The sequence below is a fragment of the Triticum aestivum genome, chromosome 3A (assembly GCF_018294505.1).
Source record: "Triticum aestivum cultivar Chinese Spring chromosome 3A, IWGSC CS RefSeq v2.1, whole genome shotgun sequence".
NCBI lineage: Eukaryota > Viridiplantae > Streptophyta > Magnoliopsida > Poales > Poaceae > Triticum > Triticum aestivum.
In genome coordinates, this window is record NC_057800.1 from 561868405 (window position 1) to 561940493 (window position 72089).

Sequence of the window (72089 nt, forward strand, 5' to 3'; positions counted from 1 at the left end):
TGATGATCTCATCGGATGAACCACGATGTCGAGGATTCGATCAATCCCGTATTCAATTCCCTTTGTCTAGCGGTATTGTACTTGCCTGAGATTCGATCATCGGTATCCTGGTACCTTGTTCAATCTCGTTACCGGCAAGTCTCTTTACTCGTTCTGTAACACATCATCCCGTGATCAACTCCTTGATAACATTGTGGACATTATGATGATGTCCTACCGAGTGGGCCCAGAGATACCTCTCCGTTTACACGGAGTGACAAATCCCAGTCTCGATTCGTACCAACCCAACAGACACTTTCGGAGATACCTGTAGTGTACCTCTATAGCCACCCAGTTACGTTGTGACGTTTGGCACACCCAAAGTATTCCTACAGTATCTGGGAGTTGCACAATCTCATGGTCTAAGGAAATGGTACTTGACATTAGAAAAGCTTTAGCATACGAACTACACGATCTTTGTGCTAGGCTTAGGATTGGGTCTTGTCCATCACATCATTCTCCCAATGATGTGATCCCGTTATCAACGACATCCAATGTCCATGGTCAGGAAAGCGTAACCATCTATTGATCAACGAGCTAGTCAACTAGAGGCTTACTAGGGACATGGCGTTGTCTATGTATCCACACATGTATCTGAGTTTCCTATCAATACAATTCTAGCATGGATAATAAACGATTATCATGAACAAGGAAATATAATAATAACCAATTTATCATTGCCTCTAGGGCATATTTCCAACACAATCATGCATAAAAGAATTCAGAGAAGATTCAAATATTATTCATAGATAGACTTGATCATAAACCCACAATTCATCGGTCTCAACAAACACACCGCAAAAAGAAGATTACATCGAATAGATCTCCACAAGAGAGGGGGAGAACTTTGTATTGAGATTCAAAGAGAGAGAAGAAGCCATCTAGCTACTAACTATGGACCCGAAGGTATTAGGTAAACTACTCACACTTCATAGGAGGGGCTAGGATGATGTAGAAGCCCTCCGTGATGACGGCCCTCTTCCGGCAGAGCTCCGGAACAGGCCCCAAGATGGGATCTCGTGGATACAGAAAGTTGCGGCGGTGGAATTAGGTTTTTGGCTCATGTTCTGATCGTTTGGGGGTATGTGTGTATATATAGGAGGAAGGAGTACGTCGGTGGAGCACCGAGGGGCCCATGAGGCAGGGGGCGCCCCCCACCCTCGTGACCGCCTCTTTGATCCCTTGCAGTAGGGTCCAAGTCTCCTGGATCACGTTCGGTGAGAAAATCACGTTTCCGAAGATTTTATTCCGTTTGGACTCTGTTTGATATTCTGTTTATCCGAAACACTGAAATAGGCAAAAACAGAAATTCTGGGCTGGGCCCCCGGTTAATAGGTTAGTCCCAAAAATAATATAAAAGTGGAAAATAAAGCCCAATATAGTCCAAAACAGTAGATAATATAGCATGGAGCAATCAAAATTATAGATACGTTGGAGACGTATCAGGCATCCCCAAGCTTAATTCCTGCTCGTCCTTGAGTAGGTAAATGATAAAATGAGAATTTTTGATGCGGAGTGCTACTTGGCATAATTTCAATGCAAATCTTCTTAATTGTGGTATGAATATTCATATTAGAAAGATTCAAGACAAAAGTTTATATTGACATAGAAAATAATAATACTTCAAGCATACTAACAAAGCAATTATGTCTTCTCAAAATAACATGGCCAAAGAAAGTTATCCCTACAAAATCATATAGTCTTGCTATGCTCCATCTTCCCCACACAAAGTATTTAAATCATGCACAACCCCGATGACAAGTCAAGAATTGTTTCATACTCTAACTTTTTCAAAACTTTTTCAATCTTCACGCAATACATGAGCGTGAGCCATGGATATAGCACTATAGGTGGAATAGAATGGTGGTTATGGAGAAGACAAAAAGGGATAAGATAGTCTCACATCAACTAGGCGTATCAACGGGCTATGGAGATGCCCATCAATACATATCAATGTGAGTGAGTAGGGATTGCCATGCAACGGATGCACTAGAGCTATAAATGTATGAAAGCTCAACAAAAGAAACTAGTGGGTGTGCATCCAACTTGCTTGCTCACGAAGACCTAGGGAAATTTGAGGAAGCCCATCATTGGAATATACAAGCCAAGTTCTATAATGTAAAATTCCCACTAGTATATGAAAGTGACAACATATGAGACTCTCTATATGAAGAACATGGTGCTACTTTGAAGCACAATATATGAGACTTGCTATATCATGGTTCTACTTTGAAGCACAAGTGTGGAAAAAAAGGATAGTAGCATTGCCCCTTATTTATTTTTTTATTTTTTTGGGCCTTCTTTTTTTTCTTTGGCCTTCCTTTTTTTGGGACAATGCTCTATTGAATGATGATCATCACACTTCTATTTATTTACAACTCAATGATTACAACTCGATACTAAAACAAAGTATGACTCTATAGGAATGCCTCCGGCGGTGTACCGGGATATGCAATGAATCACGAGTGACAAGTATGAAAGAATTATGAACGGTGGCTTTGCCACAAATACTATGTCAACTACATGATCATGCTAAGCAATATGACAATGATGGATATGTCATGATGAACTAGATGGTGGAAAGTTGCATGGCAATATATCTCGGAATGGCTATGGAAATGCCATAATAGGTAGGTATGGTGGCTGTTTTGAGGAAGGTATATGGTAGGTGTATGATACCGGCGAAAGTTGCGCGGTATTAGAGAGGCTAGCAAGGGTGGAAGGGTGGGAGTGCGTATAATCCATGGACTCAACATTAGTCATAAAGAACTCATATACTTATTGCAAAATTTAGAAGTTATCAAAGCAAAGTATTACGCGCATGCTCCTAGTGGGATAGATTGGTAGGAAAAGACCATCGCTCGTCCCCGACCACCACTCATAAGGAAGACAGACAATAAATAAATCATGCTCCGACTTCATCACATAACGGTTCACCATACATGCATGCTACGGGAATCACAAACATCAACACAAGTATTCTTTAAATTCACAACTACTCAACTAGCATGACTTTAATATTATCACCTCCATATCTCAAAACAATTATAATGCTTCAATCTTTTCTTAGTATTCAACACACTCAAAAGAAAGTTTCACAAATCTTGAATACCAAGCATATTATTATTAGGCAAATTACCATGCTACTAAGAGACTCTCAGATTAATTTAAGTGAAGCATGAGAGATCGATAGTTTCTTTAAAACGAATCCACCACCGTGCTCTAAAAGATCTAAGTGAAGCACATAGAGAAAAATTATCTAGCTCAAAAGATATAATGAAGCACATAGAGCAAAATTATCTAGCTCAAAAGATATAAGTGAAGCACACAGAGCAAAATTATCTAGCTCAAAGGATATAAGTGAAGCACATACAACATTCTAACAAATTTTAATTCATGTATGGCTCTCTCAAAAGATGTGTACAGCAAGGATGATTGTGGCATACTAACAAACAAAGACACAAATAATACAAGACGCTCCAAGCAAAACACATATCATGTTGGTGATTAAAAATATAGCTCCAAGTAAATTACCGATGGAAGTGGACAAAAGAGGGGATGCCTTCCGGGGCATCCCCAAGCTTTGACTTTTTGGTGTCCTTGGATTATCTTGGGGGTGCCATGGGCATCCCAAAACTTAGGCTCTTGCTACTCCTTGTTCCATAATCCATCAAATTCTTACCCAAAACTTGAAAACTTCACAACACAAAACTCAAAATAGAAAACTCGTGAGCTCCGTTTGCGAAAGAAAACAAAATACCACTTCAAGGTACTGTAATGAACTCATTCTTTATTTATATTGGTGTTAAACCTACTGTATTCCAACTTCTCCATGGATTATAAACTATTTTACTAGCCATAGATTCATCAAAATAAGCAAACAACACACGAAAAACAGAATCTGTCAAAAACAGAACAGTCTGTAGTAATCTGTAGCTAGCGCAAGATCTGGAACCCAAAAAATTCTAAAATAAATTGATGGACGTGAGGAATTTATCTATTAATCATCTTCAAAAATAATTAACTAAATATCACTCTTCAAATAAAAATGACATCAGTTCTCGTGAGCACTAAAGTTTCTGTTTTTTACAGCAAGTTCAACAAGACTTTCCCCAAGTCTTCCCAACGGTTCTACTTGGAACAAACACTAATTAAACACAAAAAACACAACCAAAACAGAGGCTAAATAATTTATTTATTACTAAACAGGAGCAAAAAGCAAGGAATAAAAATAAAATTGGGTTGCCTTCCAACAAGCGCTATCGTTTGACGCCCCTAGCTAGGCATAACAAGTAAGGATAGATCTAGGTATTGCCATCTTTGGTAGGCAATCCATAAGTGGCTCTCATGATAGTTTCATATGGTAATTTTATTTTATTTTTTGTAAAGTGTTCCATGACCTTTTTAATGGAAATTGAAATCTAATATTCCCTTCCTTCATATCAATAATCGCACCAACCGTTCTAAGGAAAGGTCTACCAAGAATAATAGGGCAAGAAGGATTGCAATCTATATCAAGAACAATGAAATCTACGGGCACATAATTCCTATTTGCAACAATAAGAACATCATTAATTCTTCCCATAGGTTTTTTAATAGTGTAATCCGCAAGATGCAAGTTTAGAGAGCAATCATCAAAATTACGGAAATCTAGTAAATCACACAAAGTCTTGGGAATAGTAGAGACACTAGCACCCAAATCACACAAAGCATAAAACTCATGATCTTTAATTTTAATTTTAATAGTTGGTTCCCACTCATCATAGAGTTTTCTAGGGATAGAATTCTTCATAAGATTGCATCAAGGCATCAACAATATGTTCGGTGAAGGCTTTGTTTCGAGTATAAGCATGAGGAGAATTTAGCACGGATCACAACAAGGAAATACAATCAATCAAAGAGCAATTTTCATAATTAAATTCCTTGAAATCCAATATAGTGGGTTTAGCAACATCTAGATTTTTATTTCTTTCAATCCCACTTTCATCAATTTCATCATTAAGATCTAAACACTCCGAATTTTTATAACGCCTTCTAGGTAAAGAAAGATCATATTCAGTTTCATCAAGATTCCAAGATTCATATTGCAAAATAAAGATTTAATTGGAGACACATCAATAACTTTTAGATCTTCATCTTGATTTTCATAGAAATTGGAAGAACATGCTTTAATAAAGGCATCTTGGGAAGCACGCATCCTAACGGTTCTTTCTTTACACTCATCAATTGAAATTCTCATGGCTTTTAGAGACTCATTAATATCATGCTTAGGTGGAATCGATCTAAGTTTCAAAGCATCAACATCAAGAGCAATTCTATCAATGTTCCTAGCCAAATCATCAATCTTAAGGAATTTTTCTTCAATCATAGCATTAAAATTCTTTTGTGAAGAAATAAATTCTTTAATATTAGATTCAAAATCAGAGGGCATCTTATTATAATTTCCATAAGAGTTGTTGTAGGAATTCCCATAATTATTAGAAGGATTACTAGGATATGGCCTAGGATTAAAATTCCCTCTATAAGCGTTGTTACCAAAGTTATTCCTACCAACAAAATTCACATCCATAGATTCATTATTATTCTCAATCAAAGTAGACAAATGCATATCATTAGGATCAGAAGAAACACTCTTATTAGCAAATAATTTCATAAGTTCATCCATCTTTCCACTCAACACATTAATTTCTTCTATCGCATGCACTTTTTTATTAGAAGTTCTTTCAGTATGCCATTGAGAATAATTAACCATAATATTATCTAGGAGTTTAGTAGCATCTCTTAAAGTGATTTCCATAAAAGTGCCTCCCGTGGCCGAATCTAAAAGATTTCTAGAAGCAAAATTCAATCCGGCATAAAATTTTTGTATAATCATCCACAAATTCAAACCATGAGTAGGGCAATTACGTATCATTAATTTCATTCTCTCCCAAGCTTGTGCAACATGTTCATGATCAAGTTGTTTAAAGTTCGTTATATCGTTTCTAAGAGAGATCATCTTAGTGGGAGGAAAATACTTAGAGATAAAAGCATCATTGCATTTGTTCCATGAATCAATACTATTCTTAGGCAAAGACAAAAACCAAGCTTTAGCACGATCTTTAAGAGAAAAAGGAAATAGCTTCAATTTAATGACATCATTATTGACATCTTTTTTCTTTTGCATATCACATAAATCAACGAAGCTATTCAGATGAGTAGCGGCATCTTCACTAGGAAGGCCGGTGAATTGATCTTTCATAACAAGATTCAACAAAGCAGTATTAATTTCACAAGATTCAGCATCGGTAAGAGGAGCAATCGGAGTGCTAAGAAAATCATTATTATTGGTATTGGTGAAGTCACACAATTTAGTAGTATCTTGAGCCATCATGACAAACAAGCAATCTAACACACGAGCAAACAAAAAGCAAGCGGACAAAAGAGGCAAATAGAGAGGGAGGATAGAGAGAGAGGACGAATAAAACGGCAAGGGTGAATTGGGGGGGAGAGGAAAACGAGAGGCAAATGGCAAATAATGTAATGCGAGAGATAGGGATTGTGATGGGTACTTGGTATATTGACTTTTTGCGTAGACTCCCCGGCAATGGCGCCAGAAATCCTTCTTGCTACGTCTTGAGCATGCGTTGGTTTTCCCCGAAGAGGAAGGGATGATGCAGCAGAGTAGCGTAAGTATTTCCCTCAGTTTTTGAGAACCAAGGTATCAATCCAGTAGGAGCCCACGCTCAAGTCCCTCGTACCTGCACAAAGCGATAGCTACTCGCAACCAACACGATTAGGGGTTGTGAAGCCCTTCACGGTCACTTACGAGAGTGAGATCTGATAGATAGAATATTTTTGGTATTTTTGATATAAATATGCAAAGTAAAAAGTAAATGCAAAGTAAATACCAAAACAATATAAAAGTGATGGAGATTGATATGATGAGAATAGACCCGGGGGCCATAGGTTTCACTAGTGGCTTCTCTCAAGAGCATAAGTATTCTACGGTGGGTGAACAAATTACTGTTGAGCAATTGATAGAATTGGGCATAATTATGAGAATATCTAGGCATGATCATGTATATAGGCATCACGTCCGTGACAAGTAGATCAAAACGATTCTGCATCTACTACTATTACTCCACTCATCGACCGCTATCCAACATACATCTAGAGTATTAAGTTAAAAACAGAGTAACGCCTTAAGCAAGATGACATGATGTAGAGAAATAAATTCATGCAATATGAAATAAACCCCATCTTGTTATCCTCGATGGCAACGATACAATACGTGCCTTGCTGCCCCTTCTGTCACTGGGTAAGTACACCACAAGATCGAACCCAAAGCTAAGCACTCCTCCCATGGCAAGAACTACCAATCTAGTTGGCCAAACCAAACGGATAATTCGAAGAGACTTGCAAAGATAACCAATCATGCATAAAAGAATTCAGAGAAGATTCAAATATTATTCATAGATAGACTTGATCATAAACCCACAATTCATCGATCTCAACAAACACACCGCAAAAAGAAGATTACATCGAATAGATCTCCACAAGAGAGGGGGAGAACTTTGTATTGAGATTCAAAGAGAGAGAAGAAGCCATCTAGATACTAACTATGGACCCGAAGGTCTGAGGTAAACTACTCACACTTCATCGGAGGGGCTAGGATGTTGTAGAAGCCCTCCGTGATGAGGGCCCTCTTCCGGCGGAGCTCCGGAACAGGCCCCAAGATGGGATCTCGTGGATACAGAAAGTTGCGGCGGTGGAATTAGGTTTTTGGCTCCTGTTCTGATCGTTTGGGGGTACGTGTGTATATATAGGAGGAAGGAGTACGTCGGTGGAGCACCGAGGGGCCCACGAGGCAGGGGGCGCGCCCCCCACCCTCGTGACCGCCTCTTTGATCCCTTGTAGTAGGGTCCAAGTCTCCTGGATCACGTTCGGTGAGACAATCACGTTTCTGAAGATTTTATTCCGTTTGGACTCCGTTTGATATTCTGTTTATCCAAAACACTAAAATAGGCAAAAAAATAGCAATTCTGGGCTGGGCCTCCGGTTAATAGGTTAGTCCTAAAAATAATATAAAAGTGGAAAATAAAGCCCAATATAGTCCAAAACAGTAGATAATATAGCATGGAGCAATCAAAAATTATAGATACGTTGGAGACGTATCAATTGCTCGAACATAAAACTAAATAAATTGCAGCAAGCTATTTTTGGTGTTTTTTTGTTTATAGATCTGAAAATTTATAATGGAAAATAGATCCTGGGGCCATAGGTTTCACTAGAGGCTTCTGTGACGCCCCCAATTTGACCGTATACTAATCATACACGCAAACATGTACGATCAAGATCAGGGACTCACGGGAAGATATCACAACACAACTCTAGACACAAATTAAAATAATACAAGCTTTATATTACAAGCCAGGGGCCTCGAGGGCTCGAATACAAGAGCTCGATCATAGACAAGTTAGTGGAAGTAACAATATCTGAGTACAGACATAAGTTAAAAAAGTTGCCATAAGATGGCTAGCACAAACTGGGATACAGATCGAAAGAGGCGCAGGCCTCCTGCATGGGATCCTCCTAAAGTACTCCTGGTCGTCGTCAGCGGCCTACATGTAGTAGTAGGCACCTCCGGCATAGTAGGAGTCATCGTCGAGGGTGGAGTCTGGCTCCTGGGCTCCAGCATCTGGTTGCGACAACCAGGAAGAATGGAAAAGGGGAAAGGGGGAGCAAAGCAACCGCGAGTACTCATCCAAAGTACTCGCAAGCAAGGATCTACACTACATATGCACGGGTATCTATGTAAAGGGGCAATATCGGTGGACTGAACTGCAGAATGCCAGAATAAGAGGGGGATAGCTAGTACTGTCGAAGACTGCGCTTCTGGCAGCCTCCATCTTGCAGCATGTAGAAGAGAGTAGATGGTAAGTTCACCAAGTATCATGGCATAGCATAATCCTACTAGGCGATCCTCCCTAACAGTGTCCTGGACTAGGGGGTACTCACCACGTCGTCTCCCGGTCATTTAGATTGGGCTGAGGACCCCCATGGCCGTATACTCATGGGCCAGTTCGGACAGCTACCGCATACAAGGAAGATTCCACAAGACTTGGTGGTCAAGACAAGGACTCCTTCCCCACCGGCGTATTCGGCTAGGACTCTTGTTATCCTAGGCCTCTGGTGCATTATATCAACCAGGGCCAGGCTAGTCAATAGACATACAAACAATCATAATCATAGGCTAGCTTCTAGGGTTTAGCCTCTATGATCTCGTGGTAGATCAACTCTTGTAATACTCATATCATCAAGATCAATCAAGCAGGAAGTAGGGTATTACCTCCATCGAGAGGGCCCGAACCTGGGTAAACATCGTGTCCCCTTTCTCCTGTTACTATCGACCTTATACACACAGTTCGGGACCCCTTACCCAAGATCCGCCGGTTTTGACACCGACATTGGTGCTTTCATTGAGAGTTTCGCTATGTGATCGACAAAAGGATCGATGGCTCATTTGCAGATTAACTACGACGTCGACATCTTCGTCACCGGCTCGACTGGTCACCATGGCTTGACGAGGACTGTGCCCTGCCTCCGATCATCATGTTCGGACGAGGGCCTTCATCTACACCAACTCCAATCTCTATCAAGTTCATGGAGGAATCGTTCATGGAGCTCGGGGGCTCAACGTCAACATTGCCCTCGGGCGACCGTGCTGTTTTTCTGGACAGCGAACACGTATCCACCGCCACCGCCTCCTCGAGTGTCGTTTTAACGATCGCTTCAGTGGAATTGTGCGGAATCGAGTCTACAACAACCCTGGAAAAGTTCGTCGAGTTCCGATGGAGGAATCTCTGACAATGTATGATATACCGGAACCCTGTCAAATCCGGACGGGAATCTGGACGAGTTTAGGGCGTGGTCTCCAGAGCCCAGCTCGGAAGTCCTTTGGAAGATCCAACTGTTCATCTGCTGTGGAATTCCCATATCTACCACGCCTCAAAATTTCAGCTCGATCCGGCCGTCCAAACTCCGGGAACCTTCCGATTAATGCATCACTTTTCAGATCTGTTTCCTGCACGAATACGGATCCGACCCGAATTCATGTTTCTTTATGAATGTGATATTTGACAACCTTTTTAAAAGGAATTTTGTTCTAAGGTATTGCGCGTTGTTTTTAACACGCGCCCATAAAATTTTAATCCTTCTCTGAGGTAATCTTCACCATCACGCTGGTGTCAAACCAGTCCGGCAATTTAGCTCCACGACTGTCGACCTGCGCTACACATGTCGTCGCTTTTTAAGCCGAGCTCAACTTCCTCGGATCCTCACCTCGATGAGCCGAATAAGAGTTCGGAATCGCCAAGGATAAATCATCACCAACATCGCTACCCCAGGATTACACAGAGCAGGCACACCGGCATCGCCGCATGGTCACTTTATCAAGCCAGCATTGGTCGCGTCACAAGTTACGACCTGGGTCGGCATGGCCGCATTGTTGCTTCTTCGAGCCAATGTCCATCACGCCGAGCTACCCAACACCTCAGCTGACATGGCAGCTACAACAACTCCCCACCGGCCTGCTCTGTCACCTCGGCTAGACCGGGGACTTGGCTATTTCTTCATCAACATACTCCGGTGACTTCGGCGTCACCAGCCGACCAGCTTCGTCACGTTAGCTGGACCGAGGGCTTCACCTCGGCAAGCCAACCTTTGTTAGCATCACCAGGCCATCGCTTTATCGCCCATCAGGCAATGGGTGTGCGGACCGATTCTCGATTTTGGGAGTCGCTTTTCTTCGGAATGCTACAATAAATAAACCAGGTGCTATTAATCCTAACAATTTTTGTTTGTTGGGTTTATTTTTCTTAAGGTATTATTACTCTTGTTTGTTCCATCATCTGTACACAGGTCTATCAAATGGCGGCCACATTAAAAACGGTCACGTGGTGGTTCGGTCAGCTTCCGTACATAGTTCGGCGAACGCCACATCCGGAGCCCGGACCGCCCTGCAAATTCAGGCTTTGTCACGTCTTCACTGCGTCATGCTGACACCCTGCATCGACATTGGCTTCGGCGCCATGCCACAATTCTTTAAATAAATTATTTTTGCGTAAAGCAATTATGCAAGGATTATATATATATATTATTACTTCCTGGACCACACTGTTTTATGTGTGTAGGTAATCGATTTTGACTGCGTTAGGTGGTCACTACTCCGGAGTGCCGAACTCTTTGCTCGGACACCTCGGGCCTGGGGGCTGGCACCTCGGCCATGCCGAGGACTGCGAACCTTGTCGGATCTGTCATAGATCAATGGGCATCTTCGTCCCGCCACAAGCCCGAATCGCGTCATCAACACCGAGCACATTAACCAGCTAAGTTGCTTTCATGCTCAAAAGCTTTTAGTTTTAAATTTTGTTTAGTTCGACCAAGCATTATAGTTTTCGGCACAAAGTTGTTTGTGACAAAATTCCTTGTCAAAACTTTGTTTGTGACGCGCATATTCAAATACCCGGTTTATTTGGGGGCTCCCTTGATGGAGCTTTTCCTCTTGCATATGATTATACTTGTACGGCTTCGTTCCTTGTTCGTGTATTACGCCACAATATGCACCATATTGACCTAAGCGATTTGCAAGCTGGGTTGCCTCGCTCCTGTGTTTACGCCTACGTTCCCGATTGTTCGGCTAGGGAGTAAAGGGAGCACCTATGAGATTGTTACGATCGGGTCATCCGAGCCAGTCCTCAGACTGAGTGAAGCCGAAAGCTAGCGTTCTTACTGTTTTCAATAATGGTCGGCACACAACGGAACTCATGAGTACAAAAATCTATTGCACAAGTCTCATGGTAATAATGAGCAACCGAAGAAAGGTATCGGTGGGGGTGCTATTTTCTTTGAAGATGCTTCTTACACTTTGTCAGTAATATAGCATAAGTTCCCTGAGCACGCTTTGTCTGTTACAGCCTTATGGCTTGATTGCCTGGTTATCGGAAACACCGTCGATATTCTCGATAGGGGGAGTACATAACACTTTTCGGTCCTTGACCGAAGAGGGAGAAGCCGATGGTCAACGCGTATAAAGTTCGGGTGAACACATATATGATATAAGTACTTCGATACATACAATCATTATACATAAAATTCTTTTACCCAAGTCACTTGGGGGCTCTAAAAATTTATATATGAGCTGTCAATGTGTTTTCTTCTTGGTCGTTGTCAAAACACGACAGAAGCACAATTTTTTTCTCTTCCAATTTTCGGATTGGCACCGAACACTTGATCTTGTTCGGACGTCATGTTTTTACTGACGTTGTTTGGTTTTCCAAGCTTATGGCACTTTTAAACTATTTGTATGTTTTCAGCACAAGTCTCGCAGTGCAACGCCGTACACCTTTAGAGATTCGGCAAAAACATTCTTGGATATTGCTATATATGCATCGGTTTTGAATTGTGTCTTCGGTCAATACTTGGGTTGCCCGGCTCCTGCGCTTGCCTCCTACGTTCTGCTTTGTTCGGCTAGGTGTGCAAAGGGAGAACCACTGTGATTATGCTTCCAGCTCACATGGTTAAGCACCTCAGTGGAGAAAGTCGAAAACTGATTGTCACTATAAGCGTAAACTGGTCAGCGATCTGATGACTATGTTAAATGACGGGCCATTCATAACATTGGCCGAAGTGTTTACGGCTTGACCTCGACTGTCGGTGAACACTACCGGGGCTAGTAACTGGCCTCCCAAACTAAATCCTCAATATTTGCTCTTACGTTAGAGCTGAGGTTTCATGATCATGCTTAGCATGACAACCCAAAGAAAAGAATCGATAGCGGGACTATTTTCTTTGGAAGACATTTCTTATATTAAACAGTAATATAACATATCTCTCTGCGTACCTTTGTTTATAAAACCGTATGGCCAGATTGCCTTGTTTGTCGTAAATCTTTGCCCTCAATAAGGCTTTATAAAGTAGGACAAACACTCCTCGGCTACTGGCCGAGGAGGTGGAAGCCGATGGTCGGTCAACAAAGTTTTGTACAGTGCAGATCCGAGCATTAATGATGTAACGTCCTTGGATACATAGAGTCATTACACATAATTTGTGATTTTACTATGGATATCGATCCTTAATTCGGCCACCCATGCCCGCATTAAGGCTCGAGGCTACTGGGCTTCCCACTCATTATTTATAAATATTAAAGGGGCACATCGATCCCCTGATCTGGTGTTGCCACCCGACCAGTGTCTCGGGGGCTACTGCGTTGGCAATCTAGTGCAGAAAATTTAAGTGCAATATAGTTTTCGAGGAGCTTATGATCCTTAGGTTGGTCGGCCGCACCCAACCTGAATCTTGAGGACTCTGCTATAACGCCCTCGATGCGACTATAGCTCCCACGTGTCAAGGCACGACTTAGAGGCATAATCGCATTGAAAGCAATGTCGCAAGTTAGGCAATCTTCACAACATCCCATGTAATATAGATAATAAAAGGGGAGAAACATAGTTGGCTTACACTCGCCACGTTAATCAAAGTACATAAATAGCATTACAACATTCAAACACTCATGGCCCGACTACGGCGCCAAAATAAAAGAACAACCCAACATGCGACACGGTCCCGATCACCCCAACTAGGCACCACTACTGATCATCAGGGAAAGACACGTAGTATCTGCGTGAGTCCTCGTCGAACTCCCACTTGAGCTCAAGCGCGTCATCTGGAACGGAAACATCAGGCCCTGCATTTGGTTTGGAAGTAATCTATGAGCCACAGGGACTCAGCAATCTCGCACCCTCGCGATCAAGACTATTTAAGCTTAATAGGAAAGGCAAGGCAATTATACGTGGAGCTGCGGCAAGAGACTAGCATATATGGTGGCTATCCTGTTCGCAAAAGAGAGCGAGAAGAGGAGGCAAAGCGCGAACGAGTAACTAGAGGGCATCCTGCGGCAAGCATTACTCCAACACCGTGTTCACTTCCCGGACTCCGCCGAGAAGAGACCATCACGGTAACTCATACCGTTGATTCATTTTAATTAAGTTAAGGTTCAGGTTATCTACAACCAGACATTAACAAATTCCCATCTGCCCATAACCGCAGGCACGGCTTTTTGAAAGTTCAAATCCCTGCAGGGGAGTTCCAACTTAGCCCATGACAATCTCTCACGGTCAACGAAGGAATAGACCTCCTCCCGAGACGTTCCGATCAGACTCGGTATCCCAGTTCTTCAAGACACTTCGACAAGTTAAAACAAATCCAGCAACACCGCCCGAATGTGCCAACAAGTCCCGATAGGAGCTGCACATATCTCGTTCTCAGGGCACACTCAGATGAGCTCTCCATACAACTAAAACCAAACCTCGAGTTTCCCCGAGGGGGCGCTGCACAGGACTCTAGTTTGGACCAACACTCAGAGGAGCACTGGCCCAGGGGGGGCTTAAAATAAGATGACCCTCGGGCTCCAGAAACCCAAGGGAAAAGAGGCTAGGTGGCAAATGGCAAAACCAAGGTTGGGCATTGCTGGAAAAGCTTTATTCAAGGCGAACTATCAAGGGGTTCCCATTATAACCCAACCGCGTAAGGAACGCAAAATCCGGGAACATAACACCGATATGACGGAAACTAGGGCGGCAAGAGTGGAACAAAACACTAGGCGAGAGGCTGTGCCTTCCACCCTTTACCAAGTATATAGATGCGTTAAGATAACATGGCAATATAATGATATCTAATGTTCCAACAAGGAACGGCCTCCAATCTTCACCTGCAACTAGCAACGCTATAAGAGGGGCTGAGCAAAGCGGTAACATAGCCAATCAATGGTTTCCTAGGACATGGTGGGTTAGAGGTTTGACATGGCAATTTGGGAGGCATGATAAGCAAGTGGTAGGCATCGTAGCATAGGCATAGCAAAGGAGCGAGCATCTAGCATAGCAAAGATAGTAGTGATTTCGAGGGTATGATCATCTTGCCTGCAAAGTTGTCAGAGCTGACTGGATCCTCGAAAGAAAACTCAACGGGCTCCTCGTTAGCGAACTCGTCTCCCGGCTCTACCCAAACAAGACAAACAAGCAACAAGGACACAATCAACCACATGCAAAGCTCAAACAATATGATGCAAAGATGGTATGCTATGCGGGATGCAATATGCGATGCATATGCAAGATTTGACAAGGAATGCATGAACCTGGCCTCAACATGGAAATCCAAGTGTGCCACTGGAAAAATGAGATGCAATCGCTTGAAAACGATATAAAGAACGCCGGAATCGGAGTTACGGTTTGGAAATGGCAAGCAATTCAAATATGACCACGTTCTGCGATTTACAGCAAGTAGCCATCTAAATGCAGCAAGATGAACATGCTACAGCACCCAAACATGGCATCAAAATACATGGCCGGGATCCATTCATGATGCTTAACAAAAGACTAGCAGTGAGCTACGACCAATTCATCCATTAACAGGTTCAAACAAGCATGGAAAAAATGGATTTGGTAAACAGATTTCAGACTTAGTGAAATTAACACTTGTCTGGAATTTCAGATCAGATAGCACACTTTGGAGCAAGAAAACAATATGCTACAGGATCTGAAAATGGCAAAGCAAAGCATGGCATGGAGCTACTCAAAGAGCTTAACAAAAGCCCCTTAGTGACCTTGAGCCAAAAGGGATCAGAAAATTCATTTGCAAGCATGAGAACATGGCAAAAACATAATCAGTTTTTAGACTTAGTGAAAACTGGAGCATGCTGAAACAGACATCAAGTAGGCATGTTTACAAGCTCGATGCACTCACTACCGAGCAAGTCATGACAATCTAAGCATACACCCATCAATAATATACATTATACAAGCTAGACATGGCAAGAACATTAACATAGCATGCACGGATCAACTACAACATCCTCGGCAAAATTGCTAACAAGTAGACAATCTGCCCAGATTCACGAAATGACAAAAGTAGAGCTTGATGGACTCAAGCTAGGGTGCTCCATAATTGCAAACAAGGACATGGATGGATAGAGCACTACAAGATTAACAAAACATCCTTACTGATCATCCTTAAAAGAGGCACGGATCACTAGGAAACAACATGAACATATGGCATAATGAGATGAACAGATCAAGGACTTAGTGGAATTGCTAAGTCCCTGAAATCAGCATTAACGAATGCTCCACTTTGCAAGATTGTGCTAGTCACCACACACATCACAAAAATACATGGGTTGCACCTCTGGATAGATGGCAAAATATATAACAAAACTCATGAAGAGCTCACGGGCATATCATGCACACAATAATCATGGAAAAAATGACAAATATCTAATTGGAGCAGCAGATCTGACAATTATCTCAAATAGCCTACTTCTAACATCATTTCGGGAATCAAGATGAACTCAAATGAAAATGATGCAATGAGATGAAATGATGTACTCCCTAAGGCGAACATTTTGATATGCTATATGCCCAAAACGGAGCTACGGATGCAAAGTTATAGCACGATGAACATGGGCATATGGATCTAGGAATTTGAGGACTTAGAAGAAAATCACCACCCACGGATCTAGGGTTCCTCGCGGGCATGCAACCCGAGGTGACTCCGGCGAGGTCAGTCCATCGGCGGGGAGATGAAGGAGAGGCGAGGCCGGCCTCTCCCCGGCCGGATCTGACGGCGGGCGGCGGCGGCTTCGAGGAGCGGCGGTTGGCGAGGTCACCGGGGCCTGTGGAGGCGGGGCGGTGATGGCCGCGATGGTTGGAGCGGGCGGAGGGAGCTCCGGTCGCTGGAGTTGGCGAAGGAGGCGGCGATGCGGCGACGGGGAGCGCCCTGGCGCGGCGCGGCGGCGGATGGGCCTCGGGGGCCCGATCTGGGCCTCCCGGGCCGGCGGCGGCGACGAAGTGGGGCCGCGGCGCGGGCCAATGGTGGCGTGACACGTGGCGGCGGGGTGGATACGGACACGTCCGGCCCGCGAGAAATTGTCTGGCGGCGGCGGGTGGAGTGGATCTAGGGTTTGGTGTGGAGGGGATCCGGGATTTCGAATGGGGGAGGTATATATAGGCATTGAGGGAGCTAGGAGAGTCCAAATGAGGTGCGGTTTTCGGCCACGCGATCATGATCGAATGCTCTAGATTATGGAGAGGGTTTTGGGCCAACTTGGAGGGGTGTTGGACTGCAACACATACGAGGCCTTTTCGGTCCCTCGGTTAACTGTTGGAGCATCAAACGAAGTCCAAAAGGTACGAAACTTGACAGGCGGTCTACCGGTAGTGACCCAAGGCCGCTTGGCAAGTCTCGGTCCAATCCGGAAATGTTTAATCCCCACACATGAAAGAAAGGTAGAAATGACCACCGGAGGAGAACGGAATGCCGGAATGCAAAACGGACAATGGGGAAAATGCTTGAATGCATGAGATGAACACGTATGCAAATGCAATGCACATGATGACATGATATGAGATGCATGACAACGACAACAACACACGGAAACAAAAACCCGAACCCGAGAAAATAAAATAACTTAAGGCCGGAAACGGCAAGAGTTGGAGTACATATTGGGAAAATCATATCGGGGGTGTTACATCTACACACCGCTTTTTGTGTCCCGAAGTATTCTGCCGAGCTAGGAGTTGATCCTCAGACCGATTTTGCAAATCAACCTGAGTCTCAGCAGCTACTGGGATCAGCGGTCTCATTTCATCCTTCAGGTGCATCTTGGGTTTTAGACCGATACACACCTTGAGGGCTACTGGCTATATATCTCGGCAGAGAATAAATTGCACCAATCAAAAATATTGACAAAAAATCGGCCCATAGTCGGGGTGGTGCACCACCTCGGAAGCAGTCCGGCATAAAGCTCGGGCGCAAGTGGCTGGCTCCATAGAGGGCATTTCTGGCATTAGGCCTAGCTAAACTCCTTCAACTTTTTTGAACCAAGGTGATTTATGATACCTCGGATATAGTCCGGCGTTGAAGCTCAGATACATTCTGGCGTTGGAGCCCGGATGCAGTTTGGCGTTGGAGCTCGGCTGTAACAATACTCTTATGCAATCCGGTGTTGGAGCTCGGATACATTCCAGCATTGGAGCTCGGAAGCAGCCCGACGTTGGAGCTTGGCTGTGAAAGATAAATCGGATGCAGTCCGGCGTTGGAGCTCAGACGCAAGAGGACAGTGCCGCCCGGGAACAACTTCAAACCCGAGGTGTGGCATAAAAATAACAAGGCATTGATAAAGGCCGGAAACTTAAAGGGGATCCTCGGATACCCGACGTATAAACTCTTTGGATGCATGTTCGTGATCCTCAAGATCGAAGAAGATTTGTTGAACCAGTTTTCAAGACCGTCGACCGAAGATGAAGAACAGTTCAGAAGAATCGAGGAGCGTCCCCAACTTGAAGAGCGGTTCAGGGGGCTACTGACGGTGTCCTGGGCTAGGGGGTACTCACCACATCATCTCCTGGTCAGTTAGATTGGGCCGAGGACCCCCATGGCCGTATACTCATGGGCCAGTTCGGACAACTGTCGCATACAAGGAAGATTCCACAAGACTTGGTGGTCAAGACAAGGACTCCTCCCCCACCGGCGTATTCGGCTAGGACTCTTGTTATCCTAGGCCTCTGGTGCATTATATAAACCAGGGCCAGGCTAGTCGATAGATATACAAACAATCATAATCATAGGCTAGCTTCTAGGGTTTAACCTCTACGATCTCGTGGTAGATCAACTCTTGTAATACTCATATCATCAAGATCAATCAAGCAGGAAGTAGGGTATTACCTCCATCGAGAGGGCCTGAACCTGGGTAAACATCGTGTCCCCCATCTCCTGTTACTATCGACCTTAGACGCATGGTTCGGGACCCCCTGCCCGAGATCCGCCAGTTTTGACACCGACACTCCCCTCGTCGCCCTGTGTGAGAGCAATCACCGGGTTATATCTGGCACTTGGAAGGGTGTGTTTTATTAAGTATCCGGTTCTAGTTGTCATAAGGTCAAGGTACAACTTCGGGTCGTCCTGTTACCGAGGATCATGGCTATTCGAATAGATAAACTTCCATGCTGGGGTGCACCACATTACCCAACACGCTCGATCCCTCTGGCCAGACACACTTTTCTGGGTCATGCCCGGCTCGGAAGATCAACACATCGCAGCCCCACCTAGGCACAATAGAGAGGTCAACACGCCGGTCTAAATCCTATGCACGCAGGGGTCTAGGCCCATCGCCCATTGCACACCTGCACGTTGCATGGGCGGCCGGAAGCAGACCTAGCCTCCCTAATACAAGAGCAGGCGTTCCAGTCCAATCTGGCGCGCCGCTCAGTCGCTGACGTCAATAAGGCTTCGGCTGATAGCACGACGTCGAGTGCCCATAACTGTTCCCGCGTAGTTGGTTAGTGCGTATAGGCCAGTGGCCAGACTCAGATCAAATACCAAGATCTCATTAAGTGTGTTATTTTAAAGTAACCGTGGACGCTGACTAGGGCGAGGCCCACCTCTCTCCTAGGTGGTCTCAACCTGCCCTGTCGCTCCGCCAAAAAGTAACAGTCGGGGGCCGTAGGGAACCCAGGCCCACCTCTACCGGGATGGAGCCACCTGTCCTTTCATCCCCCACCTCGGTATCACATGCGGGTACTCTACGAGCCGACCCAACTTTAGTCACCACTTGTATAGTATGTATGAATGTATGTATATACCCGTGATCACCTTCCGAGTGATCACGACCCGATAGTATAGCATGTCAGACAGACAAGAATGTAGGGCCACTGATGAAGTACTAACAACCTATACTAAGCATGTAGGATTGCAGGTAAGGGTATCAACAATTGTAGCAACAATGACAGGCTATGCACCAGAATAGGATTAACCGAAAGCAGTAACATGCTACACTACTCTAATGCAAGCAGTAGAGAGAAGGAAGAGGCGATATCTGGTGATCAAGGGGGGGGGGGGCTTGCCTGGTTGCTCTGGCAAGAAGGAGGGGTCATCAACACCATAGTCGTACTGGTAGCAGCAGCGTCGGTCTCGGTGTCTAACGAGAGAAGAGGGGGAAGAAACAATAAATATAATGCAAACAAAAGGATGACGATGCATGACATGACAATGAGCGGTGGTAGGTGTGCCCTAACGCGGTAGTAGGTTTTACCGGCGAAGGAGAGAAACATCCGGGAAAGTATTCTCGGCGTTTGACGTTTTCACACAGATGAACCGGAAGGGAAAGTTGCGTGTTCACTATGCTAGGGATGTGTGGCGAAGAAACAGACTACGTATTCGGATTCTTCTCATCGTTCTGAGCAACTTTCATGTACAAAGTATTTTCATCCGAGCTATAGTTTATTTTCTATGATTTTCTAAATATTTTAAACATTTCCGGAATTCATTTATTTATTTTAAATCAGCATTATCCAGAACAGTGTCCGGTGACATCAGCATGACGTAGATGTGACATCAGCGGTCAACAGTCCGATGACCAGAGTCAAACCTGACCGGTGGGTCCAGTGGGACCCACCTGTCATAGACTAAGACTATCTAATCAGGTTTAATTAGTTTAGTTAATTGATTAGGTTAATTAAGCACAATTAATTAGCTTACTTAATTAATTAATATTTGTATTTATTATTTTTTAATTTCTTTTTTATATCTTTTTTAACGTTCTGGGGGTGGGGCCCTTTTGGCATAGGCCCCTGGGGGCCTAGCGGGCGTGCGGGCGCAGGGGCGCTGGCGCCCAGCCCGAACGGGCGCCGATGCGGGAGCGACTGCCGGTAGCGGGCGCCGGGCGGCGGAGGAGCAGCGGGGCGCTGCGGTGGTGGAGCAGCATGGGGCCGGTGGCAGAGGAGGCGGGGAGTGGAGGTGTCGGTGTCAAAACCGGCGGATCTCGGGTAGGGGGTCCTGTCGTGGAATTGTCACGGCAGATGTCCTAGTGTGAGGACTTAGTCGTGAGGCCAACGCATCCATGCGGTAGCTTGAAGGGGTTGGTCGGAATTGAGAGACGTGAGGCGGATTAACACATAAGACAAGGATTTAGATAGCTTCGGGCCCCGAGAAACATCATCCGGTAATAGCCGTACATGCTGTTTGTGGCTAGATCTCATTATGCTCATGAGAGAGTCGCTGGTAAGTCGGCTCTCCTCTAGTTGTGTCTAGCCCTAAAGATTATTGCTTCTTCCTTCTTAGGGAGCCCTGCCCCTCCTTATATAAGTTAGAGGGGAGGGTTACATGTGGAGTCCAAACAGGATTAGGACTAGCCTATCTTGTACTATAAGTCGGATACAAGTCTGGGTCTTGATTCCTTATAAGGGAGATATTCCTCATGCCTTTCCTCTTAAGTCGGTCCACCATCACATGAACCGGCCTACTGGGCCTTGGGCCTTGTCGTCCATCTGACCACCCGCTGGGTCTCCAATGAATCGTAAACTGCCCGGTCCAAGCGGATCGCCAGTGAGTCGCCAAGCTCCAGCCAGGTCACACTTCCGGCCGGGTCATACTGCGGGGTATATCCCCGACATTAGCCCCCAGTTTAATTTAGATTTATCCATATTAAACTGATCCTGCAAAATAACTCAAGAACAAAATTGACAGGTTGTGCTCCAGGTTAAATATTTTTGTAAGCCGGCACCTGATCATCCTTAACTCCTTGTTATTTCCTTCTTCTAGAAAATCCGGGTCAATAGGCCAGCTTCATATTCAATTTGTTGACGTTGGTTTCTCACAGAGAAATATTGTGAAGAATAATCCACTTGAGTCGACCTCCAAAGCTCCGGCTTTGAAAAATATTATTCTTGAAATACCCATCTAATATTTAGCCGGCTTGAAGATGTATATCTTGCCAATTCATGATTACCAAAATCGCCGGGTTATAAACAGATGATGCCGATTCATAATTGTTATCGACGCCGGGTCATAATTGTTGCAGACACTGGGTCCATCTGGTTTGCTCAAAACTGAGAATTTAAAGATTTTTCTCCCTTATATCCATATTACCTGTAGCCCCCAAGTGTCGGGTTGTCATGCTTGTGGCAACCTGGGATTTGTAATTGCCTAATGCCCATAAAAACTTCAACCAGTATAGCCCCCAAGGGTCGGGTCATTAAGCAATAGTGAGTAGGGACTTTTGTAAATATGATCATGTAGACTTGAGCAGCGACGTATAGCCCTCAAGGGTCGGCTTAGTAAGATAATACTGAGTTGGGACTTTGTATATAATTTATTGATAATAACATCGTATGATGTAATCTCCACCATGGGGCTTGAACCCACGTCCACAAGGTTAAAGAGCTTTGTACTCTACCAACTGAGCAGACGAGCCTTTCAATATAATGGATTAAAGCTTGTGTACCTTGAATTTTTTATAGGACCAATTGGTAGCCCCCAAGGGCCGGCTCATTACAATGTGATGAGTTGGGTCTTCAATAAGTTGAGCAAAAAATGATTTTGCATTAGCCCCCAACCATGGTGCATGCTAGCAGTGACATGGGACTTGCATATTTGATATAATCTCAATCTGAATAATGTAGCCCCCAAGTGCTGGGTCGTCAGCCTGCAGCGACTCGGGACTATTCCTTCCATTGTAGAACAAATCATATTCATTGATAAAATAAAAGCCATTGCGCCAAAGCGACTTTGAATACCTTATCTGTTGACAAGTAAATCCAAAGTTTTAAATACTTGGCGGCTCTTCGCCGATGGCGATTTAATACGTCTCCATTGCAAGCCGGAATTTTTATAACCCTGCGGCTTATAGCCTTTGAGAAAATCCGGAACGGATAATCATTTTGAAGCATCAATTTTAATGATGAGCTTGGACTTAAGCATTTATATAAGTCATAGTTGTACAAATCCTGCACAGAGTTTAAACAACATATGCCCTGGCGACTTAACGTCCAAAGCCAGGGTGGGTAACAACCCAAACATAATATAGTCTTTATGCAAGTATGGAAAAGACTAGAATTAAGGCCATTCAAGCCTAAACATACTAGCGACTTAACGTCAAAAGCCAGGGCGGGTTATCCAACCTCGCATACTTATAAAATCAGAAAACATACCTGTATAAATTGACTCATACCGCCGGCTTACATCGTCGTATCCAATAAGGGCAATAATCCAATGATTGATAAGCACATGATTTGAATGGCGCATCCATAATAGACCGATGACTTAAAGCCCATAGCCAGGGCCAGTTTATAAACATAATCATGTATAAACAATATCATACTTGTGATATTGAATCGTACTGCCGGTTTATGATACATGTGCAGTAAGGGTGATAACCGAAAACTTAAAAGCCAAACCTTCCAAGTGTTTTATGATTGTCATATTCTGGCGACTTATCGTCCAAAGTCAAGCCGGGTTAAATAGAAACCACATATACATATGCCTCAGATATGAACAAAAAAGTCTCAAGACAAAACCAAAGATTGTTCAAAAAACTTAAGCCAAATAGAAAGAAAAAATTTGAGGCTTCTGGTTCGAATGCGATTAGTAAACCGTTCCAAAAGGGTTAAGCTAGGATTCGAATACGATCATGTAGCCCCCAGTGGCTTTGGCATTGCGCCGATCAAGAGGGTACCGACAGCTGTGTTCTCTTTGGTTCGAATATGACCTATGTTTGAACAAGAAGCCCCCAAATGACCTTGAGAGGTTTTTAATGACCCTGATTCGAATACGATCCAAGTCGGACCCAAAAAGGGGTTAATCTATGATTCGAATACAATCAAGAAGCCCCCTAGTGGGTTTGGCATTGCGCTGATCAAGAGGGTACCGACAACTATGTTCTCTTTGGTTCGAATACGGCCTATGTTTGAACAGGAAGCCCCCAAGTGACCATATAAGTTTTGGCATTGCGTCGATCAAGAGGGTATCGACAGCTATGCTCGATGAGCAGGAAGCCCCCAAGTGACCACAATAAGATAATCCATAAGGCATGATACCCATATTTGAACCGTGCATCATGGTAGCAAGTTCTCTTTGGCAACCTTTAATTTTTCTGAGAACTCGAACTTGCGAGAGATTAATTATTTTTGAATCGGAACTTTAAACCGGATTTGAAAGCTTCAAAACTTTGTGGGAGACAGATTTTCCTTGAGCCGGATTGTGAACCGGATATTGAGAGCTTCAAGGCTTTGTGGTAAATAAGTTTCCCTTGAACTGGATTTTGAACCAGAGCCCTTATTTTAAGCCGGAAATTTTCTGATGGCCTTTAAATTTTCATCGATCTAGCAGTAATCTCCAGGGCCGGGTTATTTTTCCCTTCAATGACCCGGAGTTCTTGAATTCATTGAAACCGGCCAATTCTGCCGAGTCATACCATTGTAGCCCCCGAGTCTTTAAGACGACTCAATGAGTTGGCTTAAGATTCTCCATAGTTGACCGTGATATAGACCGGTTTGAGTCCTGCATTGAAGAATTTGCAAGCCAAAGTAACCGCTCTTTAAAGAAAATAATATGTAATATAGAAATATACTGGATGGATTTCACATGATATATCAGGCCAGCATTAATCCACCGCGGAGTTGATGATCACGGTGAAGCTGAAATTAATCATGGGTGAGCCGGCCGTGGCGTTGTGAGCCAGCACGTACGGGCATGTCAATCGCAGGCGCGGACAGATGAATTGGCCACATATTGATGTACACCCAGCAACGGGGGCGACGACTTGCACGCGTATCTGTTGGGCGGCTTATGAGAGTGGGTGCGGCACTGGCGTGTTGATGTAAACCGGACTGTACGGGCGGCGGCTTATGCACACCCGTTGAACATCAAGCGGGTGCGGATGCCGGTGCATGATGACGCTAACACATGCTTCACGGGCACGACATTACACCACCTCTATAATGAATCATTGTCCTGCACGTAGAAACATACAGACCAAAGTAATTGTTCTTTGAAAAAAGCAATATATACCAATAAGATATACTGGATATCACCTGATTCGTTTGGACGACAGATAATCCTTTACACGGATCAAAATTTAACTCACGATGCCAGTGTAATTAGTACTTCGTCTGCTATCCTCTTTTCTCACATCCTGAGAAGCTTCTTTTCTGAATTTTTGGCTTCCCGCTGTAGCAGACTTCAGTGAGGTACAGTTCTGCACTTGCCACACCTCCTAAAATATGCAGCACACTCATAGCGGCGAGGCTCAGGCGCATCCGCGATAGCGGCGGTTGGAGAGGTGCGGCCAACGACGGCCACAGCAGGGGCGGCAATGTGGTGCACTAGCGGAGGTGGTTCAGATGGCAGCGCAAAGGCCGGCTCACAGCAGTAAGGCAAGTCCAGAGCAGAGGCAGCTATGGCGAGGCGAGGCGAATCAAGGTCGCAACGGCAGCTCAGCCACAGTAGAGGCGACGACTCGTCAGCCGCGGCAATGGAAACAGCAGCTTATAGAATCCGCGGCGGCCCGCAGATGACGGCTTGATGGTTGGTGTCTTGACACAGCTCCAGGGACGAGGGCGACGAGGCGGGGTAGCTCGCGAAGAGCGTGGAGCAGCTCGGCGGCTCAGGGCCAGCAGAGGAGCAGTGGCTCACGGGCGGAGGCCAGCGCAGCGAGCCGGCGGCTGGTCGATGCATGGCGGGACGGGGCGCGCTTTGTCTTGTAGACTTTTCCTCCGTTCCCATGTACTCCCTTCATAATACAAGAATATTTTTGACACTACACTAATGTAAAAAACGTTCTTATATTATGGGGATGGAGAGAGTACTAGACTTTGTCTTGTAATTTTTTGAGCAATCCAGGTGGAGTTTGAGGTCGGCTGTGCACACTATTTTTTATTTGATGCCAACCTTGTGTACTAGCTAGAACGTGGCGAGGATCCCGCAATTTTTTCTGTTCATGCATGACAGGTGTGCTGTCCAAGGCATGGTGCAGTTTTCCTGAGTGCTATGTCCACGGACATACATCCATCATCGACGCGTGGCCCCCTTGTTTGGCTCAGCACTGCACAACCAGTAGCCCTTTGGGATCTTGGGGGTATTTTTTTCGTTGAGAAATCGGACACAAAGTTAGCGTTGGATACAGCAGCAGTTGATGTCTTCCTTCTGACCGATATTAAATCCATTTTGGCTCCATGTTGTACTAGTTCATGGTTTGATGTCTTTTGGTTTGCTTCGGTTCACGTGCAACACACGTAAATCTTTCCTCTGTAAATTTGATGAGTGTGCTTTCGCCATCATTGTGTGTGTACAACAGCTCGGGATTCATCCCATTGCTTTGATTTGACTAAGATAATCTGACATGGCTGCTCATTGCGCCGACATGATTACTCGTGACTGCGCGATTGCAGTGCCGTCGTAAAAATAGCAGCTTGTAGCAGACACAAACTCAGATCAGGAGCAGCGGCAGTAGCACGTACTCGGCGACTTGCGGAGGTGCAGATCTCAATCTTGTATTACCGGCCCCAAAAATAATCGTGACTTTGCGCCGGCTTTTCTTTATCTAAAGAATCGCGAGGACCTCGAACCCTAGGAGAGATCCCTTCAAAAACTCATCATCAACGTGCGCAAGCTTCATGGTGGGCGTCAACTGTCGTGGAATTGTCACGACAGATGTCCTAGTGTGAGGACTTAGTCGTGAGGTCAACGCATTTATGCGGTAGCTTGAAGGGGTTGGTCAGAATTGAGAGACGCGAGGCGAATCAACACATAAGACAAGGATTTAGACAGCTTCGGGCCCCGGGAAACATCATCCGGTAATAGCCCTACATGCTGTTTGTGGCTAGATCTCATTATGCTCATGAGAGAGTCGCTGGTAAACCGGCTCTCCTCTAGTTGTGTCTAGCCCCAAATATTATTGCTTCTTCCTTCTTAGGGAGCCCTGCCCCTCCTTATATAAGTTAGAGGGGAGGGTTACATGTGGTGTCCAAATAGGATTAGGACTAGCCTATCTTCTACTACAAGCCGGATACAAGTCCGGGTCTTGATTCCTTGTAAGGGAGATATTCCTCATGCCTTTCCTCTTAAGTCGGTCCACCATCACATGAACCGGCCTACTGGGTCTTGGGCCTTGTCGTCCATCTGACCCACCCGCCGGGTCTCCAATGAACCGTAAACCGCCCGGTCCAAGCGGATCGCCAGTGAGTCGCCAAGCTCCAGCCGGGTCACACTTCCAGCCGGGTCATATTGCGGGGTATATCCCTGACAGGTTCCGAACTGTGCATCCAAGGCTGATGGTAACAGGAGGCGGGTGATACAATGTTTACCTAGGTTCGGGCCCTCTCGATGGAGGTAATACCATAATTCCTACTTGATTGATCTCGGTGATATGAGTATTACAAGAGTTGATCTACCACGAGATCGTAAAGGCTAAACCCTAGAAGCTAGCTGAGGGAGTCCTGGATTAGGGGGTGTCCGGATGGCCGGACTATACCTTCAGCCGGACTCCTGGACTATGAAGATACAAGATTGAAGACTCCGTCCCGTGTCCCGAAGGGACTTTTCTTGGCATGGAAGGCAAGATAGGCGATACGGATATGTAGATCTCCTACCATTGTAACCGACTCTATGTAACCCTAACCCTATCCGGTGCCTATATAAACCGGAGGGTTTTAGTCCTTAGGACAACATACACATCAACAACCATACCATAGGCTAGCTTCTAGGGTTTAGCCTCTTCGATCTTGAGGTAGATCTACTCTTGTACTACCCATATCATCAATATTAATCAAGCAGGACGTAGGGTTTTACCTCCATCGAGAGGGCCCGAACCTGGGTAAAACTTCGTGTCCCTTGCCTACTGTTACCATCCGGCCTAGACGCACAGTTCGGGACCCCCTACCCGAGATCCGCCAGTTTTGACACCGACATTGGTGCTTTCATTGGAGTTCCTCTGTGTCGTCGCCGTCAGGCTCGATGGCTCCTACGATCATCGATAGCGATGCAGTCCAGGGTGAGACCTTCCTCCCCGGACAAATCTTCGTCTTCGGCGGCTTCGCACTGCGGGCCAATTCGCTTGGCCGTCTGGAGCAGATCGAAATCTACGCCCCTGGCTGTCAGGTCAGATTTGGAAGTTTAAACTACACGGCTGACATCCGCGGGGACTTGATCTTCGACGGATTCGAGCCACTGCCGAGCACGCCGCACTGTCACGACGAGCATGATCTAGCTCTGCCGCTGAATAGTGCCCTAGAGGCCGCACCCGCATCGGCTCCGACCCTTAATTCGGAGCCAACTACGCCGATTGAGGATGGGCGGTTGGACACCACCCCGGGGACTGCGACCCCAACGGCGATTGAGCCGAACACCAGCCCCGTACTCTACGAGACTCATGACTCCAAGGAGCCGGACTCCTCTCCGGACTCCGAACCCTCCGCGCCCCTGCCCATCGAATCTGATTGGGCGCCAATCATGGAGTTCACTACCGCAGACATCTTTCAGCATTCGCCTTTTGCCGATATCCTGAAGTCACTAAAGTCTCTCTCTTTATCAAGAGAGCCCTGGCCGGACTATGGTCAGCAAGGTTGGGGTACGGACGATGAAGAAATTCAAAGCCCACCCACCACCCACTTTGTAGCCACTGTCGACGACTTAACCGACATGCTCGACTTCGACTCCGAAGACATCGACGGTATGGACGCCGATGAAGGAGATGATGAAGAACCAGCGCCTACTAGGCCCTGGAAAGCCACCTCATCATATGACATATACATGGTGGACACCCCAAAAGAGGGAGATGGCGATGGAACAGCGGAGGATGACCCCTCCAAGAAACAGCCTAAGCGCCAGCGTCAGCGGCGCCGCTCAAAATCCCGCCAAAACAAATACGGCGATTCCAGCACGGGAGATAATAATACTCCGGAAAGTGCCGAAGAAAACCCCCTCCAGCAAGACTTAGCACAGGAGGATGGAGAAACCATCCCTCATGAGAGAGCGGCAGACAGAGAGGTCGAGGACGATAATTATATGCCTCCCTTCGAAGACGAGGCAAGCCTCGACGACGATGAATTCGTCGTGCCAGAGGATCCCGTCGAGCAAGAGCATTTTCAACGCAGGCTTATAGCCACGACAAGAAGCCTCAAGAAAAAACAGCAACAACTTAGAGCTGATCAAGATTTGCTGGTCGACAGATGGACTGAAGTCCTTGCGGCCGAAGAGCATAAACTCGAACGCCCCTACAAGAGCTACCCAAAGCGCAGGTTGCTACCGCGATTAGAGGAGGAAGCACTTGATGCGGCCGACCGGCCACCTCGTGGCCGCGACAGAGAGGCCTCCCGGCCCTCCACTCAAGCCGCACCCCGTACCAAGGCATGGGAATATGCACCGGACTTACGAGACATGTTGGAGGACAAGGCAAGGCAAACACGCTTGATCTACAGATCGCGTGGGCGCCCCACGGCTCGAGACGGTAACCGTCACGCCGGCCACAAATTCGGCAGGACCAAACATAGCTCATTAGAGCTACGTCATGATATCGCCCAGTACAGAGGCGCCGCACACCCACTATGCTTTACAGACAAAATAATGAATCATCAAATCCCTGAGGGTTTCAAACCCGTAAACATCGAATCATATGATGGCACAACAGATCCTGCGGTATGGATCGAGGATTATCTCCTTCATATCCACATGGCCCGCGGCGACGATTTCCACGCCATCAAATACCTCCCACTCAAGCTTAAAGGACCAGCTCGGCATTGGCTTAACAACTTGCCAACAGGATCAATCAGTTGTTGGGAGGACCTGGAAGCCGCATTCCTCGACAATTTCCAGGACACTTATTGTTGGAAATATGCCCTAGAGGCAATAATAAAAGGATTATTATTATATTTCCTTGTTCATGATAATTATCTTTTATTCATGCTATAATTGTGTTATCCGGAAATCGTAATACATGTGTGAATACATAGACACCAACATGTCCCTAGTAAGCCTCTAGTTGACTAGTTCGTTGATCAACAAATAGTCATGGTTTCCTGACTATGGACATTGGATGTCATTGATAACGAGATCACATCATTAGGAGAATGATGTGATGGACAAGAACCAATCCTAAACATAGGACAAGATCGTATAGTTTGTTTGCTAGAGTTTTTCCAATGTCAAGTATCTTTTCCTTAGACCATGAGATCGTGTAACTCCCGGATACCGTAGGAGTGCTTTGGGTGTACCAAACGTCACAACGTAACTGGGTGACTATAAAGGTATACTACGGGTATCTCCAAAAGTGTCTGTTGGGTTGACACGGATCAAGACTGGGATTTGTCACTCCGTATGACGGAGAGGTATCTCTGGGCCCACTCGGTAATGCATCATCATAATGAGCTCAAAGTGACCAAGTGTCTGGTCACGGGATCATGCATTACTGTATGAGTAAAGTGACTTGCCGGTAACGAGATTGAACGAGGTATTGGGATACCGACGATCGAATCTTGGGCAAGTAACGTACCGATTGACAAAGGGAATTGTATACGGGGTTGCTTGAATCCTCGACATCGTGGTTCATCCGATGGGATCATCGAGGAGCATGTGGGAGCCAACATGGGTATCCAGATCCCGCTGTTGGTTATTGACCGGAGAGCCATCTCGGTCATGTCTACATGTCTCCCGAACCCGTAGGGTCTACACACTTAAGGTTCGGTGACGCTAGGGTTGCAGGGATATGTACATGCAGTAACTGGAATGTTGTTTGGAGTCCCGGATGAGATCCTGGATGTCACGAGGAGTTCCAGAATGGTCCGGAGGTAAAGAATTATATATAGGAAGTGCTATTTCGGCCGTCGGGACAAGTTTCGGGGTCACTGTATTGTACCGGGACCACCAGAAGGGTCCCGGCGGTCCACCGGGTGGGGCCACCTATCCCGGAGGGCCCCATAGCTGCAAAGAAAGATTATGTCCTAGAAGCACCGCTAGGTGACGCACCTGTTCTCCCTGCGGAACAAGACGTTATGAACGCTTGGCAAACACGTACCGATGATTACTCCCTCGTTCAGTGCGGCATGCTTTACAGCTTGGAGCCGGGGCTCCAAAAGCGTTTTGAGAGACACGGAGCATATGAGATGTTCGAAGAGCTGAAAATGGTTTTTCAAGCTCATGCCCGAGTCGAGAGATATGAAGTCTCTGACAAGTTCTGTAGCTGTAAGATGGAGGAAAACAGTTCTGTCAGTGAGCACATACTCACTATGTCAGGGTTACATAACCGCTTGACTCAACTGGGAGTTAATCTCTCGGATGACGCGGTCATTGACAGAATCCTTCAGTCGCTTCCACTGAGCTACAAGAGCTTTGTGATGAACTTCAATATGCAGGGGATGGAAAAGACCATTCCTGAAGTATTTGCAATGCTGAAATCAGCAGAGGTAGAAGTCAAAAAGGAACATCAAGTGTTGATGGTGAATAAAACCACTAAGTTCAAGAAAGGCAAGGGTAAGAAGAACTTCAAGAAGGACGGCAAGGGAGTTGCCGCGCCCGGCAAGCAAGCTGCCGGGAAGAAGCCAAAGAATGGACCCAAGCCCGAGACTGAGTGCTTTTATTGCAAGGAAAGTGGTCACTAGAAGCGGAACTGCCCCAAATACTTAGCGGACAAGAAGGCCGGCAAAACGAAAGGTATATGTGATATACATGTAACTGATGTGTACCTTACGAGTACTCGTAGTAGCTCCTGGGTATTTGATACCGGTGCAGTTGCTCACATTTGTAACTCAAAGCAGGAGCTGCGGAATAAGCGGAGACTGGCGAAGGACGAGGTGACGATGCGCGTCGGGAATGGTTCCAAGGTCGATGTGATCGCCGTCGGCACGCTACCTCTACATTTACCTACGGGATTAGTTTTGAACCTCAATAATTGTTATTTAGTGCCAAGTTTGAGCATGAACATTGTATCAGGATCTCGTTTAATACGATATGGCTACTCATTTAAATCCGAGAATAATGGTTGTTCTATTTATATGAGAAATATGTTTTATGGTCATGCTCCGATGGTGAATGGTTTATTCTTAATGTATTTTGAGCGTAATGCTACACATATTCATAGTGTGAGTACCAAAAGATGTAAGGTTGATAATGATAGTCCCCCATACTTGTGGCACTGCCGCCTTGGTCACATAGGTGTCAAACGCATGAAGAAGCTCCATGCAGATGGACTTTTAGAGTCTCTTGATTACAAATCATTTGACACGTGCGAACCATGCCTCATGGGTAAAATGACCAAGACTCTGTTCTCAGGAACAATGGAGCGAGCAACCAACTTATTGGAAACCATACATATTGATGTGTGCGGTCCAATGAGTGTTGAGGCTCGCGGTGGTTATCGTTATGTTCTCACCCTCACTGATGACTTGAGTAGATATGGGTATGTCTACTTAATGAAACACAAGTCTGAGACCTTTGAAAGGTTCAAGGAATTTCAGAGTGAGGTTGAGAATTAACGTGACAGGAAAATCAAGTTCTTGCGATCAGATCGTGGAGGAGAATACTTGAGTCACGAATTTGGCACACACTTAAGAAAAAGTGGAATAGTTTCACAACTCACATCGCCTGGAACACCTCAGCGTAATGGTGTGTCCGAACGTCGTAATCGCACTCTATTAGATATGGTGCGGTCTATGATGTCTCTTACCGATTTACCACTATCTTTTTGGGGCTATGATTTAGAGACTTCCGCATTCACTTTAAATAGGGCTCCATCGAAATCCGTTGAGACGACACCGTATGAATTATGGTTTGGGAAGAAACCTAAGCTGTCGTTTCTAAAAGTTTGGGGATGCGATGCTTATGTCAAGAAACTTCAACCTGAAAAGCTCGAACCCAAGTCGGAAAAATGCGTCTTCATAGGATACCCTAAAGAAACTATTGGGTATACCTTCTACCTCACATCCGAAGGCAAGATCTTTGTTGCCAAGAATGGATCCTTTCTAGAGAAAGAGTCTCTCTCGAAAGAAGTGGGAGGAAAGTAGAACTTGATGAAGTATTACCTCTTGAATCAGAAAGTGGCGCAACTCAGGAAAATGTTCCTGTGGTGCCTGCACCAATTAGAGAGGAAGTTAATGATGATGATCAAGATACTTCTGATCAAGCTCCTACTGAAATTCGAAGGTCCACAAGGACACGTTCCGCACCAGAATGGTACGGCAACCCTGTCTTCGAAATCATGTTGTTAGACAACGGTGAACCTTCGAACTATGAAGAAGCGATGGCGGGCCCGGATTCCGACAAATGGCTGGAAGCCATGAAATCCGAGATAGGATCCATGTATGAAAATGAAGTATGGACTTTGACTGACTTGCCCGTTGAGCGGCGAGCCATAGAAAATAAATGGATCTTTAAGAAGAAGACAGACACGGATGGTAATGTGACCATCTATAAAGCTCGGCTTGTCGCTAAGGGTTATCGACAAGTTCAAGGGGTTGACTACAATGAGACTTTCTCACCGGTAGCGAAGCTGAAGTCCGTCCGAATCATGTTAGCAATTGCCGCATTCTATGATTATGAGATATGGCAAATGGACGTCAAAACAGCATTCCTTAATGGTTTCCTTAAGGAAGAATTGTATATGATGCAGGTGGAAGGTTTTGTCGATCCTAAAAATGTTGACAAGGTGTGCAAGCTCCAACGCTCGATTTATGGGCTGGTGCAAGCATCTCGGAGTTGGAACATTCGCTTTGATGAGACGATCAAAGCGTTTGGGTTTATGCAGACTTATGGAGAAGCCTGCGTTTACAAGAAAGTGAGTGGGAGCTCTGTAGCATTTCTCATATTATATGTAGATGACATACTTTTGATGGGAAATGATATAGAGCTTTTGGACAGCATTAAGGCCTACTTGAATAAGAGTTTTTCAATGAAGGACCTTGGAGAAGCTGCTTATATATTAGGCTTCAAGATCTATAGAGATAGATCAAGACGCCTCATAGGTCTTTCACAAAGCACATACCTTGATAAGATATTGAAGAAGTTCAATATGGATCAGTCTAAGAAGGGGTTCTTGCCTGTGTTGCAAGGTGTGAAATTGAGCTCAGCTCAATGTCCGACCACGGCAGAAGATAAAAGAGATGGTGTCATCCCCTATGCCTCAGCCATAGGTTCTATTATGTATGCCATGCTGTGTACCAGGCCTGATGTAAACCTTGCCGTAAGTTTGGTAGGTAGATACCAAAGTAATCCTGGCAAGGAACACTGGACAGCGGTCAAGAATATCCTGAAGTACCTGAAAAGGACTAAGGAAATGTTTCTCGTTTATGGAGGTGACGAAGAGCTCGTCGTAAAGGGTTACGTCGACGCTAGCTTCGACACAGATCTGGATGACTCTAAGTCACAAACCGGATACGTGTATATTTTGAATGGTGGGGCAGTAAGCTGGTGCAGTTGCAAGCAGAGCGTCGTGGCGGGATCTACATGTGAAGCGGAGTACATGGCAGCCTCGGAGGCAGCGCATGAAGCAATTTGGGTGAAGGAGTTCATCACCGACCTAGGAGTCATACCCAATGCGTCGGGGCTGATCAAACTCTTCTGTGACAACACTGGAGCTATTGCACTTGCCAAGGAGCCCAGGTTTCACAAGAAGACCAGGCACATCAAGCGTCGCTTCAACTCCATTCGTGAAAATGTTCAAGATGGAGGCATAGATATTTGTAAAGTACATACAGACCTGAATGTAGCAGATCCGTTGACTAAACCTCTCCCTAGAGCAAAACATGATCAACACCAGAATTCCATGGGTGTTCGATTCATCACAATGTAACTAGATTATTGACTCTAGTGCAAGTGGGAGACTGTTGGAAATATGCCCTAGAGGCAATAATAAAAGGATTATTATTATATATCCTTGTTCATGATAATTGTCTTTTATTCATGCTATAATTGTGTTATCCGGAAATCGTAATACATGTGTGAATACATAGACACCAACATGTCCCTAGTAAGCCTCTAGTTGACTAGCTCGTTGATCAACAGATAGTCATGGTTTCCTGACTATGGACATTGGATGTCATTGATAACGAGATCACATCATTAGGAGAATGATGTGATGGACAAGACCCAATCCTAAACATAGGACAAGATCGTATAGTTTGTTTGCTAGAGTTTTTCCAATGTCAAGTATCTTTTCCTTAGACCATGAGATCGTGTAACTCTCGGATACCGTAGGAGTGCTTTGGGTGTACCAAACGTCACAACGTAACTGGGTGACTATAAAGGTATACTACGGGTATCTCCAAAAGTGTCTGTTGGGTTGACACGGATCAAGACTGGGATTTGTCACTCCGTATGACGGAGAGGTATCTCTGGGCCCACTCGGTAATGCATCATCATAATGAGCTCAAAGTGACCAAGTGTCTGGTCACGGGATCATGCATTACGGTATGAGTAAAGTGACTTGCCGGTAATGAGATTGAACGAGGTATTGGGATACCACGATCGAATCTCGGGCAAGTAACGTACCGATTGACAAAGGGAATTATATACGGGGTTGCTTGAATCCACGACATCGTGGTTCATCCGATGAGATCATCGAGGAGCATGTGGGAGCAAACATGGGTATCCAGATCCCGATGTTGGTTATTGACCGGAGAGCCATCTCGGTCATGTCTACATGTCTCCCGAACCCATAGGGTCTACACACTTAAGGTTCGGTGACGCTAGGGTTGTAGAGATATGAATATGCAGTAACCCGAAAGTTGTTAGGAGTCCCGGATGAGATCCCGGACGTCACGAGGAGTTCCGGAATGGTCCGGAGGTGAAGAATTATATATAGGAAGTGCAGTTTCGGCCATTGGGAGAGTTTCGGGGGTCAGCGGTATTGTACCGGGACCACCGGATGGGTCCCGGGGGTCCACCGGGTGGGACCACCCATCCCGGAGGGCCCCATGGGCTGAAGTGGGGAGGGGAACCAGCCCATAGTGGGCTGGTGCACCCCCCTTGGCCCACCCCCTACGTCTAGGGTTGGAAACCCTAGGGTGGGGGGGGGGGGGCGCCCCACTTGCCTTGGGGGCCACTCCACCCTTGGCCGCTGCCCCCCTAGGAGATCCCATCTCCTAGGGTTGGCGCCCCCCTTGGGGAGCCTATATAAAGGGGGGGGGGCGAGGGAGGGGCAGCCACACCCTTGACTCTTGGCGCCTCCTTCTCCCCTGCTACACCTCTCCCTCTCGTAGAAGAACGGCGAAGCCCTGCTGCGGTGACTGCTGCATCCACCACCACGCCGTCGTGCTGCTGGATCTTCATCAACCTCTCCTTTCCCCTTGCTGGATCAAGAAGGCGGAGACGTCACGCTGACCGTACGTGTGTTGAACACGGAGGTGCCGTCCGTTCGGCGCTAGGATCTCCGGTGATTTGGATCACGTCGAGTACGACTTCCTCATGCCCGTTCTTTGAACGCTTCCGCGCGTGATCTACAAAGGTATGTAGATGCAATCTGATCACTCGTTGCTAGATGAACTCATAGATGGATCTTGGTGAAACCGTAGGAAAACCTTTGTTTTCTGCAATGTTCCCCAACACTTATGTGCGACCCCCAGACGCCGATGACCTAAGTCACATAATTCAACAGCCAGAGGAATCGGCCAGGCAATTCTGGACACGGTTCCTAACAAAGAAAAATCAAGTAGTCGACTGTCCGGACGCTGAGGCCCTAGCAGCCTTCAAGCACAATATCCGTGACGAGTGGCTGGCCCGGTACCTTGGACAGGAAAAGCCGAAATCTATGACAGCACTCACGACACTCATGACCCGCTTTTGCGCGGGAGAAGACAGTTGGCTTGCTCGTAGCAACAATATGACCAAGAACCCTGATAATTCGGACACCAGGGACAGTAGTGGCAGGTCGCATCGCAACAAGCAGAAGCGCCGCATTAACGGCGACAATGCTGAGGATACGACAGTTAATGCCGGATTCAGAGGCTCTAAATCCGGTCAGCGGAAAAAGCCATTCAAAAGGAATCCTAGGGGCCCGTCCAGTTTGGACCGAATCCTCGACCGCTTGTGCCAGATACATTGCACCCCCGAAAAGCCGGCCAATCACACCAATAGGGATTGTTGGGTAAGCAGGCAGGCAAGTTAAACGTCGAAAATGAAGACAAGGGGCTGCATAGCGATGACGACGAGGAGCCCCGGACGCGAACAACAGTGGACAGAAGGGTTTGCCAGGATACAGTGTGGAAAATGGGCATAGATCCCTCGAGGATTAAGCCCACCAAAACGACCTTTAAAGGCGTAATACCAGGTGTAGAGGCCAACTATACAGGCTCAGTCACACTTGAAGTGGTCTTCGGATCTCTGGATAATTTCCGAAGCGAGGAGTTAATCTTCGACATAGTCCCGTTTCGCAGTGGTTATCACGCACTGCTCGGGCGAACCGCATTCTCTAAGTTCAATGCGGTACCGCACTACGCATACCTTAAGCTCAATATGCCAGGCCCTCGAGGAGTAATTATGGTCAATGGAAACACTGAACGCTCCCTCCGAGCAGAGGAGCACACGGCGGCCCTTGCAGCGGAAGTACAACGCAGCCTCTCCAGGCAGTTCTCTAGTCCGGCCACTAAACGACCGGACACAGTCAAGCGCGCCCGGAGTAACCTACAACAAGACCGCCTGGCACGATCCGATCAGGCGTAGCAATGCGGCCCTAACCCCAACCCTCGCAAAAAGGCGATGCCAGTACTTCGCGTACATAACTACGCTCTAGAGATACCATGGGTACAGGGGGAGGGGCACCATCACGGCACGCCCAAAAATACGGCTTAAACCGTACCAGGGGCTACCAATTTTTTCATTTTCTCTTACTTTCAGGACTCCATCCTTCGGAAGGACTGTTCGCCAATTCAATTGCCACACAAATGATGCAAGAACCAGGGAAGCAAACAAGCCACGCCGCAGTACGGAACTCTCAGGTGGTCTCTATTACGAGCAGTATACCTGTTCCGCATACTAATCCGCAGCTTGCCCCTAGAACGGACCTGTTAATTAGTCCAACCTTCCACTTATCGCATTATTTGTATCGTTCTACTTTGATCGCAGCCCTTTTTAATAAACAATGCATAGCTTTCGTCTATTTTTGCATTACCTTTTTTCTTTATATATGTTCCTTAACGACATGTTGCACCCGTACACGTTGGTACGGCTAAAATTCGCCAGGGGCTTTAGTACCCCTCAATGTGGTGTGAGAAGTCCAAACACTTTAACAAGTGAGGCACCCCGAACTTATAGCATTATATGCATCGGCTTCGAATCATGTCTTGGGTCAATAGTTGGGTTTGCCCGGCTCCTATGTTTTGGTGCCTTACGTTCCGCTATATCGGCTAAGGTAGCACTAGGAGAACCACTGCGATTGTGCCCCAGTTGAGCTGGGTCGAGCACCTCAGTGGAGAAAGCTAAAACTGACTGTCATGATGAAGCGAGAGCTGGTCGCTGTTCGAGAGGTTTTTCGAGTCCCTAAAGACTTATGCCGCTTAGGGCGAGGAGCCGGCTCTGTCCGGCCAAGGCGTGGATAGCGCCCCGAACTCGGTCTTCCGAATACCAGGGGCTTCGCCTAAATTTAAAATTATAGAATTCTATGGCTAAGTGAGAGAGTTCACGCATTATAGTCCGATTGCCTTGTTCGTTGGGCTGAGCGCCTCCCTCGAAGGACCCAAACATGGGAAAAAGAGCGCTCGGGTTTATCCCCAAACACCCCAGCACTAGCGGCATGGGGGCAGAAGCCGACAACTCGCCATCTCTCAGAATTGATAAACAGCCGCACAGAAGGTAATATTTTAAATTCCAACAGCATTTCTTAGCACATACAAACAAATTTTCAGCGCACACGAGAAAACGAGAAAGTTTCAATCAAAAATTACATCCCTAGAACATTCATCCGCCACAAGGCAGGCACCCTTCAGAACATCCTTATAGTAATTCTCGGGCTTGCGATGCTCTTTCCCCGGCGGTGGCCCGTCCTTCACCAGCTTCTCAGCATCCAGCTTGCCCCAGTGCACCTTAGCACGGGCAAGGGCCCTACGGGCACCTTCAATGCAGACGGAGCGCTTGATGACTTCGAGCATTGGATAGGCCTCCACCAACCGCCGCACCAGCCCGAAATAGCTCCCAGGCAGAGCCCCTCCAGGCCATAGCCGAACAATGAGGCCCTTCATGGCCTATTCGGCCGCCTTGTGGAGCTCGACCAGTTGCTTCAGCTGGTCGCTCAGGGGCACGGGGTGTCTGGCCACAGCATACTGAGACCAGAACACCTTCTCTGTCGAGCTGCCCTCCTCGGCTCGATAGAATGCGGCGGCATCGAACACACTCCGGGGAAGATCTCCGAACGCTCCTGGAGAGCTCCGGATTCGGGTAAGTAACAAGTAACTCACGTTTATGTGTTTGCTTTGCATAAAGAATGCCTTACCCGCCGCTATCGTCTTCACCTCATCCAACTCCTGGAGGGTCTTCTAGGATTCAGCCTTGGCAGACTTGGCATTTTCAATAGCCACCGCGAGCTCGGACGCTCGCGTCTTTGAGTCAAGCTCCAAACTCTCATGTTTTTTCATGAGAGCCTGGAGCTCTTGCCGCACCTTGCCAACCTCGGCCTCATACTTCTCCCGCTCGGTGCGCTCCGAGGCCGCCCTCTTCTCGGCCTCGGCCAGCGCCTGCTTAAGGGTCGCCACTTCAGACATGGCCCCTAAAATAGCCACGATAATCCTGTGATTCTTTGCAATTGCACCTTTTTATATATATTTAAAAACAAGGTATTTCTTACCTTCATTGTCCTCGAGCTGCTTCTTGCCACGCCCGAGCTCTTGCTCGGACCGCTCGAGGTTCTACTTTAGCGCGTCCACTTCCGCAGTCAGTGCGGCGGACGCAAGCAGGGAAGCCTGCATGTGCATATTGACTCATTTTTGTTAGACTCCTGCGAATTCTATTTGATCCTCTATTCGGCTTTTCTTCCCGAACGCCAAACAGAGCATCAGGGGCTACTATCTGTGCGGTACTATTATTTACACATTCTTTACTTACCTCGAAGCCTGTCAAAAGGCTAGTACAAGCTTCAGTCAGTCCGCTCTTGGCGGACTAAACCTTCTGGACCACCGCACTCATAATAGTGCGGTGCTCCTTGTCAATGGAGGCGCCTTGGAGCGCCTCGAACATATTGTCCGGCGCCTCCGGTTGGACGGGGGCCGCCGGCACGGTGGACTTGCTCCTCTTGGAAGGAGGTCCCTCGCTGGACTATGGAACCTTTGAAGGTTCCAGAGCGTTGTCCGGCCCAGAGCCAGACTTGGAGCCCTGAGGGGTTTCACCCCCTTTACTCCTGGAGTCCGGGAGGTCGCCTTGCGACGCCTCCAGGACCACCTCCTCCCGACTTGGAACCTATTGGGACAACACTTCAGTGTCGTCCGTAGCGCGGGGGGAGGAATGTTGGGGAACATAGCAATAATTCAAAATTTTCCTACGTGTCACCAAGATCAATCTATGGAGTCATCTAGCAACGAGGGAGGAGTGGATCTACATACCCTTGTAGATCGCGCGCGGAAGCGTTCAAGAGAACGGGGTTGATGGAGTCGTACTCGTCGTGATCCAAATCACTGATGATCCTAGCGCCGAACGGACGGCACCTCCGCGTTCAACACACGTACGGAGCAGCGACATCTCCTCCTTCTTGATCCAGCAAGGGGGGAGGAGAGGTTGATGGAGATCCAACAGCACGACGGTGTGGTGGTGGAAGTAGCGGGATTCCAACAGGGCTTCGCCAAGCGCTGTGGGAGGAGGGAGATGTGTCGTGGGAGGGAGAGGGAGGCGCCTGGGCTTAGGTATGGTTGCCCTCCCTTCCCCCCACTATATATAGGGCCAAGGGAGAGGGGGAGGGCGCAGCCTTGCCCCTTCCTCCAAGGAAGGGTGCGGCCAAGGGGGGGAGGAGTCCATCCTCCCCAAGGCACCTCGGAGGTGCCTTCCCCCTTTAGGACTCTCCCCTCCTCTTGTCCCTTTGGCGCATGGGCCTCCAGGGGCTGGTGCCCTTGGCCCATATAGGCCAAGGCGCACCCCCTACAGCCCATGTGGCCCCCCCGGGGCAGGTGGCCCCACCCGGTGGACCCCCGGGACCCTTCCGGTGGTCCCGGTACAATACCGGTGACCCCGAAACTTGTCCCGATAGCCGAAATAGCACTTCCTATATATAATTCTTTACCTCCGGACCATTCTGGAACTCCTCGTGACGTCCGGGATCTCATCCGGGACTCCGAACAACTTTCGGGTTACCGCATACTAATATCTCTATGACCCTAGCGTCACCGAACCTTAAGTGTGTAGACCCTACGGGTTCGGGAGACATGTAGACATGACCGAGATGACTCTCCGGTCAATAACCAACAGCAGGATCTGGATACCCATGTTGGCTCCCACATGTTCCACGATGATCTCATCGGATGAACCACGATGTCAAGGACTTAATCAATCCCGTATACAATTCCCTTTGTCTAGCGGTACGATACTTGCCCGAGATTCGATCGTCGGTATCCCGACACCTTGTTCAATCTCGTTACCGACAAGTCTCTTTACTCGTTTCGTAACACATCATCCCGTGATCAACTCCTTGATCACATTGTGCACATTATGATGATGTCCTACCGAGTGGGCCCAGAGACACCTCTCCGTCGCACAGAGTGACAAATCCCAGTCTCGATTCGTGCTAACCCAACAGACACTTTCGGAGATACCCGTAGTGTACCTTTATAGCCACCCAGTTACGTTGTGACATTTGGCACACCCAAAGCACTCCTACGGTATCCAGGAGTTGCACAATCTCATGGTCTAAGGAAATGATACTTGACATTAGAAAAGCTTTAGCATACGAACTACACGATCTAGTGCTATGCTTAGGATTGGGTCTTGTCCATCACATCATTCTCCTAATGATGTGATCCCGTTATCAATGACAGCCAATGTCCATGGTCAAGAAACCGTAACCATCTATTGATCAACGAGCCAGTCAACTAGAGGCTTACTAGGGACATGGTGTTGTCTATGTATCCACACATGTATCTGAGTTTCCTATCAATACAATTCTAGCATGGATAATAAACGATTATCATGAACAAGGAAATATAATAATAACTAATTTATTATTGCCTCTAGGGCATATTTCCAACAGTCTCCCACTTGCACTAGAGTCAATAATCCAGTTCACATCGATATGTGATTAACACTCAAGGTCACATCCCCATGTGACTAACACCCAAAGAGTTTACTAGAGTCAATAATCTAGTTCACATCGATATGTGATTAACACTCAAGGTCACATCCCCATGTGACTAACACCCAAAGAGTTTACTAGAGTCTAGTTCACATTACCATGTGATTAACACTCGATGAGTTCTGGGTTTGAACATGTTATGCTTGTGAGAAATGTTATAGTCAACGGGTCTGAATCTTTCAGATCCGTATATACTTCACAAATTTCCATGTCATCTTGTAGATGCAACTACTACGCTACATTTGGAGCTATTCCAAATAACTATTCTACTATACGAATCCAGTTTACTACTTAGAATAATCTGGATTAGTGTCAAAGTTTGCATCGGCGTAACCCTTTATGACGAACTCTTTTACCACCTCCATAATCGAGAAAATTCCTTAGTCCACTAGTTACTAAGGATAACTTTGACCTCTGTCCTGTGATCCATTCTTAGATCACTCTTGTACCCCTTGACTGACTCATGGCAAGGCACATTTCAGGTGCGGTACACTGCATAGCACACTGTAGAGCCTATGTCTTAAGCATAGGGGACGACCTTCGTCCTTTCTCTCTATTCTGCCGTGGTCGAGCTTTAAGTCTTAACTTCATACCTTACAACTCAGGCAAGAACTCCTTCTTTGACTGATCCATCTTGAACACCTTCAAGATCATGTCAAGGTATGTGCTCATTTGAAAGTACCGTTAAGCATTTTGATCTATCCTTATAGATCTTGATGCTCAATGTTCAAGTAGCTTAATCCAGGCTTTCCATTGAAAAACACTTTCCAAATAACCCTATATGCTTTCCAGAAATTCTATGTCATTTCTGATCAACAGTATGTCAACAACATATATTCATCAGAAATTCTATAGTGCTCCCACTCACTTCTTTGGAAATACAAGTTTCTCATAAACTTTGTATAAACCCAAAATCTTTGATCATCTCATCAAAGCATACATTCCAACTCCGAGATGCTTACTCCAGTCCTTAGAAGGATTGCTGGAGCTTTGCATACTTATTAGCATCTTTCAGGATTGACAAAACCTTCCGGTTGTATCACATACAACCTTTCCTCAAGAAAATCGTCGAGGAAACAATGTTTTGACATCCTATCTGCAAGATTTCATAAATAATGCAGTAATCGCTAATATAATTCCAACAGACTCTTAGCATCGCTATGAGTGAGAAAGTCTCATCGTAGTCAACTCCTTGAACTTGTCGGGGAACATCTTAACGACAAGTCGAGCTTTCTCAATGGTGACACTTACCATCATTGTCTATCTTCCTTTTAAAATCCACATGTACCTAATAGCCTTACGACCATCAAGTAGTTCTTCCAAAGTCTACACTTTGTTTTCATACATGGATTCTATCTCGGATTTTATGGCCTCGAGCCATTTATCGGAATCCGGGCCCACCATCGCTTCTCCATGGCTTGTAGGTTCATTGTTGTCTAGCAACATGACTTCCAAGACAGGATTACGTACCACTCTGAAGTAGTATGCATCCTTGTCATCCCACGAGGTTTGGTAGTGACTTGATCTGAAGTTTCATGATCACTATCATAAGCTTCCACTTCAATTGGTGCAGGTGCCACAAGAACAACTCCCTGTGCCCTACCACACACTAGTTGAAGAGACGGTTCAATAACCTCATCAAGTCTCCACCATCCTCCCACTCAATTCTTTCGAGAGAAACTTTTCCTCGAGAAAGGACCCGATTCTAGAAACAATCCCTTATTGCTTTCGGATCTGAGACAGGAGGTATACCCAACTGTTTTGGGTGTCCTATGAAGATGCATTTATCCGCTTTGGGTTCGAGCTTATCAGCCTGAAACTTTTTCACATAAGCGTCGCAGCCCCAAACTTCTAAGAAATGACAGCTTAGGTTTCTCTAAACCATAGTTCATACGGTGTCATCTCATCGGAATTACGTGGTGCCCCTTTTAAAGTGAATGTGGTTGTCTCTAATGCCTAACCCATAAACTATCGTGGTAATTCGATAAGAGACATCATGGTATGCATCATATCCAATAGGGTGCAGTTATGATGTTCGGACACACCATCACACTATGGTGTTCCAGGCTGTATTAGTTGTGAAACAATTTCCACAATGTCTTAATTCTGTGCCAAACTCGTAATTCAGATATTCATCTCTATGATCATATCATAGATATTTTATCCTCTTGTCACGATGATCTTTCAACTTCACCCTGAAATTACTTGAACCTTTCAATAATTCAGACTCGTGATTCATCAAGTAAATATACTCAACATCTACTCAAATCATCTGTGAAGTAAGAACATAACGATATCCACTACATGCCTCAGCACTCATTGGACTGCACACATCAAAATGTATTACTTCCAACAAGTTGCTTTCAAGTTCCATTTTACTGAAAACGAGGCTTTTCAGTCATCTTGCCCATGTGGTATGATTTGCATGTCTCAAGTGATTCAAAATCAAGTGAGTCCAAACGATCCATCTGTATAGAGTTTCTTCATGCATATCTACCAACAAACATGGTTCGCATGTCTCAATCCTTTCAAAAATGAGTGAGTCCAAAGATCCATCAACATGGAGCTTCTTCATGCATTTTATACCGATATGACTTACGTGGCAGTGCCACAAGTAGGTGGTACTATCATTACTATCTTATATCTTTTGGCATGAACATGTGTATCACTACGATCGAGATTCAATAAACCATTCATTTTAGGTGCAAGACCATTGAAGGTATTATTCAAATAAACAGAGTAACCATTATTCTCCTTAAATGAATAACCGTATTGCGATAGACATAATCCAATCATGTCTATGCTCAACGCAAACACCAAATAACAATTATTTAGGTTTTAATACCAATCTTGATGGTAGAGGGAGCGTGCGATGCTTGATCATATCAACCCTGGAAACACTTCCAACACATATCGTCATCGCACCTTTAGCTAGTCTCCGTTTATTCCGTAGCTTTTATTTCGAGTTACTAACACTTAGCAACCGAACCGATATCTAATACCTTGGTGCTACTAGGAGTACTAGTAAAGTACACATCAACACAATGTATATCCAATATACTTCTATCGACCTTGCCAGCCTTCTCATTACCAAGTATCTAGGGTAATTCTGCTCCAGTGGCTGTTCCCCTTATTACAGAAGCACTTAGTCTTGGGTTTGGGTTCAACCTCGGGTTTCTTCACTAGAGCAGCAGCTGAATTGCCATTTCATGAAGTATCCCTTCTGGCCCTTGCCCTTCTTGAAACTAGTGGTTTCACCAACCATCAACAATTGATGCCCCTTCTTGATTTCTACTTTTGTGGTGTCAAACATCGCGAATATCTCAAGGATCATCATATATGTCCCTGATATATCATAGTTCATCATGAGGCTCTAGCAGCTTGGTGGTAATGGCTTCGGAGAAACATCACTATCTCATGTGGAAGATCAACTCCCACTCGATTCAAATGATTGTTGTACTCAGACAATCTGAGCACAAGTTCAACAATTGAGCTTTTCTCCCTTAGTTTGCAGGCTAAGAAAATCGTTGGAGGTCTTATACCTCTTGACGTGGGCACGAGCCTGAAATCCCAATTTCAGCCCTCGAAACATCTCATATGTTTCGCGACGTTTCAAAACGTCTTCGGTGCCTCAACTCTAAACCGTTTAACTGAACTATCACGTAGTTATCAAAATGTGTATGTCAGATGTTCGCAACATCCACATACAACGTTCGAGGTTTAGCACACTGAGCGCTGCATTAAGGACATAAGCCTTCTATGAAGCAATGAGGACAATCCTCAGTTTACGGACCTAGTCCGCATAATTGCTACTATCAACTTTCAACTAAATTTTCTCTAGGAACATATCTAAATAGTAGAACTGAAGCGCGAGCTATGATATAATTTGCAAAATCCTTTTTGACTATGTTCAGGATAAACAAGTTCATCTTATGAACTCCCACTCAGATAGACATCCCTCCAGTCATCTAAGTGATTACATGATCCGAGTCAACTAGGCCGTGTCTGATCATCATGTGAGACGGACTAGTCAACATCGGTGAACATCTTCATGTTGATCGTATCTACCATACGATTCATGCTCGACCTTTCGGTCTTCTGTGTTCCGAGGCCATGTCTGTACACATGCTAGGCTCGTCAAGTCAACCTAAGTGTTTTGCGTGTGTAAATCTGTCTTACACCCATTGTATGTGAACGTTAGAATCTATCACACCCGATCATCACGTGGTTCTTCAAAACAACAAACTGTCGCAACGGTGCACAGTTAGGGGGAACACTTTCTTGAAATTATTGTGAGGGATCATCTTATTTACTACCGTCATTCTAAGTAAACAAGATGCAAAAACATGATAAACATCACATGCAATCAAATAATAGTGACATGATATGGCCAATATCATATAGCTCCTTTGATCTCCATCTTGGGGCTCCATGATCATCATCGTCACTGGCATGACACCATGATCTCCATCATCATGATCTCCATCATCGTGTCTTCATGAAGTTGTCTCGTCAACTATTACTTCTACTACTACGGCTAACGGTTAGCAATAAAGTAAAGTAATTACATGATGTTTATGTTGACACACAGGTCATAAATAAATTAAGACAACTCCTATGGCTCCTACCGGTTGTCATACTCATCGACATGCAAGTCGTGATTCCTATTACAAGAACATGATCAATCTCATACATCACATATATCATTCATCACATCCTTTTGGCCATATCACATCACATAGCATACCCTGCAAAAACAAGTTAGACGTCCTCTAATTGTTGTTTGCATGTTTTACGTGGCTGCTATGGGTTTCTAGCAAGAACGTTTCGTACCTACGCAAAGACCACAACGTGATATGCCAATTGCTATTTACCCTTCATAAGGACCCTTTTCATCGAATCCGATCCGACTAAAGTGGGAGAGACAGACACCCGCTAGCCACCTTATGCAACTAGTGCATGTCAGTCGGTGGAACCAGTCTCACGTAAGAGTACGTGTAAGGTCGGTCCGGGCCGCTTCATCCCACGATGCCGCCGAATTAAGATAAGACTAGTAACGGCAAGCATATTGAACAAAATCAACGCCCACAACTACTTTGTGTTCTACTCGTGCATAGAAACTACGCATGGACCTAGCTCATGATGCCACTATTGGGGAACGTAGCAATAATTCAAAATTTTCCTACGTGTCACCAAGATCAATCTGTGGAGTCATCTAGCAACAAGGGAGGAGTGGATCTACATACCCTTGTAGATCGCGCGCGGAAGCGTTCAAGAGAACGGGGTTGATGGAGTCGTACTCGTCGTGATCCAAATCACTGATGATCCTAGCGCCGAACGGACGGCACCTCCGCGTTCAACACACGTACGGAGCAGCGACGTCTCGTCCTTCTTGATCCAGCAAGGGGGGAGGAGAGGTTGATGGAGATCCAACAGCACGACGGTGTGGTGGTGGAAGTAGCGGGATTCCAACAGGGCTTCGCCAAGCGCTGCGGGAGGAGGGAGATGTGTCGTGGGAGGGAGAGGGAGGCGCCAGGGCTTAGGTATGGTTGCCCTCCCTTCCCCCCACTATATATAGGGCCAAGGGAGAGGGGGAGGGCGCAGCCTTGCCCCTTCCTCCAAGGAAGGGTGCGGCCAAGGGGGGGAGGAGTCCATCCTCCCCAAGGCACCTCGGAGGTGCCTTCCCCCTTTAGGACTCTCCCCTCCTCTTGTCCCTTTGGCGCATGGGCCTCCAGGGGCTGGTGCCCTTGGCCCATATAGGCCAAGGCGCACCCCCTACAGCCCATGTGGCCCCCTCGGGGCAGGTGGCCCCACCCGGTGGACCCCTGGGACCCTTCCGGTGGTCCCGGTACAATACCGGTGACCCCGAAACTTGTCCCGATGGCCGAAATAGCACTTCCTATATATAATTCTTTACCTTCGGACCATTCCGGAACACCTCGTGACGTCCGGGATCTCATCCGGGACTCCGAACAACTTTTGGGTTACCGCATACTAATATCTCTATAACCCTAGCGTCTCCGAACCTTAAGTGTGTAGACCCTACGGGTTCGGGAGACATGCAGACATGACCGAGATGACTCTCCGGTCAATAACCAACAGCGGGATCTGGATACCCATGTTGGCTCCCACATGTTCCATGATGATCTCATCGGATGAACCACGATGTCAAGGACTTAATCAATCCCATATACATTCCCTTTGTCTAGCGGTACGATACTTGCCCGAGATTCGATCGTCGGTATCCCGATACCTTGTTCAATCTCGTTACCGGCAAGTCTCTTTACTCGTTTCGTAACACATCATCCCGTGATCAACTCCTTGATCACATTGTGCACATTATGATGATGTCCTACCGAGTGGGCCCAGAGACACCTCTCCGTCACACGGAGTGACAAATCCCAGTCTCGATTCGTGCCAACCCAACTGACACTTTCGGAGATACCCGTAGTGTACCTTTATAGCCACCCAGTTACGTTGTGACGTTTGGCACACCCAAAGCACTCCTACGGTATCCGGGAGTTGCACAATCTCATGGTCTAAGGAAATGATACTTGACATTAGAAAAGCTTTAGCATACGAACTACACGATCTAGTGCTATCCTTAGGATTGGGTCTTGTCCATCACATCATTCTCCTAATGATGTGATCCCATTATCAATGACATCCAATGTCCATGGTCAGGAAACCGTAACGATCTATTGATCAACGAGCCAGTCAACTAGAGGCTTACTAGGGACATGGTGTTGTCTATGTATCCACACATGTATCTGAGTTTCCTATCAATACAATTCTAGCATGGATAATAAACGATTATCATGAACAAGGAAATATAATAATAACTAATTTATTATTGCCTCTAGGGCATATTTCCAACAAGGAAGCCGTCGGAAGCGAGTTCACATCCGACGATTCCAGTGAGCCGCTCGACGACGCGTCGAGCCAGTCTTTGGGTGGGCTGCATAAACATAATCGACGTAAGGGAAAGCTGTGCAATAAATGAATACTATGAATTACTCTGGTATCCGGATACTTACGATTTTGCCAGGGGCTTGGCCCTGGGCTGCCACACCTCTCCGCCATCGGTGTCGGTGGAGTAGTCCGGAGGAAGGGTTTTCCCCTTCTTGGACCCTCCGGCCTCCCCAGAGAGGGCGGCCTTCCTTTTCCTCTCTCCTCCCGCTGGAGGGGAGAGTTCTCCTCTTCTTCCTCCTTGTCTTCACGGGAGGAATGCGCCTCGGAACCATCGGATGATGGATCCGACACCTCTTGGCGCCGGGCACTCTTTCGAGTCCCCGCGGCCTTTTTCGCGGCCTTCTTCTCCGGCACCACATAGGGTGCCGAAACCAGCAGCTTCACCAAACGAGCGTCCGCTGGGCGTTCGGACAAAGGAGGCGGACAATTGATTTGTCCGGACGTCACCTGCCAATCATGTCAAAGGTAAGGGAGTTTAGATCCTTCATGGAGTCAAACTATGAAAAACTGATACCCTGTAAAAGAAAAAAAATAGCTTACCGCGAGAGCATGACGCTGCGCACTGAATCCGCGATCCTCGGTAGCGGATGCGGGAGCCTCGGCGCCTTTAAAAGCACCTTCCATGCATCTTCGTACGTTGTGTCGAAGAGCCTGCTCAGAGTTTGGTGCCGCGTCGGGTTGAACTCCCACAGGTTGAAAGCCCGTTGTTCACACGGGAGGATCAGGCGGATGAGCATAACCTGGACTACGTTGACAAGTTTGAGCTTCTTGTCCGCCAGGGTTTGGATGCATGTTTGGAGTCCGGTCAGCTCTCCTTTTTTACCCCAAGACAGGCCCGTCTCCTTCCAGGAGGTGAGCTGTGTAGGGGGTCCGGATCGGAACTCGGGGGGTGTGACCCATTCGGCGTCGCGCGGCTCGGTGATGTAAAACCACCCCGATTGCCACCCCTTCAGGGTCTCCACAAAGGAGCCCTCGAGCCATAGGACATTGGCCATCTTGCCCACCATGGCGCCTCCGCACTCCGCCTAGTTGCCACGCACCACCTTCGGCTTGACGTTGAAAGTCTTGAGCCATAGGCCGAAATGGGGGCGGATGCGGAGGAAGGCCTCGCACACGACGATAAACACCGAAATGTTGAGGATGAAGTTCGGGGCCAGATCGTGGAAATCCAGGCCGTAGTAGAACATGAGCCCTCGAACAAATGGGTGGAGAGGGAAGCCCAGTCCGCAGAGGAAATGGGGGAGGAACACCACCCTCTCATGGGGCCTAGGGGTAGGGATGAGTTGCCCCTTTTCGGGGAGCTGGTACGCGATGTCGTTAGACAGGTATCCGGCCTTCCTCAACTTTTTGATATGTCCCTCCGTGACGGAGGAGACCATCCACTTGCCTCCCGCTCCGGACATGGCTGGAGAAGGTTGAGGTGGGGAGTGCGGACTTGGGCGCTGGAGCTCGAGTGCGCAAGAATGGATAGGCGAAGGAGGAAGAAGGCGTAGGTGAAAAGGTGGATCCTTATCCCCTTATATGGATGGACGCAACTACATGTCCCCACCAGCCTGGTAAAACTCGCTTATCTCCAAGCGCCGTAATCAATGGCGCGGTTGGGTTACCCACGCCTGTATTGATGAGAATCCCGGGATAAGGGGACATGATCTCTACTTTAACAAGACGTGCCAAGGAAACCGCCTCGCATAACGCGCTGAGGTGGGATAATGAAACGACTCGGATAAAGTCTTGGCCGTGGTGTGTCATGCTACGAAATACGTCAGTAGATTAGATTGGTGTAAATATTATTCTCTCTATGGCAATATCTGGAAACTTATTTTGCAGAGCCGAACACTATCTTTGTGTTCAAAATCTTCTACGAAGTACTTGGAGGAGGAACCCGCCTTGCAATGCCGAAGACAATCTGCGCGCCGGACTCGTCTTCATTGAAGCCTGGTTCAGGGGCTACGGAGGGAGTCCTAGATTAGGGGGTGTCCGGATGGCCGGACTATACCTTCAGCCGGACTCCTGGACTATGAAGATACAAGATTGAAGACTCCGTCCCGTGTCCGGAAGGGACTTTCCTTGGCGTGGAAGGCAAGCTAGGCGATGCGTATATGTAGATCTCCTACCATTGTAACCGACTCTATGTAACCCTAACCCTATCCGGTGTCTATATAAACCGGAGGGTTTTGGTCCGTAGGAAAACATACACATCAACAACCATACCATAGGCTAGCTTCTAGGGTCTAGCCTCTTCGATCTCAAGGTAGATCTACTCTTGTACTACCCATATCGTCAATATTAATCAAGCAGGACGTAGGGTTTTACCTCCATCGAGAGGACCTGAACTTGGGTAAAACTTCGTGTACCTTGCCTCCTGTTACCATCAGGCTTAGACGCACAGTTCGAGACCCCCTACCCGAGATCCGCCGGTTTTGACACCGACACTAGCCTATGATTATGATTGTTGTTGTCCTATGGACTAAACCCTCCGGTTTATATAGACACCGGAGGGGGATAGGGTTACACAGAGTCGGTTACAAAGAAGGAGATCTACATATCCGAATCGCCAAGCTTGCCTTCCACGCAAAGGAGAGTCCCACCCGGACACGGGACGAAGCCTTCAATCTTTTATCTTCATAGTTCAACAGTCCGGCCAAGTATATAGTCCGGCTGTCTGAGGACCCCCTAATCCAGGACTCCCTCAGTAGCCCGTGAACCAGGCTTCAATGACGATGAGTCCGGCGAGCAGATTGTCTTCGGCATTGCAAGGCAGGTTCCTTCTCCGAATACTCCATAGAAGATTTTGAACACAAGGGCTGTGTTCGGCTCTGTAAAACAAATTCCACATACCACCGTAGAGAGTACAATATTCCACAAATCTAATCTGCTGACAACTTTTCATAACGTGACATCAGCCGTGGTCCGGTCATTACAAACCATTTTCCCCAGCCTGCCACTGCACGTGTTGCGAGGCGGTTTTATCGGCACGTCTCGTCGAAGCAGAGATCGTGTTCCCCTTATCGCGGGATTCTCATCAATACGAGTGTGGGTAACCCAATCATGCTTGTTAGTATGACTCCTCGATTTTAGGCAAGTTCCAAACGGCCCCGCGGAGGATGCTTGATATTCACCCTCTTTATAAAGGGGCCAAGACCTGTCCTTTTCTTCTCGCGCTCGATCCTTCCCCTCCCCCACCTCGAGTTCCAGCACCCAAGGCTCAGGCTAAGGGCTTCGTACCTTCAACCATGTCCGGATCCAACCTTCAAGGTCGGTGGATGGCCTCCTCTGTCACAGAGGAGGACATCAAGAAGCTAAGAGAAGCCAGGTATCTGACCGCCAAAATCTCGCACAAGCTGCCTTCTCAAGGGCAGGTCATCCCCACTCCCGAACCCAACGAGAGTGTCATATTTGTTTCCCACTTCCTCCGAGGTCTAGGCTTTAGTCTTGATCCCTTTGTATGAGGGCTTATGTTCTATTACGGGCTCGATTTCCATGATCTAGCTCCAGATTCCATCCTTCTCATCTCGTGGTTTATCGTCGTGTGTGAGGCCGTCCTCCGCATCACCCCACACTTCGGCTTATGGCTCAAGACCTTCAATGTGAAGCCGAAGACGATCGGTGGGCGACACGCAGAATGCGGAGGTGCCATAATAAGCAAAGGCGCCGATGCTCCGTGGCCAAAGGGTTCCTTCCCGGAGGTGTCCAACTTATGGCAGCGGGAGTGGTTTTACATCACAGCTCCCCGAGGTACAAAGTGGGCAGCTGCCCCTGCCTTCCGCTCGGGTTCCCCACCGCAACTGGCGTCATGGGTCAACAAGGGGCTGGACGGGGGGCCAGTTAATGACATGTTGACATTGCAAAGTCGCATCCTAGATCTCCTCAAGAGGGATGTCAGTCTTGTCAAGGTAATGCAAGTTATGCTAGTTCGTCGGGTCCTGCCATGCCAACGTCGATCTCTCCATATGTGGGAGTTCAACCCGGAAGGACCGTGAACTATTCAGCAATTCTTCGGTGTGACGCTCGAAGAGATGTAGGGATTGTTCTTCGAATCACGAATAAAGTGTCCGGACACCACCGAGGATGCGGGTCTCAACTGCAACCATTTAGATACCCATGTAAGTAATTCTGCGGCCGAACATGCTGTCTTTTTATTTGTCATAACATCATCCTGAAAATAATCGCTCTCGGCCAGGACTGGATAAGAAAGGCGGAGAGGATCAGGTGTTCGGCCCCTTCCTGAAGGCTCATCGGGTCCTGTACTAGCCAGGATGCTTGAGCACGCACCTTATCAAGTGCCATCAAGGGAAGATAAAGGGAGGAATAAAGAAGCCAAAAGCGGGCTTCACACATTACTCATCCAAACTGGGGGTATTAGTGTCTCCGTGAAGGAGGATAATCAGGGAGAAGAATCTAGAATCCCCTCTCCCCAAGGAAGGAAAAAGACCGCCTCTGAAGACTTGAAAACGAAGGTTTCCAAACGAGGGAAGAAACCTTCGCCAGGGGCCCTGCCCCGGAGGGCGTCCTTACCGCAGAGTGCCCACAAGGGGGTCAGCCCTCCACCAGCTGTAAGTGAACAAGAGTACTTTGGTGAATATATCCTGCTTTATCTCCAAGGACAATAACTGAGACATATATCTTGTAGTCCAGCTCGTAGCCCTTCTCGACAGAGTTCGTCTTCGGGGGATCTTCTTCTGGAGATGATGGAGAGCGAAACGCCTGCCCCCGTCTCCCCGCCTCCTGGGGCGGACGACCCTGAGGTGTCATCACGGAGGATTTCTCCTGATCCACCAAGGCCAGAAGGTAACCCTTCAGCCACCCGAAGTCTGGAGTATCCGGCTCCTAAGGAGAGCAATAGAAAGAGTCCGGGACTGTCCGGTGCACAACCGGACGCACTGATGGGTCTTTTGGAGCAAGCGGCTATCTCAGAGGCGCATCGTACTTTAATGGGTACGGTGGTTTGAGAGGATTTGATCTGCCAAAAGTGGGTTGCATGAAGCTTTTACGAGCCTGCTAAGAGGCTTTGAGGTACGCAAAGTCATATATAAATTTTTTGACGATACCGCACACGCTAGGTGTGCTCTATACAGATAGTAGCCCCTGTGACTCTGGTTGCTGTCCAGAGGCGACAAACAGAGGATCATAATCCTAGGTAATGATCGCGCTGCATTCATGTGCAGGCGGCTGAGGGTACAGTGGTTGGTCGGACTGCTGAGTTTGCCGGACTGAGGCAACAACTTGATGCGGCAGATGTCGACATTGTGCTTGTGAACAAGCGGCTCGACGAGGCACAATGTATGTATTTTCGGGTGGTCAACAAATATTAAGAGGAGCATGATGCTAGTATCTATAATATGATGTGACTGCAGATGGAGCTGCCGCCGCGGAGACCTTTCGGGCGGAACTTGCCCGAGCCAAGGAACAAGCCGGGAGAAGTGATGCGGCCGCCCTAAAGGCGGCCGAAGACTTGAAAGCCGAACAGGCTGCTCATCACCAGAGCGAAGATAAAATAGCCAAGATGGATGTTGAGCTGAAAGATGCCGCCAGCTGATATGAGCTTCTTGAAAAGGAAAGCCAAGAGAAAGCGGCTGACCTGAAGAAAGCCGTGGAAGCAGCCAAGGAAACCCGCTCTAAAATCAGAGTGGCGAAGGAGAAGCTCCATCAAGCCGGAGATATCACGGCTGGGAAGCCCTTTTTGTTGCGGATAAAGTTCGGAGATTCGAAGTATGCCCCTCTGGATCAATTATGAAGTGTTGCAGACACTTACTTGGACTTGGCAATGAGTGTTGCTGATGCGACTGGGTTTTTCAAAGATCAGAAAGATCATGAAGTGGAAAGATTGTTCTGGTCGCAGTTCAGTGCTCCGACGTGCCCGCTTCTGTTAAATGAACAAATGACCGAGTGGGCCGAGCTCCATAGGTTGTCCGGACTTGCCATGAGGTCTGTCGTGGATCATCTTTGGCCGAAGGGACCAAGGCTGAATAGTTATTTTGGTTTAGTGCAACGATTCCTTGGTGCTGTGCCGCATATCGACGCTGTAAAGGGGTTGGCGTGCATAGAGGGTGCGCGGATGGCTCTTGCACGTGTTAAGACATACTGGGCAGAGATGGAGGCCACCGCTATTGCAACCCGGGATCCGGCCGTAGGCCAGGTTTCGGCTGAGCACTATTTTGAAGAAGTCCTAGAATGCGCTCGTTTAATAGAGGCTCAGTGCTCGAAGAGTATCATGTTTGAGTGACATGTATCCCAATTGTAAAAACAATGCTATTTGGATTATAAAGGCTGTGTTTATACTTTTGCCTGAAAGTATTATGATGCCTCCTGTTTGGCCGTTTATGTATGTATATAACCTGAAAGTTTGCAGTCGTCGGCTTCAGCCCCCATGCACATAGTGCAGGGGTGTTCAGAAAAGCGTGTATTCACACTTGACCCAACGTCTTGGTCCATTAAGGAGGTGATAGCGCGGCAAACAAGGCAATCGGACTACATAGCTTTAACACTTTCACTTAGCCATAGGAGTTTGACGGCGGGGCTACTATATAGCCCCTAGTACTTCCGCGCTCATCCAAATACGGTGCGCGTACATACATGACCGGGAAACCGGTCCTTCGTTAATGCGGAGGAATCGTGAAGATTCCGCTGAGTCATCAAGTGGTTGACCAGTCTCGCGCTTTATCATGACAGTCAGTTTTCAGCTTTCTCTACTGAGGTGCTCATCCAGATGAACCAGGGCACAATCGCAGTAGTTCTCCCGGTGCCACCTTAGCCGATAGAGCGGAACGTAAGATAGCAAAACACGGGATCTGGGCAAACCCAACTATTGACCAAAGACATGATTCGAAGCTGATGCATATAAGGCCAAACTCGCGATGCCGAACACTCCCGAAGGTATTCGGACTTTACAACATATACTGGGCTGAGTAACGCCCTCGATAATGAGCCCTGAATTTCCAGGTACTTGCATTAGTCTGACGTGACGAAATGTCAATAACGCCAACATCCCTTTCGATTGTGTTGAGTATCCGGAGGGAGTGAAGCAACAAGAGACAGTAAAAAAGGTTTACACAGGGTCTTAATCTAAAAAGAAGCCTTAGAGCGGGGCCCTGCTGCACGTCTGCGCATGTGTCTCCGTTGTGCTGTATCCTGGTCAAGCCGAACTATAGCCCTTTGTACATGCAGGAAGCCCCTACACTACAACAAAAATACACTTCCGTGATGATACGTGTTTGTCACAGTAGGTCGCGTTTTTTGTCATGCATGTACATCCATGACAAATTTATGACAGAATCAAGATAGTCATACCTGTGCTGTCGTAGAAGTGTTCCATGACATTACCAAAATTATCATCACGGAAGTGTGCACTTCCATGACGATAAATCGCGCGTCACAGAAGTGCTTTCGTCAAGGGTGAACGACACGTGGCATCCACCGTAACGGAACACCGTTAAGCTATTGGGTCGGGTTTTGGATCCGATAACCCGTTAACAGCCCCGACCAATGGGGATTTTCCACGTGTAAAGTCATCATTGGCTGGAGGAAACACGTGTCGGCTCATCATTGGGACAGATGTCATCCACTCATTGGACAAAAGGCGCCTATATTCGTCGACATGTGGCACGGCCCAACAAAGGCCCATTCCTATGAAAAGGCCAGCCCGTTTGACTTGGTCAAAAGGTGGCGGGCCGGCCCATGGAAAGCCTGTTAACAGCCTATTCGCATATAGCCCATTTACAGCCCGCTAACCCAAGGCCCGTTACACCCTATCCAAATTAGGCCCAGTAGTGTCATCTGGGCCATCCAATATGATTCCAGCCCGTTTTCACTTCTGGCCCATGTATGGCCCATGACGTCTTTCGGCCCATATGAGGCCCTATGTAACTCTTGGCCTATTAACGGCCCGTGGTGAAACTGGCCCGTAATGAACAGTGTATCACTTTACACCCATTAACGGCCCTTGGTGAAACTGGCCCGTAATGAACAGTGTATCACTTTATACCCATTAATGGCCCGTTATTCCATTGGGCCGTTTCCAGCCCATGTAATCTTTCGGCCTTCTTAGAGCCCATTTATTCTTGGGCTCATTTCCAGCATTCGTTTACTTACGGCCCGTCATTTTCTGCTTGTGGGCCAAATTCAGCCCGTGGTTACAGTCGGCCCGTTTGTGGTCCGTTAATACGTTGGGCCATTTTCATAGCATCATCAAATACGGCCTATTAACGATGGCCCGTTTATGGCCATAATGCTGCCTGTTATTGGCCCATGTTTGGCCAATTGATCATACATCCCGTATAAGGCCCATTGATGATACGACCCATAGAAGGCCCATTGTTTCTACGACCCGTAGAAAGCCCATTGTTTCTACGGCCCGTAGAAGGCTTACTGTTTCTACGGCCCGTAGAAGGCCCACTGTTTCTACGGCCCGTAGGAGGCCCAGTGTCACTACAGTAAATATTAGCCCATGGTTATTGTGGCCTAGTTTTAAAAAATAGGTTATTGCAGCCACTAGCAAACCGTGGAAAAAGAACTGCATGGACTACAAGCAAACAAATAAACAAGACAACAAGGAAATAAATAAGCAAGCAACTTATGCTAGGCTATCACGACTATTACACATATTACATCCACTAGGCATCAAAGTTCGCCACCAGTGCAAATATAGGGAACAAAGCAGCATATAAACGCCGCAGCAAAACAAGTCCAGAACTGAAACCACTTCAGAAGAGTTCAAGAAACAATATCCTGGGTACCCATAATGCTGGCAAGATGCTTATCAAGCTTATTAACTTTCTCTTGCTTGGCGATTAAATCCTCCAACGCTTGCTGTTGCACAAGAAAGGACTGGTGTTTATCAGCCACAGTAACTTGTTGTTCGAGTTACTGGCCAGTACCGCTGGCACAAGCGCTTGTAGCTGGCCAGTACCGCTGTCCCGTTCAAGAACCCCCTCCAATTCAAATGGCTGATAAACAAGAAAATAAATTGAACGTACAGACATTGTATGATAGACATATGTGGTAATTCACATATATGTTGTCTAACCAAACAGGACAGCATGAACAAAGTTTCACATATATGATGCCTAACTAAACAGGATAGCATGACACAATTTCAGATATATGATGGATAACTTAACAGGATATAATGGCATAATTCAACATATGATGAGTACCTAAACAGGATGACATGACACAACTATACGATGTCTTTCTAAAATAGGTTGGGATGAAATAATTCACATACATGTTGTCTAAGTATACAGGATGGCATGATATAATTGACATAATTGATTCATATACTAAGCAGCTGGCACTCGCATGTATGATCTCTAAACTAAGCAGATAAAATTCAATATTATGCATATGATGTCTAAACTAAGCAATGCAAGACATCATATGCATCATATGAGAAATATAAACATTGTAACTTAGAGCATACACCTCAGGTGGGATATAGGACTGGTCATCTGTCTCTGAATCCTCCTCTGAGGAGATCCCTGTAACCATCGAGATATATGCTTCAACAGGTACCGTTGCCTTCTCTGAAGACCTTGTTTTCACTCCAGATTTTTTCATAACCGGCTCAAATGGCTGATACACATGAAGAGTAGTTCAATATACACAGATTGTCGACAAATGGAATACGTAATGAAAAAAAGATGGCATGAGATAATTCACATATATGATGCCTGGCTCCATGGCGGTGCATAATTCACATATATGATAACTGGCTGAAAAACATGGCATTGCATAATTCACATATCTGATATAGAAAGCAAACAGGAGGCATTCACACAAAGCATGTCTAATCTAAGCAGATGGCACGGCAATGCAAGACACCATATGCATGATATGAGCAATATAACCCAGCCAAGTTAGAGCATGCACCTCGGGGGGGGGGGGATACGACTAGTCATCTCTCTCTGAATCCTCCTCTGAGGAGCTATCTGTATCCAGCAAGAAATCTGCATCGACAGGTGGCACTAACTTCTCAGAAGACCTTGTTTTCACTCCATATTTTCCCATGACCAACTCAAATGGATGATGCACAGGAAGAGTAGATGAATGTATAAACATTGTTGACAAATGGAATACATTATGGAAAAATTATGGCACGATATAATTCACATATACGATGACTGGCTAAACAGGATGGCATTGCATGATTCACGTATATGATGCCTGGCTAAAGAAGATGGCATTGCATAATTCCCATATACTCCCTCCGTTCCTAAATATTTGTATTTTTAGAGATTTCAAATGGACTACCACATACGGATGTATATAGACACATTTTAGAGTGTAGATTCACTCATTTTGTTCCGTGTGTAGTCACTTGTTGAAATCTCTAAAAAGACAAATATTTAGGAATGGTGGGAGTATGATATACAAACCAAACAGGTGGCATTCACACAAAGCAAATCTAAACTAAGCTGATGACATATAAGATGTATAATGTAAGCAATGCAAGGCGCCATATGCATGATATGACCAACATCAGCATGCCAGGTTAGAGCAAACACCTCAGGTGGTAAACAGGCGTGGTCGGCTCCTTCTGAATCTCCATCTGAACAGTTATCTTCCATTGGAATACAATCTGGAAATGCAGGAGGGGGGCACTTCGCCCACCATGGAGCGGCGTCTGCATGACATTATATTCGCACACAACAGTCTTTTCTTTTTCTCTACATGTTCAGTACGATTGTGTACAATATCTAACATGCATAATAAAAAAATAGTTATATTTTGTAAGGCCTAAGGGGTGCATGCAAAAATCAAGAATGATGGTAGCAAACGAGTGGATGGATCCAAAACTAATGATAGCAGGTAGATTATAGCTTCAGTTTAAAAAGATAGACAATGGATCATCTATTGTTTGTTGCCCACCCAACATGAACCACATAGAAGACCCAGATGAACCAGATAGTAGACAGATACTATTCGTTGCTGGCTCGATATGAGACCCATGGGCAATTCAAAACTCAAGATTGAATGATAAAGTAGCAGGTAATAATAACCGATGTATAACGTAAGCAAACACGAAAGACTGCGACCTCTCTTCCGAAACTGTGTAGTCCTCAGGTTCATCTGCTCAAGTCGATGATGGTAATGCAGTTGGCGTGGCTGCCGGCAACGGGGAAGATGATCTGAGGCGGTGAAAGGAAGTCTGTAGGGGGGATCTCTGCTGCAGTGAACGCTTCTGTCGATGGTGCACCTCAGGTGGGGTGGATGACGGCACGGCAGGAGCAGGACATAACACACAGAGTTTTCTTTGACGCCTATCTGAAAATGAAGTAAATCTGTAAGGGCTCCTTAGAATTGGAGGATTCTATAAACGCAGGGACAGGAAAAACACAGGAATATGATAGGAATGCACGTGCAAAACAGAGCATTTGGAAACATAGGATTTCAGTCAACCTGGGTGTTTGGCTCACATGAATTGGAAGAACTGAGGAATGGAGAAACAAAGTGATGCGACAAGTGGACAACCTCTTTGGCATAGCCTTGTGGACCTCAGCATCATTGGGTTGGACGTGGAGGATGGTGATGATGCTGGTGTGACTGCCAGAGGCGGGGAAGAAGATCTGAGGCCTCTGGAAACGGCGCCGAGGGTACTGCTCCGTTGTGATGGATGGTTCCGTCATTGGAGCAGCTCCGCTAAGGTGTACGGCGACGAGGCTGAAGCATGAAAAGACAGGCAACATTAATATGAAGTGGGACCCTAATATCATCTGCAATAGATGATGTAAAATACATCACCAAAAAGTGCTAGATGTAAAACGCATCAGCCGCGCCACGGCTGCTCCGACAGATACTGTAAGTACTGTTCACTCTGAACTTAACTAAAGAAAATGAACTTCACAGTCGAAACTGAATTTTACTGTCGAAACTGATTGAACTAGTAACAGAGCATTGCAATAGATGTTTAGGGCGTTCGAGCACTAGTAGCAGAGAAGCAGTGATCTAAGTCAGCCGACGCTCGAGCAGGGAACACACTAGCATAGAGCAAGTCGTGCAGTAGCACCGCGAGCGAGTGCTAAAGCAGCAACTCCTGTAGCTGCCGGAGGTCGTGCAGCAGCAGCAGCAGCAGCGCAAGCGAGAGCAAGAGCAGAGCAGCAGCACGAACGAAAGCAGGAGCAGTGCAGCAGCGCGACCGACAACAAGAACAGAGCCGCAGCGCGAGCAAGAGCTGGAGCAGCTGCAGCTAGTGCCGTTGTGGAAGTCGCCGCCGAGGAAGCAACAACATGGGGAAGAGACGCCGTGGATGATGTGGCCGGCGATGGCGCCGTTGATGGAGACACGCCATGTCTGCTCGGTATCGAGCATCGGCAGCCCTGTGAGATCGAATAAAAGATAAAATGCAGCGATGAGTGCAAAACCACCTTGGTGGCGCCGAGTTGGCCTCGGCTTCATCAGAGGAATTGGTGAGGGTGTTGCGGTTCTGGCGGGGCAGGTCAAGACGATGTTGTGGGGATTGAGGTGGCGCGATAGACGAGGCGAATGTCAGGGCAGCTCCTTGGAGGTGGAGGACGGGGCGGCTGATCCGGTGGGACGACGAGATCGACAACGGATCCTCATCCGGTGCGGTGGATGAGGGACGGCGAGCTATTGCGGTGGACAACGTAGTCAGGGAAGAGTCTCCGGCTGGGCGGCGGTCAGGAGGCCGACGGAGGAGTGTGGGGTTTCACGGATTTTAGTGGCCTCGGTGTACGAATGGGGGGGGACGAAGGGGGAGGGGTGAGCCAAGCTTAGGGACGCGCTTGTTCGAAATGTAGGGTAAGTTACCAATGTACCGCCACCGGTTTTGACACCGTGACGTGGAACTTCATTTCTGGTTGAGGGGTAGAAGGGGGATTTCGCGTGTCTGGGCCGCGGGAGCGATTTCGGATGAGGAGGGAGTTCTCGCGCGCGTCCAAATTTCGGGATAACAAGGCGCGGCGCAGGTTGAAGAAGCGGGAGTTTCAAAGCAGGTGAGACAAAATATACTCGAGCTTGAAAATTTCGGGATAACAAGGTGCGGATTCCTTGTTCGGCAGAAGAAACTTAACGTGTAAAAAAACAATTCATACAAGACACAAGAGAGTCATGTCCCCTTTTATGATATTGCTATAGATGCCATTGAAAAAAACTACAAGAAAAATGTAAAAAAAATCGGGAGAACAAGATTACCCTCCATAGTACCAAATCGATTCGCACTTCCCTCAACAACAACAAAAAACAAATCAATTCCCACCAAAGAAAGAGTAATGTCCCTTTTTATATGATTACATATGCCATGATCTCGAATTTCAATTTTTGAATCCACGTTATGTTGAATTCGAATATATCGTTAGGTGACCTTGCGGTTTATAATTGATGTAGTCGTACATTTTGATCTTCCATCATATATGAACATTTTACTCCACCATGTGAACATATATATTGTCGTCTACCATATGGACTAAATTTGAATCAATTTTCCTTACTTGAATACGATTGTTGTCAAGTTATACAATAATTTAAATATTATCTTGATAACAAAAAACATACATATAGCAGTAATCATATTTCACTATGAACTACATGTACCATACGCTCTCCAATTCAAATATTTGTATCCATTTTATGTTGAATTCAAATCATAGTACATTATTGGTCTAGGTAGCGAGATGTTTGGGATAATTTAAACCCTGTTTTCATACATATAATTTTTGGCTGAATTGGGACAAGTTTTGGTATAAGCCTCTTGCAAAACCGGAGATTCTCTCAACAAGCCTCGTGGTTCCGAGAGGGAACGTGTTACCTTTGTGTGCGAAACGATATACGCTGCCTCCCCCTGATTTTATTTACAGAGGCAACATAGAACTATATGAGTGCCCTGTTAAATTTTGGAATTATTTCGGGTTCATTTGGCCTTTTTATACATTAATTGAGTTTCTGGACTTTTAATGTGCATAATCTAAATATGAATTGCATGCGCATGCTCCGGTGCACCAAAGTGGGTTGAAAAATTACATGTGTGTCCCTGGTTGAATTTCTAGGTCCCATGGAAGAAATGAGAATGAAATTCAAACATCTGGGCGTCATGACTCGGCCAAGAACATCGAGAAACTTTGATCAAACTCGCCTGGAAATCATGAAACTTGGCATGGTGTCATGCCATGGCACTAACATGTTGTGGTAAAAAATTGGGCCGATTTGGAAGCTCGTGGTTCTAAGAGGGAATGTGCCACCTTTGAGTGTGAAACGATATACGCTGCCCCCCCTTGAGTTTCTTAACAAAGGCAACATAGAACTACATTAGTGCCCTGTTAAATTTTGGAATTATTCCGGGTTCGTTTGTCGTTTTTTATACATTAATTGAGTTTCTAGTCATTTAATGTGCATAAGTCAAATTTGAACTACAAGCACATGCTCTCATGCACCAAAGTTGGTTGAAAAATCACATTAGTGTCCTCGGGTGAATTTCTAGGTCCCATGCAAGAAATGAGAATAAAATTAAAACATCTGGGCATCGTGGCTCGGCCGAGAACATTGAGAAACTTGGTTTTAAAATTCTTGTAAATCCAAAACACGTCTGAAAATCATGAAACTTGGCATGGATGTCATGTCATGGTACTACCATGTTGTGGTAAAAAATTGGCCGAATAGGAACAGATTTTGGTATAAGCTTTTGCAAACCGAAGCTTCTCTCAAGAAGACTCCTGGTTTTGAGAGGGAACGTGCCACCTTTGAGTGCTAAACGATATACATTGTCCCCCTTGAGCTTATTTACAAAGGCAACATAGAACTACATGAGTGCCCTGTTAAATTTTGGAATTATTCCGGCTTCGTTTGGCCTTATTTACACATTAATTGAGTTTTTGGTCATTTAATGTGCATAATTCAAATTTGAACTACAAGCACATGCTCCTGTGCACCAAAGTTGGTTGAAAAATCACATTTGTGTTCTCGGGTGAATTTATACCCCCTCCTTCCATCTATATAGGTCCTAATGTGTTTTTCGAGGCTAACTTTGACCAAACGTTAGAGCAATAATATATGACATGCAACTTACACAAAGCATACCTTCAATTTTGTATGTCAAAGGAGCTTCCAATAATATAATTTTCATAGTATACATCTCATGTGCTATTAATCTTGTCAATAGTCAAAGGCTGTCTTGAAAAACACATTAGGCCCTATATAGATGGAAGGAGGGAGTAGGTCCCATGCAAAAAATGAGAATAAAATTCAAACATCTGGGCATCGTGGCTCAGTCGAGAACATTGAGAAACTTGGTTTTAAAATCATGAAACTTGGCATGGTGTCATGTCATGGTAGTACCATGCCGTGGTAAAAAAATTGGCCGAATAGGAACAAATTTTGGTATAAGCTTCTTGCAAATCGGAGCTTCTCTCAAGAAGGCTCGTGGTTCTGGGAGGGAACGTGTCACCTTTGTGTGCATAATTCAAATTTGAAATACAAGCACATGTTCCAGTGCACCAAAGTTGGTTGAAAAATCACATGTGCGCCCTCGGGTAAATTTCTAGGTTCCATGCAAGAAATGGGAATGAAATTCAAAATTCTGGGCGTCGTGGCTGGGTTGGAAACATTGAGAAACTTAGTTTTTTAATTCCTGTAAATCCAAAACACGCATGAAAATAATGAAACTTGGCTTGGTGCCATGACATGGCACCAACATGCTGTGGTAAATTTGCAGTCTGATTTGCGAAGGCGCACACATTAACAATCAACAAAGTCATTTTGGAACAAGTGTTGTCACGTTAAAATCAGAAACACAAGTATTATTGAAACCGTGGGCGTTCTACTTACTAGTACCATTTACGTGCCGCCACGTGTCCCCATTTTTTATTAGCTAGGAGGCGCCGTGTAGGGTAGCTATTTGAGTATGAGAGGCGTGCGATCAGACCCCTGCGCGTGCTTATCAGGAGGAGAGCCCTTTGACCTCCATCTTCCGTCCACCTCTCTCCCAAGGTCTCCATTAATGGTGCCCGAGCCTCTGTTTAATGGCGTGGCTATGTCTCACTCGACTGAGATTTAAGAGAGAAAAAAGAAAATATGAAAGCACGGATCTTGACGTAAGATCCGATGGACCTATATAGCATCTACTGCGACTTATAGCAAGACTTATGAATATATAAGGACGATTACATTTTTTTGATCAAAGAAGGGCTTGCCCCTTTCGATTTTCGTTACTAAAAACCACCACAATTCACAAGAAGTTCAGCACAACTCCAGCCTAACACGAAGGACTAAAAGCTACCAGATTGAAATCGCAACATCCCAAGAGGCCAACAAAGGCCAAACATCCGCGCTAGAACCTAACATTTCACAACCTACGACACAATCCACATCCTAAACCGATTATTACATCAAAAGAAACCAAGAAACTAGTCTCCGCGGCGAGCGGCGATGAGCTCTTTCGTGTCCTCAAGACGCTGCTTGGGAACATCCATGGATTCCTCCACCAGCCTTTGGCGCTCGTTATGGAGCATGTCATTCTCGTCCATAAGTTTCTTCAATAAGGCACTAGTCTCCTCCTGCAAGTCTGCACTTTGGACGATCTTCTCCCTCAGCAGGTCGCGCTCGGCCCGAAGCCTCTCATTGCCCTCCCTTAGTTGCCGGATGACGCCGGTAGCCTGTTCAAACGAGGCTATCATGTCGTCCTGCAACCTCGCCGAGCCAGAGATCTGATCCATCTGGATATGGACGATCGCATGCATGCGCCTGTAACAGTCGTCGCCTGCCTGCGTGAAATTTTCTCACGCCGCCGCGGCGCGGAGGGACATCTCTGCTGCTTCCTCGGCGCGGCCGGACTAGTCTGCTGCATCGACAGCATGGCGGGACCTCCGTGCTGCTTCAACGGCGCGGCGGGACCTCTGTGCTGCTACTTCTGCGTGGCGGGACATGTCGGCTGCTCTCGCAGCGAGGCGGGACATCTCTCGTGCTTCCGCTTCCATGCTCGCCTCTCCCTGGTGGCAATATCTCGACCCAAAACTCACGCTGGCCATGGAAGACGCAAGGGAAGGATGCTGAATGACTTGTTTGTTTTTGTGGATGAGGAGTTGAGGAGGAATGTGCAGTCATCTTTGCATACTAGTATTTATAACCGAGAACTAATACGCTCCTAACTGGGAAACCGTTTAGTTTGTGATCGGTGTGAACAGGTTTGCAATTCAATATAGCATGGAGTAATTTGGAATGTGACGAGACGCAAGCTCAAAATTTATTGACGGTTCTAGTTTCGAAGTGCGGCACTATTCCCAGATGGAGTACTTCTTTTTCTACTCCCTCCTTTCCGGTTTTATAGGGCTTATCTCAAAATTTTAGTTTTTCTATTTTATAAGGTTCATTTTGGTTGTCCCCAACACATGTTCAGATTCCAAGGTGCATTAAATCATTGCATGCAAGTATTAAGAGAAAATTGACCAATGCATGTACTTTATGCATGCATGCATTGCAATTAATGCATTAAACCTATCTCTCGGGACTTCTCGCACGCACCATCGTGCCACCCACAAAAACTTGTACTCTAAGTTTAGTAGTACGTTATACATGAAGAGAAGAGGTGCACGCACGCACTCGTCCTCTCACACACGCGTCTGTTTTTTCTCAAAAAGGAGGATGATGACTCCCGGCCTCTGCATCTGGGAGTCACACACGCAAATTATTGAAATATATCGAGTGCGGTGCTTTGATGTGTCTCGTCAACTCGTACATCAATGAGAAGTTTGATTATCCTCTCCCTCGCGGACTTAACTGCACCTGCCTTTGGCTGTATGACAGGTTGGCCACACACCTGTAGAGCCCACCTATCATAGACGCAAAGGCAGGAGCGTCCCTCCCTCGCCCATGAGCGTGGTGGCTGGCAAGACTAGGAGAAGCTTTCGCTACACGCTCTCCCTCCCGCATGCGGTGGACATGCATCAGTTCAATCGGTGTCAGATGGCCAGAAGCGTACTGTAGTACTCCTCCAGTGCAGTAGTATTCCATCATTGTTTGACTTCCCGAAGAGGCGAAGAGCCAAGCGCAGCCCGGACGCTCGTGTGGCAGTTTCATGTGTATTGTAGTCTAGGATAGCGTGTATCGTGCCTGTAAGCTTAAAATTGTTGGGGTCGTCTCCATGCTATGTGTCCGTCTCGAAGTTTAAAAAAAATTAAAATAGTCTTCTAGCCCTACCTGAAAACTGTCGCGCGTACTGCCCAGGAAAAGCCCTGCCCTCAACTTTTAACTATGTGAAAGTAGTTCGGGCTTGTTCATTCTATATAAATACAGTACTTACTGTATGTTTATTCACCCGTGGGGTTGTTCAATGAATGGAGGGGCGGGGAGCACAAGTGAACAATACTATAGTACTACTAGTAGTAAGTAGGAGTCGTACAGTAGTCACCTTAAACAGAGAGTTTCTTTTCTTTAATGCCACGTACACAAATTGAAACGCTTGTTGTGGAGAGGAAAAAGATAATCACTCCACTATATATGGACGCAGGGGCCTGAGCGCTTGCTTTACTAGGGTTGCTCTCTTCATTCTCTCATCCTCTCCAGATATAGCGACATTTTCTCTCTGCTCACCACTGGTCACAGATCCGGCCGGATCCCTTCGGCTGGTGTGTGTAGAGGACTAAAAGGTGCATCATTCACGCGGTCATCACCGCAGAGGGAGGAAACCCACAGCTGTCGGAGGGGCCCGATCCTCTGCCCGTGCCGTTCTCTCCGACACATGGCCGGCTCGGGAGGTCCTCCGACCCTTGTTCCTCCCTGCCGTATTGTCCGCAGATCCGACCTGCCGCCGCCGACATCCCGACGACCCTCAGGTATAAGTTCTTCGAAAGCGGCCTTGCTCTATTGCCTCAGTTCCCCACGTGTCTGCATGTGCATCTTTTTCTACTCCCATCAACTCTTCCAAAGCCACCTAAATTTTTAGTATTATTAGAGGTAAAGCTACTTCATGCATTCGAATCTAGGGCTCTGTTCAAACAACGAAGAAAGGGGGGAAAGTTGTAGCATGAATCTAGGACTTGATTCAAAGAGGAAATAATATGGTGAAAGTAGTAGAGACCGGATACCCAACCGGTCTCTTGGTTGAAAAGGGAAATAATGGGAAAACGCAGTACAAACTGGATAAGGAACAGATCTATTATTGGTTGAAAAAAGGATAGAAAGTGGCGGCTGGTGGACAAGTCAACAGAGTATGTCCAGGATTAGATTTGCTGCCATCACATAGTAAAAGGTCTCCAGGATTAGATTTGCTGCCCTCACATAGTAAAAGGTCTCAGGATTATATTTGCTGCCCTCACATAGTAAAAGGTCTCCAGGATTAGATTTGCTGCCCTCACATAGTAAAAGGTCTCCAGGATTAGATTTGCTGCCCTCACATAGTAAAAGGTCTCCAAGATTAGATTTGCTGCCCTCACATAGTACAATGGCACTCCTGCTGTTTTCCCCAGTATGATAAGTAAGTTGCTCCTTTACGCTGCTGAGTGTCCTGGTGTCCCCACGGTCCCATGCCCTTAAACCAACTCTTTAGCTGCTGTTGATTTACTGTGTCTGGTAAACAAGCAATGCCACCATTAAAGTAATCCCATATTTGAGGAATCTCATTGTTGATCGTAATGCTTCTGGTAACATGAAGCATTGCTGACGTTTTAAAATTTCTACTGTCCTTGCGTGATTGCCATGAACATAATTAAGATGCTTCTTTTCATTTTGTATATGTTTCGTATATTCTTATTGACCAGCAACTGTTTACTTTCTATCTTTTTGTGCAGATAGGGATATCCATTTCACCTTGTTGCTATTGTGACCTTTTGGTGAACTGCACAAAACACTTTTTTTGGAATGAGTGTCTTGTGCAGTTCAACTAAAATGTCACGTGGGCAACATCTCTCAATTTTGGTGGAACTGCACAAAATGGTGATTGGAGTTTCCAAAATCTCCGTCAAGTTCTGCTGGTAATCTCGTGCAACATTTTATTAGCCTTTGCAAGATGGAGCCGTCACTGTCACCACAATGGCACTTTATTTTAGTGGAACTGCACAAAAGGATAAGAAAATTATAGTTGCACCTTACATGAGCCGGACAGCCAACCTTAATGTTCCTCAATTTTAGTGCAACTACTAAAGAAGAACCTGCCAGCTCACAAGAGCAAGTACTTCTTGCTAGCTGAATGATGCAATCTTTGCTTCATTTCAGGTGAACTGCAGAAAAAGGCGCATGAATTGAATCATGGAACTCCAGGCAGACCTCATCCAAGTAGAGCTGGAGGTTGAGTTCAAGGAGGCCGCTATTAAAGCGAAATCATGCTCTCCTGTCTCCTTGTTTGTGCTGTGCAAACATGTTGTGCAAACAGGAATACTCAACTACAGATGTTGTGACGGTCAAGAGCATTCGCCAAGTTCTTCGATTGTATGACATGGCTAGCCAAGATGGATTTAATCCCGATATTCACTTTATCAAAAGGCTCTAATGGGTTGGTTCTGAATCTTGCAAGCTGGGAATCAGTGAGATGTGTAGGCATCTTTGTTGTACTTATTATTTGGATCTTATTTGTTGGTTCTGAATCTTGCAAGCTGGGAATCAATGAGATGTACGTAGGCATCTTTGTTGTACTTATTATTTGGATCTTATTTGTTGGTTCTGAATCTTGCAAGCTGGGAAACACGGCATGATGATCCAGAGGACAACAACCATAACAAACAGTCCAAACTTGCTAGTATTATCTTTGTGAAAGTGCGACAAATGTGCTGATCGTGTGTGTCCTCAGAATAATAATTCTAATTGTTGTGCATGTTGATCCTGTGGCACTGATAGAACGAGCGAATGCATTGCTTCTTTTAAGTACAAATTTCTATTAAAGCTAATTAAATTTAAGTAAAGTGACCACTAACTCCTGTTATTATAGTACCAATACAGACCCGCTCATGAACCGATGTGTGGCCGAGGGTGCATCTTCTGCCGGGCATGCAGCAGACGAGGGAGGGGTAGTAACTGTTGTCGCATGTACACACTCATCTTACTATTGAATCCAGTTCCCCAAGAGCTGAAAAACGAACTGCTGCCGCCGCCTACACACTCGTTCACTCGCAGAGACTCCAATGGTGATCCGAGGGGTGAGCCTACTGGATATGGACTTCAGGAAGGAGTTCCCCTTTGAGTTCGCCATTCAGTCCTATGGCTGCACCAAGTTGAATGTGATGTACACCAACGATACGGACTCGGTGAAGCTCTGCCTCGCCTCAGTCCTATGGCTGCACCAGGTTCTGGAGCACTCGCCCGTTTCATCGGCAGCGCCAACTGCACCTTCGCTACGGTGGAGAGAAGGAAGAACATGACGATTTGGCCATCTGGTGCAACAAGCTTGTCGACATCTAGAAGCAATACAAGATCATCAGCAACGGGCAGGAGAAGGACTCCGTGGTTGACCTCGCTGAGACCATCATCGACCCCTGATACGCCAACATGAAAGAAGACGACCTGAACACGTGGGATGTACCTCTGAATCTAGCCTACATAACCTACGCGGCCAAGGACGCATATGCATGCTACGACATGTACAGGCAGATCTTGGACATGAGGGCGTGTCTGCTTCCCGTAACCGACGAGTACACGGACATCCGCAGCGTCATGATCAAGCGTGCTAGGAAGGTCTAGATGTTGTACTTTATATGTTTATAAGCACCTTTATCATCTGAGTGTTTCATGCATTAGCCTATGTGTCGTAATTATCTGTTTTGTCTGAAATATTTCTTTTAAGAACCCATTAACCTAATTTCTTTTTAGTGGCTATTTGCTTATGTATCTAAACTAGTTCACTTGTCCGTAAAAAAACTAGTTCACTCGGCTGCTGTGCTTTGAATCTCCTTCCTCCCAACATATTCCCCTCCTCAGGTGGACCCAGCAGGTCTCTGAATTTTCTCCCACTTTCTTTTTCGACGTGAACTAAGTTTTCTCCCAGTACTTTCCCCTAGAACCAACTCAACTATCCCGCATCTAGCCTAAAAAATAATAATACCCCATGTACTATTAACTCATCAAATTAAAATGATATTTTATTTCATCAGTTGAAAGTTCTTACAAAATAATAATAATAATTGTTTATATATAACTTGGCAAGTTAACTCCTAGTGATTGCGTACATAAGCTTGCAAAGATTTTACTGATGTGCAATCATGTGTTTATGTTTTTATAACATTTCTCTGTCTAGCCCAACATGATATTTTCACCCAGCCCAACAAGTCCGCGAATTTCGAGAAAAATGCAAATTGGATTTAAACGGGCTGCATAGATGCTACATCATTGTTTCACCCAGCCCACCAAATGGACTAAAAAAACAAATGGACTGACAGCTGGGTCCATGGCCACAGCCTAGTTTTTTTGTGAGTTGCCAAGTTAGTCACTTTGTTAGGCTTGTTGGGCTGCAAATCTTTCAAGACGAGGAGAGCTTTCATTCGGCTGGCCGAGAAAATGGCCCATCAGTAATGAGAAATGGTTGTATATTTTTAAAACACATCAAACCGGCAATTAGTTTCAAATATCTTGTTTTTCATTTCGAGATTTTAAATTACATTAATTTTTATGCATGGAGAATTTGTTGGATTTTATATTGATATACATTTATTTTTAAATCAGTTTGAATACGAGTCGAAATTTCAGGATTAAAAACAGTTCGGACGGCACCGAAATATGCAAAATTTCGTATAATTTATTAACCATGGCCACAATATGGGCTGTAATGCTAACAAAAAGAATATGTGCTCCAAAAAACCTTAAGAATTAGCAAATGGGATGTATGCTGTTTTCCACAGATTTGAGGCTTTCCTAAAAAAAGGTTGATGCACAAGCAGTGACTGTTGGATATCCATCGAACGGCCGTCGTGCTTCTTCAATCTCTGCTCTTCCTGCTCCAGCCACTCAAACAAGCGCCGATGGGAGGACTGCCTGCTCCCTCGTCCCCGCGGCCGGCTGTGCTGCCGCGCAGGCCTCACCGCCCCACCATACTCCCATC